This window comes from Homalodisca vitripennis, chromosome 4 (genome assembly GCF_021130785.1).
Source record: "Homalodisca vitripennis isolate AUS2020 chromosome 4, UT_GWSS_2.1, whole genome shotgun sequence".
Classification (NCBI taxonomy): Eukaryota; Metazoa; Arthropoda; class Insecta; order Hemiptera; family Cicadellidae; genus Homalodisca; species Homalodisca vitripennis.
The window spans coordinates 86310927-86372565 of NC_060210.1; the positions used below are offsets into that span (position 1 = coordinate 86310927).

General features: G+C 36.1%; 3 protein-coding genes across 3 annotated transcripts; 1 reads left to right on the forward strand and 2 right to left on the reverse strand.

The window, feature by feature from the left end:
- Positions 1 to 2453: 2453 nt before the first annotated feature.
- On the reverse strand, positions 2454 to 4987 carry LOC124361081 (Holliday junction resolvase MOC1, chloroplastic-like). The gene is made up of 2 exons (XM_046815116.1): positions 4976 to 4987; positions 2454 to 3620 (listed from the first exon to the last, which is right to left on the reverse strand). Exons 1-2 carry the CDS (start codon positions 4985 to 4987, stop codon positions 2454 to 2456), a joined length of 1179 nt encoding a protein of 392 aa, XP_046671072.1.
- Positions 4988 to 34949: 29962 nt separating this feature from the next.
- Positions 34950 to 37981, reverse strand: LOC124361082 (transcriptional regulatory protein AlgP-like). The gene is made up of 2 exons (XM_046815117.1): positions 37933 to 37981; positions 34950 to 35878 (listed from the first exon to the last, which is right to left on the reverse strand). The coding sequence occupies exons 1-2, from the start codon at positions 37979 to 37981 to the stop codon at positions 34950 to 34952; spliced, it is 978 nt and encodes a 325-aa protein (XP_046671073.1).
- Positions 37982 to 40281: 2300 nt separating this feature from the next.
- LOC124361083 (ice-structuring glycoprotein-like) lies at positions 40282 to 53896 on the forward strand. The gene is made up of 4 exons (XM_046815118.1): positions 40282 to 40293; positions 40786 to 41808; positions 52679 to 53371; positions 53531 to 53896. Exons 1-4 carry the CDS (start codon positions 40282 to 40284, stop codon positions 53894 to 53896), a joined length of 2094 nt encoding a protein of 697 aa, XP_046671074.1.
- Positions 53897 to 61639: the final 7743 nt, after the last annotated feature.

A 61639-nucleotide genomic window follows, 5' to 3' on the forward strand; every position in this document is an offset into this window, starting at 1 on the left:
GGCAGGCCGGCCCGTGCTCGGCTGCTCGCAGATCCCTTAGCCCTTGTGTTCGCCACGTGTCACGAACATGCTTTGTTGACGTTACACGAAAAAATCCCCTCTACCCCGCCTACTCGACAGTCGGCAGGCCGGCCCGTGCTCGGCTGCTCGCAGATCCCTTAGCCCTTGTGTTCGCCACGTGTCACGAACATGCTTTGTTGACGTTACACGAAAAAATCAAGTCTATTGCTAGATTTTTTACTGTAATGGTAAAATGTCATATTATTAAAGTCAGTTTGTTGATACGTTTATTTATTTATGCTATCATTTCTGGTATAACGGGGAAATCCTTATTAAGTTCATGTAAAATTTAGAAACAATCGTTTATAAAGTTTTGCATTGAAGAATTCCTGTAGTTTTATGCCTGTAATCTGACATTTAATGGATCTTTGAGGTACGGTATGTTAGTGTTCGTTTCCCTGTTTTCCTTAAGCCATTGTTAGAAGGCGATATTATAATGTGAGAGAAGCCCTAGGTAATGACTATGAAAGTTTTGAGTAACTTATGTGAAAAAATTCACGCTTTATTCATTAAGGTTGGTTTTATAACGGCTTTTGAACATTATTCCAAAAGTACTATTGGGTTTAAATTAGCTGCTGGCACAATATTATTATATACAATATACGTATTTACAGAGTAAAAGGTAAATATTAACTTTGTCTTAGCTATCTGCATCACTGCTAATCAAGCACGGTTATAAAACTTATGCTGCAAACAAAAGTTTCTGCCTCATTGACGAACTAAATTTTGATTATAAAAAGTATAACCATTTTTGTCGAACTCTAAAGTATTTCAGGTCTTTCTCTTCATATAAACTCACCTCGGATTTCATTGAAAGTTAAAAAAATAGAATTAGCCAAATTGGTCCCTCGGTTCTGGAGATAGCGCTTAGCTGACATTTTGTAATTCTTTTCTTAAGATTCTGCGATTATCTCGTTGCTACCATGGTCATTCATAAGATAAATGGAAAAATGTTTACTAACCCTCAGACAAATTTCATAGACTGACATACACCACTATCTAACTTTGAAGTTTTCCATATCAAAATTAAGCTTCACGCAAATGAAAAGTCTATTGGTCAACTAGTCCTCATAATATACCTTGGATAAACAAAGATATAAAGACAGTCAGAAATTTTGCCTGAGCGCTAAAGAAGCCTATCACTTGAGGGGTGGAAAATTTACTTTTTGATCCATCTGGCTATGTGTACGTCTGTACATAAGATATCTTGAAATTACCTATACACTTGATATTTTCATTTCTATAAAAAAAATTTGAGCTCGGTGATGGTATATTTCATTCCATGGTTCTTACCTTATTATTTATACTTCCATCGATTTATATGTTAATCATACCAAATAATAATTTCCATTAATCTAAAAGACTTCCACGGTCTTTCAAAATATAAAAATTGTGAGGTTCAGCTCTTTTATTCCCTACAGTTTAAATTGGTAAAATATATTCTTTTGAATGCATACAGAATGCTTACCAATTTGGGTTTAAGCCAGTACAATGTACAGGGTGGTCGTTTGGCGAAGAGTAATCCTTTCACACTTCCCAAATTGGCTTAAATTCCATAGAATTGTTATACTGTGTTACTATTCTATTCACAATATGTCCATTCCAATCTAGGTAAAACCGTTGTATATATAATACATCTATAATTACTGTAAGACAGTTGGTTAAGCCAAGGTTTTCACGTCTTTTGTTGTAAAATCTCACGTTAACTATTATCTAGTAGCATTTTACATTCAGCGTATGTAAACATTTAAGTGAAATAAATCAAACCAAACACGTCCTACATTATTTTTTATGAAAACGCGTTGGGTTTTGAGGTATCATTTCATTTTTCCAATTGTCCTTGGTACATCGAACTAGGTATTGCCATTTACGACCATATGACACTTTATTATATTCAAAGAGTTGTGATATGACAGAATTAGGGACCAAAGGTTTTCTCTACCTTATGTTTTAGTTGTATTTGAAACCATTCCTTTGGATCACTTTTCCATTAGCTGTAAACTCTTTAAAACCTGATAAAAAATATAAATTTAAAAATACATTAAAATAAGTAGCTATAATGAGTATTATATGATATGTGCGAGGAAAATTCAAGTTTATACTATGTCTCATTTCAAATAAAATAAAATATTGGAATAAAAAAATCGTTGTTGTTCATTAAGATATATTCGTAATATTCGCAACCGTAGATTTAAACCTTTTTCATTACTTTTGCATACAACACTAGACATAATATACGTCAGAAAAGTAAAATTTATGGAGGGGGAGCGGTAAGTGGAGTAACATTATTTAATTAAGTTACATATAAGTTTTTATTCATGATCAAAGACAAGACGTATACATTTGTGTAGTCCTTGAACTTATGTTGGCTTTGTAGGAATCATAGTGGACACCTAAACTAAGGTGGCGGCAGCAGCTCCGGCAGGATTAGCAGAAGAAGTGAAGAGGCGTGCTGCAGCTGGGGCGTAGTTGGTGGCATCGGCAGCAGGGCCAAAAGCGTGAATGGCGTCGGCAGAAGCAGCTCCAGCAGGGGGGAAGACACGGGTTGCAGCTGGGGCGAACTCGGTCACGGCGACGGCGGGGTTAAGGGCATGGTTAGCAGCAGCAGCGGCAGGGGCGAACACACGGGATGAAGCTGGAGCGAACCAGGCCACGGGGGCGGCGGCGTTAAGACCATTGGCAGCAGCAGCTCCGGCAGGGGCGAAGACACGGGATGAAGCTGGAGCGAACCAGGCCATGGGGGCGGCGGCGTTAAGACCATTGGCGGCAGCAGCAGCTCCGGCAGAGGCGAAGACACGGGATGAAGCTGGAGCGAACCAGGCCACGGGGGCGGCGGCGTTAAGAGCATTGGCAGCAGCAGCTCCGGCAGGGGCGAAGACACGAGATGAAGCTGGAGCGAACCAGGCCATTGGGGCGGCGGCGTTGAGAGCATTGGCAGCAGCAGCTCCGGCAGGGGCGAAGACACGGGTTGAAGCTGGAGCGAACCAGTTCATGGGGGCGGCTGCGTTGAGAGCATGGGCAGCAGCAGCTGCGGCAGGGGCGAAGACGCGGGTTGCGGCAGGAGCAAACTCGGTCACGGCAACAAGAGGGGCTGAAGGAGCAGCTGCCTCGACGCTCTTATAGTACGGGGCATAGCTAGAGTCAGCGCCAACAGCAGCCTGCTCGATAGCTAAGGTCTTGGCAGCAGCAGACAGGCTGTCTTCGGCTTCAATAGCAGCCGGAAAGCCGGGTGCGGAAGCGTCTAAGGCAGGAAGAGCAGCAGAGGTGTAGACACGGGTAGCGGCGGGTGCAAAAGCTTGGATAGCAGGTGCGTAGCCAGATGAGGCACCGATACTGGCCTGATCGAAGGCTAGGACTTTGGCGGCATTATTCAGGTTCAGGGTGTCCTCAGATGCGATAGCTAAGGGGTAACCGGGGGCAGCATCGGCGGCCGGGGTGGCGTAGGCACCAGCGTACCAGGAGGGTGAAGCAGCACGTCCAACGGCAGGGAGTTGAGCTACCCCCTTAGCTCTGTAGTAGATGGGATCGGCATAAGCCAAGGAAACCAGGGTCAGGGCAATCTGAAATAATATTATTATTATAACTTGAATAACCAATTATATAAAACTAGCGGACCCGGCGCGCTTCGCTGCGCATTTCAATAAGTTTCCCGCGGCTTCGCACGCAATTTCGCGTTTGAAAACAGTACACTATATTCACTTATTCATTTTCTATCACATTCTAAACATTGCTGAGATAATTGATAGTCGTTCCTTCGTGAGCTTCTTGGGCGCATTATGAAGGTATGTACCACATTCCTGATACTTCTGTCAAAAAAAAACAACTAAGGTTGATTTTATAACATTCTTTATATTTGTAGCCAACGTAAGATAGTAATTATGATATCTGCATTGCTCTTCTGATCAAGCATGAGCATGGTTTATATTAAATAAATATTGCAGTTAAAGGTGAATTTTTACGTCAAATTTGAATTGTATTATCTGGATAGTAAAGTCTATGTTTAACAGTGATTGCAGAAAACAGTTTAAACAAAATTTGTCGTTTCTCTTAAGCTTACTCTATGCTTTAAAACTATAAGTGTAGTAATTAAATTATATATAAATATATTTTTTGTCGCATTATATATGTTTACAAAGAACAGCTGATTAAAAATTTGAAAAGACTCTTTCACTTAATAACATATGTTTGCTGCAATGCATTTCTTACGGGTATTTCTGTAACCAGTGGGGCGGAATCCTGAATCGGGAAAGGGATAAAAAGTATCCTATAACCTTCTACAGATCAAGACGAACAAATTAAAAAAAAATTAGGCGAATCCGTCCAGCCGTTTGTGAGTGATGCTGTTACACACGAACAGTTTCATTTTTATATAATAGATATAAACGTTAAAATAACTAAAGTTTACACTTACATGATATTTCTACATATTGGAGAGCTGATAGAGCTCAATGTTATATTTCATTTTTCCTTGAGTATTCCTTATGTGTTTGTATGCCACACTTTTCTTTTGGAGTATGCTTCGTTGATTAAAGAAGTATTTCATGCGTATTTCCTATATTAAATAATACATTAACTGTAACTCTTTAGTCTGTCCTGAGTTATTTTTTTATCTGCCGCAGTCGATCCAATAATATTTATAGCCGTTTCTAAATTAAAATTAGTGTGTTTGGAATTTGTGTTTAGAGACTGCTTTATATTTCCAGTAAACTAGAAATCAAGGCATCACTTCTGAAGCTCAAAACTATTATTAAATTTATTTGTATTGGAATGCTAATAATATATGCTTTGAAATTTTTTCTAGTTAATTGATTGAGAGCAATAAATTATTAAAAGATCATTAATTTATTCTATGTTAATTTGAGAACTTCTTTACTTATAGGACCAAAGTTATATTTTAAATTTTTATATTACTCACCAGATACTTCATGGTGCTGTCTGCTGCTGTCAGTGACTAGCCAAACCTTCAGTCAGTATTTATACCGAACAAACACTCAGGTCATTCTCCTATCTAAGTATCTCCTACTTTATCACGTTGTGGAATTATACCCGTAATATGGTGGAAACGTCCACAGTTCATTCAGACTCTGAATACTGTTAACCGGTTTACTCCTCTTAAGTTTACAATATTTGAAGTTAGCATTTCAACACATTCGCAACCAGAGGTCCCTGTAGTAGTGACAGGGTTTATTACAGCGATGTGACTGCTTTAAAGGAATACTTAGTTGTTGCATTTAACATAAAAATTACTTACATTTTGACATTTTCTAAAAATAATGTGTGCATGCATTACATGTGGAACAAGATATGCTCAGTATATAATCAGTACACAACATTGTTAATATTGGATTTGTCCTAATTTCCTTAGTTTTATTAGCTAAATTTATATAAAAATCTGTTAGGTTCAACATTCATTTCTAGAACGTCTTAATATATACAATAAATATCACATTACTGTTGATTGTATTTACTAGTTAAGGCCATGTAAGCTAAAGGTACAATAATAAAACCACCTAATTCCATGTATAATTTCCTACAAATAAATTGTAATTGATTGTTTGGCAAAGTACGTGTAACGCATCCAAAGATATTTGATAACAGTTCTAAAAAATTAAAACAATGAACTTATCATTTTAGGAATTAGTTCAAATTCCTAATAAAATCAGATTATTATTCATGATTAGTTAAACAAAATTAAATACTAAGTTAGTTTTTTTAGATTATAGATGGTAAACACTTACAATTTTGTTTTTTTTTGTCGTATCGATGATTTTTTTTACAGTTTGTTAAGTAACGCATTTTGCAAAATTCGAATTATGTAACTTAATCAATTCATTATATATATATATATATATATATATATATATATATATATATACAGAAATAGATAAAAATACGATAAATTAGACAAAACAAGAAAATACTACAATAGTATATGACACGTAACACTTACTTTAAGGTGACAAGTAAATTACCACCCAGAGTTTATATCATTAATTTGGGTAATAAATATACTTAAATGTTCAAAAAAGTTCTTGACAACAATGTTCTTAAGTGGCTATCGTAGGTTTATGCATTCATAACATTTTAATAACTATTTATTTAGGTATGGCAAGAAAAATCAATAACTTTCATAACGACTCTTTATATAAGCAAGTAAACTCAAAACCAGTAATCATCATAGCTAAGAATCGCGAACTAAATAGTATCTGGAGAGTATATTTTTATTTTACTATTTCAATAAAATTACAAACATATGAACTGACCAAACATATTCTTATCTCAGGATAGCATTACGCCACAAGTGTCACGAAAAACGCTTTACTGCGGTTACATGTAACATGTCATGTTTCTAGCTACATATACACAACATGATCCTAGAACTATTACCGACGTCGGAACAGAAAACCTTACGTAATTTTAGGACCCAAATATAGAAAAAGTCAGCATAGGAAAAGTGGCGGGAAGGTTTGGAGGCGTCTAGGGAAAACATGTAGTACAACTGTAATGACAAACACTTACACTACTACAGTGGTAAGTTCTAAGCCTCACAATTCTGGCAATTGTCCATTTACCATGCGGAGTCTCGCCTCTCCGCATCTCCATTTACGACAACCGTGGCCGAGAATAAGATGTACTCCCCTTCTGCCACGCTATCGAATCAAATCAAATTTCCATTACAAAATTACCCTATATACTCATTCATTTCACTTCTAATGTTTCGACCGAACGTAATTTTTCAATCAATGCACGGGAATTAGAGCTAGAAAATTCTTATATCAAAAATGAAATTAATTATCAGAAAAAATAAACAGTTAAGAGAAGAAACAGATCACGCCATAGCCTCAGATATTAGTTCCCAATAAAAAAACAAAGATTTTAAGTTGCCTCAAGGTATTAATGATAAACCACTATTTCACACTTGTGAATTTGTTTATGTTATGCAGTCGTGCACGGATCCAGGCCAACTAATTCCTTTTTTGCGGTAACAATAATAAAATTGCATACAAATTGCATAAAATATTTAAATAATAAAAAGGTAGGCCTACACTTCATTCACTCACGCACACAGTCACATGTTTCTCTCATCTTCATTCTTACCAGACAATTCTGCCACTGCCACACTAGAACCAGAGGATTGCTCGTGTTAGTTTTGAATTTCGTCCCAGCGGCACTCCATAAACTCGTCAACTGAGTAAAACACACTCGACACCAAAAGGTGTCTTAGTCGAGTTTTACATTTTTTTGGTCATTTAATTGTTTGATCTCTTCAGGGAGCTTATTGATTAGCTTGACACCAACCTCAGACGGCAAACGTTCGAATGCTGCAGTTCTGTGTTGTTGAACGCGGAAGTTGTCCCTGCCTCTAGTCCCATACTGGTGAACGTCCCTGCCTTAAACCAAGTTACACTTAGAACGGCAGTACAGAACAACCTCCAGGATAAAGAGACAGGGCAAAGTCAGCAATCCATGCTCCCTGAAGGTGTTTTTGCATGAATCTCTGAAGTTGAATTTTGAAATGATTCGGACAGCTTTCTTTTGACTTCAAAATACACGTTCGAATTTGTATTTAGAACAGCTGCCCCACAGTCTCAAACCGTATGTCAGATTTGGATATACCAAGCCAAAGTAGGCCGTTTTTAGTATATCAAAAGAGCAGAATTTTGCAAGTTTCCGTAAGACATAAATGCCTGAGGAAACCTTTGAACAAATGCCGTCAATGTGATCGTCCCAAGTCAGCCCTCGATCTAGGTGCATTCCGAGGAACTTGGTGGCACATTCAAAGAAGGTTTACCTTTTCGGTATAAGTTTTCGTTTAGGTATTCCTATATAATAAACCATACCAACAGCTGCTGGAAATTTATATTTACTTGGCCATAACTGGTTTACCTCTGTTACTTCATGTTTGGTAGTTGAAAACTTTATCCATTCATCTGATTGTGCAATTATATTGTCAACTACTGCGAAGACCGTTCGAGACACCATAGCTTGGCTAACACCAAGTTCTTGGGCGATACCTTTTTAATATAGCCAAGATTTCTGATACAATTTAAGCACACCTTCATTTTATGAGCAAAGGACAACGCACCACCCCGAGTTTCTTCACTTGGAGCTAAAAATCTGTTCGCAAGCCATTTTACATGTTCTTCTTCACTGCGGTATAAGATTTTGAAATCTGGAACAAGTTAACTTAAACGGGGCTTGTAATATTACACATCCCGCACATTCACAACATCTGTTGTCGGTCTCAAAATCACGGAAACAACCGTTCAATATAGTGGTGAGTCTGCTACTGGCCAACCTCAGGTTTTCTGAAGCATATGCTTCTAGTTTAAATAAAAGGGAAGGTTAATGAAAACCCGTTAACTTTTTCAACAGAAAAATGATAAGCTTCTACTCTACGAGGTTTTGCTTGAAATTATTATGAATTCAAACAGAATGATATCCTTGAGATTATGCAAGTATATGCATATGCTTTTCTTTATGAATACGACCTAATACAAGTTTTAAGTACCAAATCGTGCAACCTTGTTCAGCCTTACAGGTCCTAGAAGTCTTTTTGAAACTAGAAAGGTAACAAATCAGGAGTTGGAAAAAATCTTGGTTTAACTTTACCTTGTAAAAAATTCATATAAAGAAGAGACAAATAACTTTATACCATCTAAGAACGTTTGAAGAAAAAATTAACGAACAGAAAATCCAGTTCCCACCCTGCCATCAAACTAGCGGTTTAGGTGATCTTCAGAGGGTATTACAACCATCGTCTGTTCCGTCTGATCTTTACTTAAACAAAATTTCAAAACTATTCAGAAAATATCTAAAACAAAAAACAAACTTACCACTAAAAACACAACACATTTCGAACATAAGTCATGAAAAGATAAGAAAACAAAATTACAAGTCAAAACTTGAGTATAGTAGGTGACAGTCACTCACGCCACCTCTAGTTTGTTATATGAAAGATCTCCATCCACGCTTGGATTTTAAAAACTCCAAAAATTCTTCAAAATAACAAAATAAAATTCTTTTGTAAATTATAAATTACTCTTTTCAATGCGCAACCCACCACCAACAAAATGGACAATCTACGTGACGAATTAAACACTTTTATCCTCGTCATTTTTGAGCACGGGTATTAAAAAGATACTGTTAATTCTTACAAGGTCCCGGATTACACATTGTCATGTTTCTATCAATGACAACTTTTACATGGGGAGATGTTGCTGTATTTGTACAATTCCCAATTTTTTTTTATTTTCAAAGTACTTGAAAGCTGTGATCTTTATTTTGAAGCAGAGGGCATAAACATCAGATCAACAGATGAAGGTGAAATTACAATTATAGGATTATAAAGATCACCCTGTGTAAACTAATTTTTTGAAAAATTTAAATCTATGTAAAATTCTTTAAGTATAATAATCATGAAATTCATTGTAATCGGCTACTTTAATATTAATATAAAGACAATACTAATTCCCTAACCCAGCGACTACACGACGTTCTGAATTCTATTTAATTCAAATTGGTTCATAAAGTCGCCAATGAAAGTAACTGGACACTCGAGCACAGCCATCGACAACGTTAATACAAATCTCACAATCATTTAGATCACTGTGTTGAGTGTTTTCATCTCTGAAAACTTTGCACAGGAATTTAGGAACAAGATATGAGACTGGAATAATGACAAAAGGGATCCTTTTGTCTCTAAGCAAACTAAATTTTTTTACTCAATTTTTAAAACCTTAAGTAAATTAAACTTTATACAAATTATAATAGAATATATAGTAGTCTTCCGAGGTGCTTATTATAACAAAATCAATAAAAAATTGAAAAACTCAGAAATTGAATAAAGCATTACTTGGAAAATTATTAATGATCTATCGAAATTTTCAAGTTTCATTATCTCAAAATCTGACAGCAAAAATCTAACTTAACGTTTTTAAGGATCTAATAGAAATGTCAAAAAACTTCATTTTTTTCCAAAGTAACTGTGAAATCCGGATTCGACAGTATCTTGCCCTTGTTTGATCAACCGGTGACGTCCTTGGATATATATAGCTCCTGTGACAAAGGAGGAGCTATATATTGGAGCCTGTGATGGTCCAGGGACTGACATCGTAAGTAATGTAAGTTCAACGTAATGTCAATATGTATGTTAAAGCACTGTTTCAAGCAGTTAATAAAACAACTGATACAGTTAGCCAACTGTTCATGCACGAAACTGGAATCTTCCCATTAAAACTGAAAACACCAGAAATCATTCTAATTTACAAAAAGGACGATCCCCTATTTACCAGCAACTACCGTCCGATCTCCATACTGCCAGTATTAAGCAAAGTGTTTGAGGAAAATCTTTATAAACAATTCCACAGTTTCAGGAAAATTTAAAAAAGTCTCAGTCCCACTCAACTTGGGCTGAGGAAAAAAGTGAACTCCAGAATCTGTAACAAACCCCACGGAGCAAGTTGTCGATGTGCTGGAGAGGCATGAATATGTGCTAAACAGTTGAAAATGTATTGTGCTTATGCCTTTAAGATAGCTCGAGTTTTATCTTTGTGACCAAGAGCAGTGTGTACAGATTTTGGATACCATTTCCTCAAAAGAAAAGCTCACTCACGGAGTCCCTGAGGGATTTCTTTTTGGATACCTTTGGACCAATTCTCTTGTTGATATACTTAAATGTTCTATCCAGAAGGGAAAGGTTCAGTATGCAAAATATACTGTTCTATGCGTCAGGACAGTTCAGAACCTGGAAACGATTACATTTTTAGAACTGAATTCCTGCTTTAATTTTTTCTGATATCAACCTTAAAAAAAAAACAAAAAATTTTTTTAATAAAATTTGCATTGATGAATTTTGTAACAAAACTATCGGTGTTTGCGGATGACATTTCCCTCTAGCAAACAGAATACACACAATTTTTTGGAATTTACTAAGTTCGGGGTCTGACTTAAGACAATCACGTCGACCAAGCCTGTGCAAAAATTGCACCTGGTACTTTTTCTCTTTGCAACTTGGCATACTATTGTCCATCGGAGTATTGAAAGTGGCCTACTAATCTATCGTCATGTAGGATATGAAAATAATCTCAGGAGTAGCTGTGCAATACACAATTTAGAAAGGTCTTTAGACACCAAAAACGAGATTTGAGAGTGATTTTGGGTTTGGGTGCCTAGAGATTCGTGCAGAGACGATTTTAGGGAGCTGTGATTACTAACTTTTCCCTGTCCCTAGATTCTCGAGGTAATCTTTTACCCCAGATCAAAGTGCGCTTTGGTTAGAGGCGGGCATGTCCACCATCATGTAGTGAGAGGCAAGGGACAACATTCGAGTCCAATAACACAGAGCAAATACTTTCAAAACTTTGTTTGCCTTCTGAAGTTGGTGTCAGACTAATTAACAGTCTATAAAAGTATAAAAAATAACATTTTTGATGTCTTTAGGACGATCGTTTCTTGTTTTCACCGAGACAAATATTTATAGTACCTACTTCTTATTTCAAGTAAATAACACATTAGAATGGAGTAAAAATTTGATCATGGTTCTTTTAAATATATTATTCATCGTATTATTTAATCAGTTTTTGTATATCTCACTTTATATAGTATAAGTAAATACGTAAACGTTTTGGCAGAAGGAGCAGTCAGGGTGTAAACATTATTTAATTCAGTTATGTATAAGTTTTTATTGATGATCAAAGAACATAATTATATATGAAGTCGCAGAACTAGTATCAAGTTATTAGTGTGACAGGACTTCCGCAATGTGAGGAAGATACTTGACTTTGTAGGCACCAGAATCGGAAAGATAGACTGTTGGGGTGGAAGCTCCAGCACGGGTCGCAGCTGGTGCGAACCCCGCCACGACAACGGCAGGGTTAAGAGAGTTAGCAGCAACTCCTGCTGGGGTGAAGCCACGGGTTGCAGCTGGGCCGTAGTTGGTCGCAGCAGCGGCTGGGCTAAGAGCGTGAATGCCATGGGCAACAGACATTCCCGCAGGGGCGATGACTCGGGTTGCAGATGGGGCGAACTTAGTCATAGCGACGGCGGGGGCTAAAGGAAAGGTTACAGGAGCGTCTGCCATGACGCTCTTTAAATACGGGACATGGCTAGAGGCTGCGCCAACATTGGCCTGGTTAATAGCTATGATCTTAGCAGCACCAGTCAGGCCGTCTACGGCTTCAATAGCAGCCGGTACACCGAGTGCGGCCGCGTCTAATGAAGAGAGACCAGCAGTGGTGTAGACACGGGTAGCGGTGGGTGTAAGAGCTTGGATAGCAGGGGCGTAGCCAGAAGGAGCGCCAATACTGGCCTGATCGACGGCTAGGCCTTTGGCAGCAGCATTCAGGTTCAGAATGTCCTTGGATGCGATATCAACGGGGAGACCGGGAGTAGCAGCAGCGGCTGGGGTGGCGTAGAGCGTGATAGGTGCAACTCGTGCAGCGGCAGGGAGTTGAGCTACTCCCTCGGTGCTGTAATAAATGGGATCGGCGTATGCCAAGGAAACCAAGGCCAGAGTAATCTGAAAAAATTAATTAAGTTTTTTAAAATAATAGTTAAAATCACCTAAATTTCACACGAGATGTTGTTATATTTCCTTGAGTATTCCCTACAGAAGGTTTAAAGCACAAGTTCTTTTATAGTAGTCTTAGTTGAGTAAATAATTATTTCTTGCGTATTTTATTTGATATGACATATAACATCTTCTGCAGCTTTTTACTCTTTATTAGTGATATTTCTTTGATCTGCAATCTATAATATAAAATATCTGCTGATGTGAAATCGAAATCATGATATCATCAATGAAACTATTAAAAAAAATAAAATAAATACAGATGTGTACTTTATATACTATTTTAGGTTGTGTTGGTTAATGAATTTAGAGCAAGTATTTTATATAGTAAATTTGTTGTATTTTATTTTTAATCTTTCCATACGTATAGCTACTAAGTTATATTTTAAAATTTTATATTACTCACCAGGTACTTCATGGTGCTGGCTGTTGCTGTCAGTGACTATCCAAACCTTCAGTCAGTATTTATACCGAACCAACATTCAGGTTATTCTTCTATCTAAGTATCTCCTACTTTATCACATTGTGGAATTATACCCTTACTATGTTGGAAACGTCCACAGTTCACTCAGACTTTGATAACTGTTAACCGGTTTACTCCTCTTTTGCTTACAGTATTTGATTCCAACACATTAGCTAACAGAGTTCTCTGTAGTATTGAGTGAGGAGAACCCTAATTGCTTGTATTGCTTTGCGTAGCTTAGTATCTAACGTTTTAACATTTTTAACTACAGATAGAATAGTAAACCTTAATACTAAATAACTGTACTGAGCGATATATATCATAATATATGAACACAAGCATTTAAATGCTGTCAGTGTAATTTTGTTAGAATTTTAGTAACCCATAACGTGTTTTCTAAACCTCCTTTTTTATTAATGTTAACACATGCAGCTAACAGTCTTAAAATATATGAGACCTATATGTGAGCATTATTTAAACTTACTACAACGCTGTTATATAACGATATGACAAGTTTATGACTTACTAAATACTCTACGCTTATTCCTGTACGCTTATGATCCAAAAACAATGAAAACGTAGTAATAATAAACCATTTTTTTCAGCATTTAGTTCGGCCCAAAACAATCAGGTTATTACGTCATGATTGGTTAAACAAAATTAAAAACTAAATTTGTGTGGAGGATTAATTTTATACAAATGTACAACTTTGTTGTTGTTTTTGTGGCGAAATAACCTTGATAATGAGATGTTCTCCTAAAAATAACCGATATTTTACTATTCTCTTAATCTATTGTTAAAACCTATTATATTTGAATTATTACAGTTTGAAAAGTTTATACTGCCACCGTTTTGAAAACTGAGATTGTATGTTTCGAGCAGGATTTTGTGAAACTAAAATTTCGTAAAGTGGAATTATGCAACTTTATCAATATAGAGGTATATTACAAAAATTAGATATAATGCGATAAATTAGGCAAGATAGGATTATACTTTTACGACATGTCTAACTCATTATAAGGAGACAAGTAAGTCACTACCCAGACTTAGTATATATATATATATATATATATATATATATATATATATATATTTTGTATTAAATAATAGTTGAATTTTACACACTTCCTTACAACAGTATTCTGAGGTAATTATTATAGCTTTATGCATTTATAATTTTAAACCAGAACGAAAATTGATAAAAAATATGTTGACCACACCTACGTTGTAAAAAAAAAATATGCTGTCCCAGGGGAGGATTACGGCACAAGTGTCACGTAAAGGCTTTACTGAGGTTAATAACGTTATATACCTACATATACCAAAAATACCTAGAAATATTAATCACTTCTAACGGGAAACTTCATGTTATTTTTAAAGGACACAAATATAGAGAAAGTCGTAATAGGAAAAGTGGAGAGAAGGTTTAGAAATGTCCATAGAATACAGAAGTAAAATTGGAACTACAAACGTTGACAACATTGCAGTTGTAAGTTGTGAACCTCAGCACTTTGGACATCATTTAGTTACAATGTTGAGTCTAGCCTCTCCTAAGACTGGCCATACGACATCTCCCTCTGCGACAGTAAGATATACCGCCCCTCTGCCTCAACATCCTTCCTACCTTCCACCTCTTCCAGTCAACTTCACTATTACAAACTCAAGACAGTTCTCGATTGCCTCATCCATTCCATTCCTATTTTATTTCAACCGACAGAAAATGTCTTGATCAATGAATAACAATTTAAAATTATAAAATTAATTGAGTATCATAAAAACAGTTAAATGACGGAGTTGAAAGTTTAACTCTTTAATAAAGGAATTCTTCATTTAATTTCATTTTACTTTTTTAAATAATTTATCAGACCGCGCCATAGCCTTCGGCACACGGCATGCGTCTCTTTCAGTTCGCAAACGAAGTTTTCAAATTGCAACATGACATTAGCCGATATATCACCATTTTCCTTTCAGGCCGCAGAATATACCGCTGGAGATTATACTTCAATCAACGATGAGCAGTTCGGTGACTGGTCCGCAAGTTGGGCCCGTATAGCGTTTCGACCCTGCAGCCGCACTGAATCAATCAGTCAATCAATCATTCAATGAATGACAGAAGTTCCAAAGACTTAAATTTGTGGCAAAGTCTGTGTTAATGTAAGTTGTTAAAAAAACTTGTATTTTGTGTCAAATTCAAAAGTTTATCTGGAATAGCGGCTACAAAATACGTGATTAAGTAAAACAAAACCCTATTAAAAATTACAAAACCAAACTTTTTCTTTTGAATTTAAATTTGTATGCGCAATCCGCCACTAAAAAATGGACGAGTTAATACTTCTATGTGACGAGTTAAAGACTGATATCCTCGTCACTTCTGACTACGGGGTTTTCGAGGATACTATCAATTCGTTCGAGATTGCGGATTACACATTCCTATCGCATGTTCCTATCGATGATAACTTTAAATGGGAAGATGTTGCTGTATTTGTAAAATCCTTAATACAGTTCTTGACTATCAAAATAAATTTGAAGACACTGATCTTGACGTTGAAGTGAAAAGTATACAAATCAATTCAAAACCAGAAGAGAAAATTGCAATGATAGGAATATACAGATCACCAAGATATGTCTCTCTTGTAGTTATTTACGTTCCGTCTTCCTTCGTCTACAAGGTCAGACCGCGCGCCTGTTCGATTTGGGCCACTTAGGTCGTAACTATCTACAGTTCAGATCTGTCCTGAGAATTCTTCGACTGGGCAGTAATGTGTGGTGAAGTTCACTTCTTCTGCGATCGACTGGGAGCTCTGAAACGAGCAGTATTGGCTATGAGGTTGGAGACATTTTTTTAGAAACAGTTAACTGAGCTTGTTGTCTCCTGTTACGGTATTCGTATGTAGCTAATATTATCTTTTCATTATTGTTTATCTTAGATCTATTTATTATTATTGTTACTATTGATATATAAATATATATATATATATATATATATATATATATAAATTTATTATTGTTACGGTTATGTTATTTCCAAATATGTCCGATGTTATCTTGTATTTTTATAGTTATATCTTTGTTATGTCAATTCTAATTATTCTGTTAATAGGTAAAAACATTTTGGTCTCTGTATTCAGTGTAGCCATCTGTGGCCGTTTCGCGCAGGAAGTTGTGGTCTCGCACTGTTCACTTGAGCACGATAAATTACTTTCTTAGGGGCATTTGTCCTGAAAATGTTAATAGTTCCATTAAATTTCTCCAGAATGAATCGTGGATTTTTTAAAAATAGTTTTGACTACCAAAGTTTACAGAGTTTGGAAACTGCTTCTATTTTGTTTCAATTTGGTTTTTCCGTTTAAGAAAATAAAAATAAGTCAGAAAAGGAACAAATAATTACAAAAGAGATCCTTGTGCATGGAAACAAACTAAAATTTCTGCACTTGATTTTTTTAACGTCACAAAATGAAAATGTCAATACCTTACAATTTATGCACCATTTTAACAGAAGAATTCTCATGTATCAAAATAAAAAATAATTTTTCTTAAATTTTCATATTTTTACCCTATTGGTCCACTTAAGGATCCATTAAAGCAGCAAACAAAATCAATATTTTCCCTCTAAAGTGGCTGTGAATCATCTGGATACGACGGTACCCCGCCCTCGTATTATCAATATCTGTGAACCTTGGTTATAGACTTTATGACTGAGGAGAAGGTGTCTGAAAACCAAAAAGTTGATGTGAAATCAACGGAATGACAATGCGGATGTTAAATCAATATTTCAATCAGTTATTAACACCAGTACAACAATTAGGCAACTGTTAATTTCAAACTGGAATAGTTCCTTCGAAGTTGAATCAGCAAAAATCATTCAAATTTTCAAAAATTACCATATCTGATATCAATTCAGCCAGATTTGAGCAAATTGTTTGAAAATTGCTTTATTTAGAACTGAAGAACACAACGGTTTTGTAGAATCTTTTAAAATTCTCAGTTCCACTCAATTTAGTTTAAGAAAAAGAATACTGCAGATTCTGTAATAAATGTTATTCAGCAAGTTTTTGATGGACTGGAAGGGGTAAACATGTGCTAACGTTGAGCACAAGTTGGAAAGGTATGGTATACGGGATCTGCCTTTAAAATGAGTCTAGTGTTATCTTTATGACTGAGAGAAATATGTGCACAATACAATTCTCTTTTTAACTTACGAAAATGATTTGAACCAATCACTCCAGAATGGAAAGGCTGTTCGATACGCGGATGATACGACTCTGTGCATAAAGGCTAGGACAGCTAAGGACATGAAAGCAATAGCATTTTTTTTCTCTTCAATTATTTCTGAAAATTTTCAATTTTTTTTTATTATCTTGAATACAAAATCAAAATGAAATATTATAAAATTTGCATACAAAAATCAAGATTCGGAAACAATACCACAAAAGTTCTTGAAATGTTCACAGATTTTGACTTGGTCGCAAACATGTCAACCATGAGTTTGCAAAATAACAAAGTATTTCTGACCTTTTCAACTTAGCACAGTATTGCTCCATAGGAGCCTTGAAGATGGCATCTTTTGGCCTAACCCATCGAGAGACAGATTTTGAGTTTGAGTGATTTGGAATGATACAATGTAGCTGCTGTATAAAACACAAATTGGAAGTGCCTTCGTACTCCAAAAAAGAGCAGTGAGAGATATTTTGTGTTTCAGTGTTCAGAGATGCGTAGAGAGATACCTTTATGTGTCTGAAATTACTAACTTTGCCCTTTTTCTACATTCTCGGGGCGATCCTTTAATACAGATCAAAGTGGGCTTTGGTTCGGGGCGGGGATATTCACCATGATGGAACGAGAGGCAGGTACGACTTTCGAGTTCAAAAACACAGATCAGATGCTTTCAGAAATTTTTTTCTGAAGTTGGTGTTAGAATCGTGAGATGAAAACCGGTTTGGTGTCGGAGGCATTTTATTCTGTTGGCGAGTTCATGATGTGTCGCTGGGTCAGATAACAGCATAAATATCGCTTTGTCAGATCTGTAAATTGTAACAGAGAAGTTTGAATTATGTCGTGATACGATTATGATAACGCCATTTAAAAATAAACAAAATTATTATTATTTTATTTTATTTTGTCACGTGACAAAATGCCACATGACTTTTGATTGAGCAGTGGAGAAGCACATTATAGCAGTAGCTGGAAAATATGGTAGTTTGGTATTATTCGAAGGCCACTTATTATATATTAATTCAAGGTTTTGTTTTTACTATGAACCTAAAAATACTGTATTATTAGTAATAAGAGACTTTAATTGACTTAGAGTGAAAACTACATGTTATTGAGATGATCAAGAACGGAGGATTTTCCTGCCTCCCAAAAGGAAGCGATGTCGGCGGGAAAGACGCCACTCTGTCCCTATCTACCACTTGTTTTCGATATAAGTAGATAAATATTAGGTTCATAAACACGATATCAGTAGTACTAGAGTTTTAGGTAACCTTTACGAACGTTTTCATGATCTGACCCTGAATTTGGGTACTATCTCGAGGGTGTTCTCTCTTCGTCCTAAGTGGAAGGTGGCAGCGTCTAAGGCATCAACGTTGCCCTCACTGACGGTCAGGGGCATTTTGATCTGTGCATTCCCAATCTCATAATTATCACGTCCCAGTTCGTCCAAACTTCCAACGACAGATTACGATATACCGTCTGGCACGTTATCTGAGTTCTGACATGTATCGATCGTAAATGCCCCTGGCAATCATTGCGGGAATTGATTACCACCTTCGGCGCCACTACACTTTTCTGGAGAAAAGGAGTATTGTATTTAGAGATGATAAAACCAATTAAAACTCAATTCACTTAATCCCTAGTTACCTTTTTATGTTTATAATAGGTATGTATGTATATTTATGCTTATACAGCCTAATAACAAATATTATATAGGGGCAGAGTAGCTTCCTCACCGACATCGCTTCTTTTTTTGGTAGGCAGAGTTGGTTCTTTCTAATAATTTAGTTTTCTTCTAGGCTTACAACATTGAAAATTCTTTAAAAACTAGTGGTATCATGATAATATCAGAGTACCTAAAATATCCTTTCTAATTACCTGTCTATCTGTAATTCTTTAAGCAAGAAACCTCAAAAACACAATTGACTTATTGATTATTAATTTTGATGAAGCTTCATTTATTTATAACCATCATCGATTACAGTGGCGGTACATTGATACAATTTGATTATAAAACAATCGTTTTAATATATTAGTTCCATCAACTTTTACGACATTCAACGCCTCTCTAAAATTATACACTGTGAGTCTCCATTTTTGATTCCCTGAAGTTTACATTGCTAAAATGTATTTCCTTGAATATATACTGTATACATACCAATTACTTTTTAACCCATCGGTATTACGTACAATAACTACAGTGTGGTCGTACGGCAAAGAATACTCTTTTCATACTCCCCCCTTGTATTTAATAAAAAACGCCTAATTATCTTAGTCTTCCATATTTATTGCGATAAAGTAGATTCGGCTAATAGGTTGCATGTATTTTATTGCAAATGACGAAAATTAGAGATAATCTATGCCGTGAGCTTAGAAAGGCAAACTTTACATTTGTACACAATACATTTGTTTTAGTTGTGTTTAAATTATTATCCATAATAAAAAATCTTCACTACCTAATGAAAACAAATAGAATTAAATTTACAATACAATTTACAATTTACATAAACATCAGCAATAAAATAAGTACTGTACCATTGTTTTAAAAAAAAAAAAAATATATATATATGATTCATCTTATTTCAAAGTTAATAATGTATTATTAGAATTCTTTACTGTTGATTTACATATATGGGTAATTTAGTTAGTCATGGACTTAATCTTTTACCAATACTATTTGTATATGTCGTTTGATATACTATACGTCCGAGAAGTACGAGTTTAGGAAAGGGTGCAGTCAGGATGATTTAATTCAGTTACGAACAAGTTTTTATTGGTGATTATAGAATACAGTTGTATATGTACTCCCTGAACTGATGTCAACTTATTAGTATAACAGGACCTCAGCAATCTGAGAGTGATGCTTGGCTTTGTAGGCATCAGAATCGGATAGATAAACTGCGGGAGCAGCAGCATCTACAGCGGGGGCGGAAACACGGGTTGCAGCAGGGCCGTAGTTGGTAGCAGCAGCGGCAGGGCCAAGAGCGTGAATTGCGTGGGTGGCAGCAGCTCCAACAGGGGTGAAGGCACGGGTTGCAGCGGGGGCGAACCAGGCCATGGGGGCGGCGGCGTTAAGAGCATGCTTAGCAGCAGCTCCAGCAGGGGAGAAGGCACGGGTTGCAGCTGGGGCGAACCAGGCCATGGGGGCGTCGGCGTTAAGAGCATGTTTAGCAGCAGCTCCAGCAGAGGTGAAGGCACGGGTTGCAGTGCAGTGGGGGCGGACCAGGCCATGGGGGCGGCAGCGTTAAGAGCATGCTTAGCAGCAGCTCCAGCAGAGGTGAGGACACGGGGTCCAGCTGGGGCGAACCAAGCCATGGGGGCGGCGGCGTTAAGAGCATGCTTAGCAGCAGCTCCGGCAGGAGCCAAGGCACCGGTTGCAGCTGGGGAGAACTTAGTCATAGTGACGGCGTGGTCTGAAGGGAAGGTTACAGGAGCATCTGCCATGACGCTATTTAAATACGAGGAATGGCTAGAGGCAGCGCCAACATTGGCCTGACTAATAGCTATGGTCTTGGCAGCACCAGTCAAGGCGTCTACGGCCTCAATAGCAACTGGGAAACCGGATGCGGCCGCATCTAAGGCAGAAAGATCAGCAGCGGTGTAGACACGGGTAGCGGCGGGTGCAAAGGCTTGGATGGCAGGAACGTAGCTAGCAGGGGAGGAACTAGAAGGGGCGCTGATACCAGCATGATCGAGGGCCAGGCCTTTGGCGGCAGCATTTAGGATCAGGGTGTCCTCGGATGCGACATCAACGGAGAGACCGGGAGCAGCAGCAGCGGTTGGGGTGGCGTAGGCGCCAGCATACCAGGAGGGTGAAGCAACTCGTGCAGCGGCAGGGAGTTGTCCTACCCCCTTAGCGCTGTAGTAAATGGGATCGGCATATGCCAGGGAAACCAAGGCCATAGTAATCTGAAACATATAAATATAACATGAAGTTTTGAAAAGTAATAGTTAAAATGAACTAAATTATGATGTTATATTTCCTTGAATATTCCCTACATAAGATTTTACGTTACACGTTTTTTTTTTAATATGCATAGTTGAGTAAATAATTTTTTCTTGCGTATTTTCTATCATGTGACATAAAACATCCTATGTAGCTTTTTACCATATTAAGTGATCTCTTTGATCTAAAATCTATAATCTAAAATATCTGCTGATCTGAAATTAAAACCAGGATATCATTAATCTATAAAGCTAATTTTTAAATTTCTAATTATAGATGTGTATATTATATATTATTTTAGGTTGTGTTAGTTAATGGATTTAGAGCAATAGTATTTTATATATTAAATTTTTTAATTTTATTTCTAATCCTTTTATACGTATAGAACCTAAATTATATTTTAAATTTTTATATTACTTACCAGGTACTTCATGATGCTGGCTGATGCTGTCAGTGACTATCCAGACCTCCAGTCAGTATTTATACCGATCCAACTTTCAGGTCATTCTCCTACACAAGTATCTCCTACTTTATCACATTGTGGAATTATACTCCTACTATGGCGGAAACATCCACAGTTCACTCAGACTTTGATCTCTGTTAACTGGTTCCCTCCTCTTTTGTTTACTATATGGTTTAGCCATTTAACACATTCGCTGTCTGAGAGGGCCCTGTAGAAGCGAGTGACGACACCCACAACATATTGTTTAACGTCATACATATCAAAAAGAAAAGGTATATAACACAGAACTGTACCGAGCGATGAATGTGTATAATGTGTTAACACATAAATAAGCATATAAATGTTGTCAATGTATTTTTGTTAGAACCCATAACGTGTTTTCAACATCTTTTTTTCTTAAAAATGTTAACAGAAACAAGCCAAAATTCTTAAAAAATACAATTCGTAAATTTGTGCATCATTCCAACTTATTATAAAGCTTTATATAACGATGTGACCTTATATAACTTTATTCCCGTAGGCTAATAATCTAATCTCTGCGAAGGTTTACAAAACATATAATTCCTTTTAATAATTAACAAAAACATGAAGCGGACACTAATTTCTAAAAATTAACTTACAAAGATAATTAAATTACCTACAAATACACTATTTTGTTGTGCTTCTATTGCATAAAAATTTCGATACATTTTATCCACGTTCAAATGTATATATTAATGAAAGGATCATTTTACTAAATTTTTGCTGTCCTCATAGTATGAAACTGGGTTAAAATAATGTGATTAATACATTTCATAATAGGAGCTTTAAATAATACAAGGATAAGAGTACAAAACATCACATATTTATATATTTTCGGCAAAAAGTGTGTCAATCTAGTGACTTCAACGACGGAGCGTCACCTCACCCTTTAAATATAATAATCGATTTATTAACGCGATGTGTCTGTTTTAAAGAAATAGTTATCTGTTGCATTTAACACCATTGACATTTTCAATGAATAATGCATTACAAGTGGTTAAGTTTTTAATGTTTATGTATAAGAACAAATATACTTATTAAATAATGTAAATGTAAAGCAAATGTGTATTATTATAACAGACGAAGTTAGTGAGCGTAAAATTAAAATTTTACACATTGTATTAGAATTCAATACCTAATTTCCTTGTTTTATATGCTAAATTTATATAAAGGTCAATTAGTTTCAACATTCATTAATGGAATTTTTCAGCGCATTTGTAAATAAAATAAGCGTTACATTACTTTGATTTTATTTACTAGCCAAATTCGTTTAATGTATACCATTATAAAATCATTTACCTAATTCCACGCATTATTTTCTTACAATATTTTAGCAAATAAATTACAATTTAATGATCGGTTGTTACGCAACGTAACGTGCTTTGCATCAAAACATTTTAACAAGTGTAAAAACAGATCATTATTTATAATTAGTAAAGTAAAATTTGAAAAAATTAATAAATTTGTGTGTTTTAGTTGGGGTTTTACATTTATTAAACATTTACAACTTTCTTCTTGTTTGTCGTTTAGAAATAAACTCTATAAGAAAACGTACACCGAATTAAACTGATATTCTTTGTTTGAAGGTTATTTTTGACGATGGAAGGATTGTGAAGGAAACAGGATTTTTCCGGACATTTGCCATCGTTCAGTGAAACAATAAATCAGTGATGTTTTATTGGTTTGGTTTTATTGTTTTATTGTTTGGTTTCGTTCAATGAAACAAAAACAAAAACTGATTCATCGTTTCACTGAACGATGGCAAATGTCCGGAAAAATCCTGTTTCCTTCATAAACTGATATATTATTTATTCTTTTAAACGATTCTTAAAATCTATTTTATTGGAGTTATTACAGTTTGAAAAGTTTGCACTGCTACCATCATAAAAACTGAGATTATATTTTGGTAGATTTTTTGTTAATCCACAAATTTTCCAAACTTTGGATTGTGTTACTTTACCAACATAGACATAAAAAAACAAGAAATTAGGAAATATTAGAAATTGATAACATTGGAATATACTTATGTGACATTTCATTTTTTTTCAAGGTGACATGTAAATTATGACCTAGATTGTATATATTTACTATTGGAAGTAAAAATATTTTTATGTTAAAAAACTTCCTTACAACAGTATTTGTAATTGATTATCGTAGGTTAACGCACTTATAGGTTTTTAATAACTTTTTATTTTTAACTGGCAAGAAAAATCAATAGTTTATATTTTTTCTAACGACTTTATTTGTATGCACTATCTTCACGGAGTAACCTCAAATATAGTAATCATTGAACTAAATCGAGAAACTAGGAATCGTGAACAAAATAGTATCTAAAGGGTGTAATAGATGGTTTTTGGTTGACTATTTTTAATCAGAATGTAAATTACTATAAAAAGTACTGACCACACTTTATCTCAGGGTTGCAGTACGCCACAACAAGCGTCACGGAAAAGGCTTTACTGAGGTTACATGCAGCATTTCATGACACATTATCATAATACATATACAAAAAATTACCAAAAATTATTGCACATTTTCAACCTTAAGTAATTTTAGGACACAAACATAGGGAAAGTCACCCTACGAAAAGTGGAGAGAATGTTTGAATATATGTATGGAAAATCAGAACAGTAACTATAGCAATATCCTCCAGAAACAGAATATCCTCCGATACACGAAATTTTCAAATTGCCAAATTTTGTTGGCTGATAAACTACCATCTCCATTTTCGGCCTCAGAATCTACTACTGGATACTCCTTCAATCAGCGATGAGCAACGATGAGCAACGGTGAGGGGTCATTGACCGTTGGAGCCGACACCGATTTTCGAAATTCCCAGCGCAGTTATTGAGCTTCCTTTCAGCAACGGTATACGTTTTGAACACCAAGTAGTGCAAACTGATTCAGCTTTAGAGGTCAGTGAAACTGGTAAGGTAAATTCTTATGGGTTGGAACAAAAAATGTTTAACCCCACCTTGTAAACCATTAGATATAAAAGAAGAGATAAATAATTCTATACTCACTAAGAAAGTTTGAAGAAGAAACTAACGAAACAAATCCACTCCCCAATTTGACCTTAAACTATCGGTTTGAGCCCTCCAAAGGGTGTTACAACCATCGGCTGATTCGGCTGATCTTAAAATGTATTGCTTTTACCAATACGAGAAATAGATGATAAGAAAACTTGAAAATCGGTCAAAACTTTATCCATACAAAAAAGAAACATATAACGAAAAATATTGCACATAGAGAACAAGTCTTGAAATAAAAAAAATTACTACTCAAAAAGCTGACTATAGTAGGTGACAGCATCGCACACCACCTAGATTCTCTTATGCGAAATATTTCCGCGAGTAGTACGAGAATCTGCGGCACCTGGAAGCCTGGTGTGGTTCCATTGAACATCGCCCCAGCCTCTTCGTTTCCTCCAGACCACTGTTACGTACTGCCTGGACCAACGACGTGGCTGCCGTGTAGCACGACACAATGTTCTGCAAACTGGGAGGAATAATAAAAAAACTGAACGCGATCCTCTAGATTCCTGGTGGAAACCTTCCACACGAGATACGACCTCACCGACAGTCCCGCCCACTGGGCCACGACACTCGCTAACAACTATACAGTATGGCCAATACGAGGGTGCGGTCATCAGCGACATCGACTAACGCCATTTAACCCCCCCGGCCTGCATCTGCGGCTGGATTTCCAAAACCCAACAAATTCTTAAAAATTACAAAGTTAAACTCAATTTAATTATTTTAAATTCATAATTATGTATTTGAATGCGCTATCCACCACCAACAAAATGAATAGTCTATCACTGCCATGTGAAGAATTACAGAGCGATATCCTCGTCATTCATAGCACGGATTTTCAAAGAATAATATCAACTCCTTCAATGTCGTGTATTACAAAATTGACATGTTATATTAATGAAAACGTTTTAAATGGGGAGTTCTTATTGTATTTGTAAAATCCCCAATACAGTTATTGATTTTTAAAACAACTGAAAGCAATAATCTTGATTTTAAGGCGGAAGGCATGAATAATAAGTTTAATACTGGAAGTGGAAATTGCAATTATAGGATTATACAGATTACCCCGTGGCTGAGTAAAATCCTTTTATGTAAAATTTGAATCTCTTCAAAATTTTGTAATTACAAAAAGCATGAAACGCATCGTAATCAGTAACTTTAATATCAATGTATGACGTACTAATTTATAAACCAAGCGAATACGCGACGTTCTGAATTATATTTAATTAAAATTGGTTCATAAAGTCGCAAACGAGAGTGACTGCACACTCGAGCACAGCCATCGACAACGTTGTTACAATTCTCACAATTATTCGGTCTCTGTATCGAGTGTAGTCATCTCTGACCATTTTGCACAAGAAATTGAGGTCTCAGACTAATCACTTGAACACGTCAAAACCTAAAAAAACGCTTGCAGAGTTTGATGAGAGTTGCAATTTTGTTTTAATTTGTTGTGTCTGTTCAAGAAAATAAAAATGTAAAAAATAACAAGAAAAGCAATGAAAATAACTGTATTACGGAAGGTATCCTTATGTCTCGAAGAAAACTAAAATTTCTGCACTCAATCTTTATAACCTCACAAAATGAAAATGACAACAAATTTTGCACAAAATATAAAATAATATTTTAGAAGAGTCATCAGAGTAGCTAAATCTTATGAAATCAATAACAAATTAAAAAAAACTCGGACGAGATTCTTAGCGGTTCAAAATCTCCTAACAAAAGTCTACTAAAATGTTTAGGATCCACTAGAAATAACAAACGACTTTATTTTTTTCTCACAAGTAACTGTATTCAACAGTATCTTGCTCTTGTTTTATCAATAACTGGGAACCGGTGACATTCTTGGCTACATCCCCTGTGACCGAGGAGGAGGTTGCGCTTGTAGACAAGGGACTGCAATCCAAATAATAATGTGACATTAAAGAAATATCAGTGTGAATGTTTAATCACTATTTCAATAAGTTAGTAACACCACTAACACAGTTGGACAACTGTTCATTATAAAGTGGAATCTTACTATTAACAATGAAACAGCAAACATCATTCTAATTTTCAAAAAAGGAATTGAAAATTAGAATTGCTCACCAGCAACTACCGTCTGATGTCCATACTTCCAGTTCTCAGCAAATCATTTGAGAAAATATTTCTAGCAAATTTCAACCGTTTCATGAAAATTTGTAAATTGTTAGTCCCAAAAGAATTGACAGCAGATTCTGAAACAAATCCCACGGAGTATGTTGCCAAGATACTGGAAAGGCATGAACATGTACTAAGCGTGTTTTTCTACCTAATTTTAGGTGTTTAGTACTATAGTATAAGGTAACCTTTAAGAGCGCTTTCGACATCTGAGCTTCAATTTGAGTACTATTTCGAAGGTGATCTTCTTTCTTCGTCGGAAGTGCAGAGTGGCGCTGAAGGCACCACCGTTACCATCATTGGTAGTCTGGGGCATTTGGATCGGTACATTCCCAATCGTCAGATCACGATAAGTTGTCTGGCACATTATCGGAGGTTGATTATGTAACGTTTAGTAATGCAACTCGCAATCGAGCAGGCGTCTGTAGCACAATAGGCTTTCATGCATAAAGTATCGCTTGATGTAGTATACGTCATAGAAGTACTATTACAGATAGAGGGATCAGGCATGGTAGTAAAATGATTTAATTCAGTTACGTACAAGTTTTTATTGATGATTATAGAAGAGAATTATGTATGTACTCCCTGAACTGGAACCAACGTATTAGTATGAAAGGAGCTTAGCAATCTGAGACAGATGCTTGGCTTTGTAGGCATCAGAATCATACAAATAGACTGTGGGACCGGCATCAGCTACAGCGGGGGCGATCTCGGCCTCGGCGGCGGCGGCGTTAAGAGCATTGGCAGCAGCAGCTCCGGCAGGGGCGAAGACACGGGATGAAGCTGGAGCGAACCAGGCCATGGGGGCGGCGGCGTCGAGAGCATGGCTGGCAGCAGCTCCGGCAGGGGCGAAAGCACGGGTTGCAGCTGGAGCGAACCAGGCCATGGGGGCGGCGGCGTCGAGAGCATGGCTGGCAGCAGCTCCGGCAGGGGCGAAAGCACGGGTTGCAGCTGGAGCGAACCAGGCCATGGGGGCGGCGGCGTCGAGAGCATGGCTGGCAGCAGCTCCGGCAGAGGCGAAAGCACGGGTTGCAGCTGGAGCGAACCAGGCCATGGGGGCGGCGGCGTCGAGAGCATGGCTGGCAGCAGCTCCGGCAGGGGCGAAAGCACGGGTTGCAGCTGGAGCGAACCAGGCCATGGGGGCGGCGGCGTCGAGAGCATGGCTGGCAGCAGCTCCGGCAGGGGCGAAAGCACGGGTTGCAGCTGGAGCGAACCAGGCCATGGGGGCGGCGGCGTTCAGAGCATGGTTAGCAGCAGCTCCGGCAGGGGCGAAGGCACGGGTTGCAGCTGGAGCGAACCAGGCCATGGGGGCGGCGGCCTTCAGAGCATGGTTAGCAGCAGCTCCGGCAGGGACGAAGGAACGGGATGCAGCGGGGGAGAACTTAGCTAAATATGCCTGGTCGATAGCTAAGGTCTTGACAGCAGCATTCATGTTGTCGTCTGCTTCAATAGTAACTGGGAAACCGGATGCGGCCGCGTCCAAAGGTAGAGAGACCAGCAGCGGTGTAGACACGGGTAGCGGCGGGTACAACACCTTCGATGGCTGAAACGTAGCTAGCAGGGGCGGAGCCAGAAGCGGCGCTGATACTGGCCTGATCGAGAGCCAGGCCTTTAGCAACGGCATTCAGGTTCAGGGTGTCCTCGGATGCGATATCAACGGAGTAACCAGGAGCAGCAGCAGCGGCTGGGGTGGCGTAGGCGTCAGCTAGCCAGTAGGGGGTAGCAACTCTTGCAACGGCAGGGAGTTGAGCTACTCCCTTAGCGCTGTAGTAAATGGGATCGGCATATGCCAAGGAAACCAAGGCCAAAGTAATCTGAAAAAATATTATTATAACATGAATATCAAATATTATGAGAAATAATAGTCAACATTAACTAAATTTCGCACGAGAAAATATAATTCATTTTCCTTGAGTACTCCGTACAGAAGATTGTGTGCCACAGGTTCTTTTGTAATATGCAGAGTTGAGTAAATAATTATTTCTTGTCTATTTTTTTTATTATATATTATAATATAATATTTATAATAATCACTGCGGCTCTCTACTCTAAAGTCCAGGCATTAATTTCAGACGTCTTTAAATTAAGATTTGTGTGTTTCACATATTTTTAGGGAATCTTTTATATTTTGAGAAAAATTTAAATCGAGATGTTATCTATAAAGCTCAATGTAATTATATTTATAAATGGTTTTAGGTTGTCTTTGTTAAAGGATTTATTTTATATAACAAATTCCTTGTGTGTTAATTTTAATCCTTCTTTACGTATAAAGCCTAAATTTTTAAATGTTTATATTACTCACCAGGTATTTCATGGTGCTGGCTGATGCTGTCAGTGACTATCCAAACCTTCAGTCAGTATTTATACCGAGCCAACTTTCAGGTCATTCTCCTACCTAAGTATCTCCTACTTTATCACATTGTGGAATTATACCCTTACTACGTTGGAAACGTCCACAGATCATTCAGACGTTGATCTCTGTTAAATGTTCTACTCATCTTTTGTTTACTATAAGATTTAGCCATTTAACACATTCGCTGCCTGAGGACCCTGCAGTAGCGGGTGACGTAAACCCCAACATGTGGTTCTGCGTTGCTTGGTAACTAGTGTATTAACATTGTATACTATATACATATCGAAAAGTAAAGGTATATAAAACATAAATATACTGAGGGCTAAATATGCATTATGTGTGAAAATTGTATTAAGCATTGCCGCAAATGTGATTTTAATAAAATGTTTATAACCCATAATCGTGTTTTCTAAATCTTGTGTTTATTTTATATCTTAACAAAAACAACAGAAATTCCTAAAATGTACGATACGTAAATGTGACTATCATTCAAACTTATTATAACTCTAATCATTGCGGCGAATTAAATATTTGTTTTGTGTTAAATTACGGCCTATATTGCATTAAAATGCGTTAAAATAAAATCTCGTATACACCTCATGATAGCAGCTTAAAATAATACCTCACCCTTTACATATTCTGACCGATTTAATAACTTGACCTAACCGCTTTATAGAAATAGATGACTGCTGCGACTAACAGCTAAAATTACTTCAAATTGTTGTCAATTTGAACATTTTATAAAGCGAATTGTGTGGATGCAACAAATGGACAAAATTAAAATAATAAACCATTAATTTTATCGCCGCATGTAAATCGGCCTAAACAATTTGGTCATTATTTTTGATTAGTTCAACAAAATTAAAAACTAAATTAGCATGTTTTATATGGAGAATTAGTGCTGTATACTTTTACATTTATGTTGTTGTTTTTCATAGCCTTGCTATATCAAAATAGCCTTGATAATAAGACGTTCATCTAAACGTAACCGATAGTTTACTATTCTTATAAAGGATTGTTAAAAGCCATTGTATTTATTTTAGGGTGAAAAGTTTTTACTGCATACTGAGACGATATTTTTTTAAAGATTTTTTTTAACTAAATATTTTGCAAAGTGGAATTATGCAACCTTCTCAATATTTAGGACATTTAATAAAATAGATAGAAAGCAATAAATTAGGCAAGATAGGACTATACTTATACATCGTGTCTTGTTTATTATAAGGTGATAACTAAATTAATAACCAGATTTAATACATGTAATTTGTGCTACGTAATGTTACAAAACTTCCTTACAACAGTATTCTGAGGTGATTATAGTAGGTTTATGCATTTATAACATTTTAATAACCTTTTACTTTGAAATGGCCGGGAAAAATCAATAATTACGTTTTTTAACGACACTATACGTATTCATTATCTATTCGGAGTAAACTCAAAAGTATTAATCATTATAGCTCAATCTTGAACGAAATAGTATCGAGAGTGTATAATTCTAATTATTATTATAAATTCGAAAGCGCCTTTGTTAGTTGTTTTTTAAGCGTAAACTACCTAATCCATTGTACTGAAATTGTACATGTACATTCTTACGCTACCTGAGATGAATGTAGGCCTATTCTTATTTATAAAATCCCAAATACACTGGGACTTTATACTGGTCTTTAAAGTAGCGAAGAATGCCATTTTGGTCTCTAAAGTTATGACTAACTAATGTATCGATTATAGCACTAAATTTTCTAAATTATTAACAATATTTGTCAGTATATAAAAAACAAAAGCGTAGTGTCATTGTTAATGTACTGTACATGTTTATCAAATATTAATTACTAGATATAAAAGTCAATGTTACTATATTACATTTACTATGTATTTAAAGACTGGTATAAAATCCATCTTTGGTCACTTTGGACAGAAGTAGGCTTCTCTGATTCGTAATATATATTTTCTTGATCGGGAAACAAGGCAAAACAATGTACGGAACAAAAAATACTAAATACAAAGTAAATTACGATGGCCATAAATATAAACTTTGTGACGTAATATCTTGATTGTGGCAACAAGGCAAACTCAACATTGGCGTCGGAAATTTAATTCACTCGAACCGGCAGTGGTCAAGCACATGCAACTAAATTGCGTACAAAGCAGGTAACTGCTAGCAGTTCAGATATAAGTGACAATGTAAATGTAAGTAAACTTTTACTTTACATTTAAAAACTGTTATGAACCCTAAATCAGTTGTCTTTTTACAAACATAGTCTCCTCAGACCTGTATATGTATACATAGTTTCTTGATAGGGAAAGAGCCAAAATCAGATATGGAACAAAAATACTAAAATCTAAGTAAATTTCAATGACCATAAATACCCACTTTAAATTTTCTTTGTCGTAGTAATAAGGCTAATTCAACATTGACGTTGGAAATATAATTCACTGAAACCAGAAATATAATTCGCTCATACATGTACAAAACATACTAAATAACATGCGTAGCCGCGGGTAACTGCTAATAGTAAATATTTAGTTTAATATTTTGAATCAGAATGCAAATTATTAAACAAACGTGTTGACCACACCTATTGTTATCTCAGGGTAGGAGTACGCCACAAGAAGTGTAACGAAAAGGCTTTACTTAGGTTATACGTAACATTTCTTATCTACAGCTGTAGCTGTAGATCAAATTGATTTGATCTACCTACGAGATATTAACATAGCTGCATACACATAACATACTTAGAAATATTAGCCAATTTTAACGGTAGACCTCAGTTTATTTTTAAAGGACACGAAAATAGAGAGAGAAATATTTTGAAAAGTGAAGAAAAGAACAATCTTATATCCTCATATATTCTATTCCTAATTTTTCAACAGCATGAATATATCAATCAATGAAAGAGAATTACAGCTAGAAAGTTCTTATAAAAAAACATTAATGATAAAATACAGTCCAATGATGTAACAGACCACGCCATAGCCTACGGCTAAAAATTAACGGCTTGAAACAGATAAAAAAAGAAACGCGGAACTGCTGAACCTCAGCGACATCGAGCATTGCCACTGTCTTCTCCTACCTTGGCCACCACCTGTATTCCAGTGGAAAACTGTTACTGGCCGACCTCACCATCGCAGGCTGATCCGTATGGCACCGCAGCTGCACCACCAAAACTGCTTTACCGAAGACTCTGACAGCATCTCCAGTACCGGATCCGTTCACCTCGAGTCTTTCGAAGCCACCAACTACTGACTCTGCATCAGCCCTAGACGTCAGGAACGATTTCCCAGGAACTCAATTTATGGCAAAGTATATGATACATGTATTTTGCGTCGGATGCAAAAGTAGATGCATCAAGTAAAAAATCGATTTAAAAATCCAAAACACCCTCAAAATTACCAAACCAAACTTTTTCTTTTAAACTTAAAATTATTCATTTGGATGTGCAATCCGGTACTCATTTCTGAGAACGGGATTTCAGGGTATGCTATCAATTTATTCAAGATCGTGGTTTACGCATTGGCATGTTCTTTTCAATGAAAACTTTAAATGGGTAAGTGTTACTGACTTTGTAAAATCCCCAATACTGTTTTTTACTTTCAAAACATATGAAAGCAGTGGTCTTGATTTTGAAGTGGAAGGCATAAAAAATCTGTTTAAAAATCAGTTTGAAAATTATAACCTATTTAAAATTCTGGAATTACAAAAAGCATGAAATTCATTGTGATTGGCGACTTCAACGTTAATTCAATGGTCAACACTAAACACTAAACCCAGTAATTACGCTTCGTTCTAAATTTTTAAAATATAAATTGGTCTCTAAACTCGCCAAAGAGAGTAACTGCTCACACGAACATAGCCGTAGACAATGTTGTTACAAATCTCAAAATCATTTCTGTTTCTGTATTGTGCGTAGCCGTCTCTAGCAATTGACTGTTTAGGTGAACAAGAAATAAAATATATTTTCTCATAAAATTATAAGAGAATATACAGAAGTAATATACTCATCCAAGCTGCTTATTAAAACAATAAAAAATTGAAAAACTAAAAAAAAATTAAAAACAGCTAAGAATATATGTCCAAATCTTCAAAATCAAATGGATCAAAAATGTTACAAAAGATCGCTCCAAATTATGTTAAAGATCCATTAGAAATAAAAAACGAAATCAATTTTTTTCTTTAAAGTGGCTGTAACTCATCTAGATTAGACAGTATCTCACCCTCGTGTTATCAGTATATATGTGAACCTTTGCCATAGCCCCTAAGACCGAGGATGAGGTGTAGTAGTGGGACTAAAACCTAAACATTCAAGTGACATCAACGGAATGTCAATGTGGATGTTAAATAACTGTTTCAAGCAGTTACTATCAGCACTGCCACAATTGGTCACCTGTTCATTTGTAACAAAAAACTTTCCATAGAAATTGAAAGAGAAAAAATAATTCCAATTTAAAAAAAATGACGATCCCTCACCCCACGTACGAGACCGTTAAAAGTTTCCGATGCCAGATCACGATGGACGGACACCACGTACTTCTGTGGAAAAAAGAATAAAATCCCTAGAGATAGTTCCTAAATTAAAGCGCAGGCCACGTGATTGGTCGTAATTTTTATTGTTAATACGTAAGTTTGAATTTTCATGCTTATACAGCGTAATAATAAATAGATAGGGACAACATGGCCTCCACGCTTTCACAGCTTTTTTAGAAGACAGAAAACAAGAATCGGTCGCAATAATGGCATGAAACTTCCACTGTAAGTCAAATAATGTCGATTATTTCTAATACTGTAGTTTTTTTTAGGTTTACAGTATGAAAACTCATCCAAAAATAGAGGTCCTCGAATAATATCAAAGTATCGGATATTCTATATCTGATTACCTTTCTATCTGTATGTGTATTAGTAAGAAACCTCAAAAACAAATTGCCCTGTTGACTCTGCATTTTGCATGATGCTTCATTTATTTATGAACAACATAGAGTTCGGTGACAATACATTGATACAATTGTTAAAAAGACAATCATACCAATGCAATAGTTCACCGATATATAAGACATCCACTGTCCCCTATAGTTATTAAACTCTTCACTCTTTAACCCCCTGCAGTTTTCATCGCTAAAATGTGTTCCTTTGAATATATACTGTTTGCATACCAATTTAGGTTTAAGATTTTTGGTGAAAATGAAAAGTATAATATTTAAAATTAAATTAAAATCACACATTAGCAAAAACAACTATTGTATAGGTAAAAAAATTATTAGCTTAGAATAAAATTTTTGTTACTGTATATCACAATTCATATAGTGTACGTCAGAGAGGCACATTTTGTACAGAGGGAAGAGTCAGGGTGTAAAAATCATTTAAATCAGTTACGTATTAGTTTTAATTGATAACTAAACAAGAGACCTATGTCCTATAATATAATATATATTATATAGTCCAGCACTGGTGTCAATTTATACGTATGACAGCACCTTAGCAATCTGGGTTAGATGCTTGACTTTGTAGCCATCAGAATCGGAAAGATAGACTGTAGGGGTGGCAGCTCCGACAGGGCCGAAGGCACGGGTTGCAGCTGGGCCGTAGTTGGTCGCAGCATCGGCGGGGTTAAGGGAAACATGGTCTGCAGCAGCTCCGACAGGGCCGAAGGCACGGGTTGCAGCTGGGCCGTAGTTTGTCGCAGCAGCGGCGGGATTAAGGGAAAACATAGTCTGCAGCAGCTCCGACAGGGCCGAAGACACGGGTTGCAGCTGGGCCGTAGTTTGTCGCAGCAGCGGCGGGGTTAAGGGAAACATAGTCTGCAGCAGCTCCGACAGGGCCGAAGGCACGGGTTGCAGCTGGGCCGTAGTTTGTCGCAGCAGCGGCGGGGTTAAGGGAAACATAGTCTGCAGCAGCTCCGACAGGGCCGAAGGCACGGGTTGCAGCTGGGCCGTAGTTGGTCGCAGCATCAACGGGGTTAAGGGAAACATAGTCTGCAGCAGCTCCGACAGGGCCGAAGGCACGGGTTGCAGCTGGGGCGAACTTGGCCATGGCAGCGGCGGAGTTAAGAGAAACATAGTCTGCAGCAGCTTTGGCAGAGGCGAGGACACGGGTTGCAGTTGGGGATAACTTAGTTATAGCGACGACGGAAGTTGAAGGAAAGGTGGCAGGAGAAGATGTCATGACACTCTTGTAGTACGGGGCATAGCTAGAGGCAGCTCCAACATTCGCCTGCGAATTAGCTAAGGTCTTGACAGCAGCAGACAGGCTGTCTTCGGCTTCAATAGTAACCGGGTAACCGGATGCGGCCGCGTCTACGGTAGGGAGACCAGCGGCGGTGTAGACACGGGTAGCGGCGGGTGCGTAACCTTGTATAAGAGGAGCGTAACTAGCAGGGGCGTAGCCAGAAGGAGCACCGGTACTGGCCTGATCGAGGGCCAGGACTTTGGTGGCGGCATTCAGGTTCAAGCTGTTCTCGGATGAGATATCTACAGGGTAACCGGAAGCAGCAGCAGCGGCTGGGCTGGCGTAGGCACCAGCTAACCAGTAAGGTGCAACTCGTGCAACGGCAGGGAGTTGAGCTACTCCCTTAGAGCTGGAGTAAATGGGATCGGCATAAGCCAAAAAACCAAGGCCAGAGCAATCTGAAAAAATACATCTATAACATGAATTTTGAATTCAATAAAAAATAAATGTCAAATTCAAGTAAATTTTGCACTAATATGATGTTTCAACATTTGCAATAGTTGAGTATGACATGTTTAAATTAATCATATTATGATTGTCTGATAAATTAATGATATATGTAATCTCTCCTTGAATACTTCCTGCAGAAGAGTGTTTATGCCCCACTTTCTTTTTTAACATGTATAGTTGAGTAAATAAGTATCTAATGAATAGTGCTTATATTAAATAACACATTTACTGCAGCTCTATACATATCTTGAGTACTACCTCTCAAATGTGCCGCGATCAATGCGTTTATAAATTAAAATTTATATGATTTTGTCAAATTATATATATATATATATGATTTAGGAACCCTTTTAACATTCTACAAAAGTCAAATTTAGGATATAATCTATGAAGCTTAAATGTTTCTCCTCAATTCCTTAATATAATTGTGTTTCTGATATAAATCAGTTAATAAGTTTTTTTGGTTCAAGGATTTAAGGCAATTATTTTACAAATAATCTTATTCCTTGTTGTTGTTTTTTTTACTTTAAGTTGCAAAAACTATATTTAAAAGCGTTATATACTCACCAGGTACTTCATAGTGTTGCTGCTGTCAGTGACTATCCAAACCTTCAGTCAGTATTTATACCGAACCAACTTTCAGGTTATTCTTCTATCTAAGTATCTCCTACTTTATCATATTGTGGAATTATACTCCTACTATGGCGGAAACCTTCACAGTTCATTCAGAATTAGATCACTGTTAGCCAGTTCACTCCTCTTTTGTTTACTATATGATTTAGCCATTTAACACATTCACCACTAGAGGTCCCTGTAGTAGCGAGTGAAACACCCCGATTGTAATGGTTTCTAACGTGTTAATATCGTAAAATAAATACATATGGAAGAGTAAAAGTCTATGACACATACCTATAATGAATGAATATAGATAATGTTGAACATACTAATTAGACTTTAAATACCTAATATATATATATATATATATATATATATATATATATATATATATATATTCTTGTCATATTTAACTAACAGATTATACGAGGTCTCTAAATTTAGTTTATCTTATAAATGTTGAAATGACAGCCAAGATTCTTAAACAATGACAATGCGTAAATATGAGAATCATTTAAACGTATTACTACGCTTAATACAGAGTGAGGCAGACCATCCGCATGTGACGCGCCATACATACAAAATGGCTCTTTGGTTGAGCCCTACCTCATTTTAAAGGTCTCTATTCACTGAGCATAAAAAGGTTTAAATATTATCACTTCTTGTATGTTCGGTGGTCCAAAATGTCAAATGTATACGCTTTCACAGTTTTTTTTACTCTTGCCTAGTTACAAATTTTAGCAAATCCTAATTTTTATCAAATAAATACTCTTTCTAAAAATATGTTACAGTTTTCACTTTTCATTATATTTAAATTTTGAATATTTCAAATTCATTAAACTTAAAAATTTAAATAGCAAGGCACAAATTTCATTACATATACCAATAGCACTCTTAAAAACAAAAATATTTTGTATTAACAGATTTGATTTATCTTGTGTGGTAGAGAAATGGCGCCAAAAATACAAATTTTCATGACGTTTTGTTGAATTACTGAGTTTTGAAGTATTTTTAGTAAGTTCTTAATAAATACATTTCATACCTTTTTATAACTTTCTCAGTTGTACGCTGTAATTTAAGTAATTGTTATTCTTACAATTATCTAGGTTCTAACTATTTCGATCCAACACTCATTTTTATTCAACTAATCTTATTTACAGATGTCCGAACTGTAATTCGTTATTTTCCAAACAGAGGTCTACTTTTGAACTGAAGTTTTGACAGCCGGCCTCTTCTCTGTTTGTTGACTGAGCAGCAGCCCTGATTCAGTGCCTAATTTCCCCTCGAGTCCTTGGCGCATAAAACAAGTAGTATTTTAATCTTCCCCTCAAGTAGTAGTCCATGTACGTTAAATTCTAGAATCTAGGTGGGTAGTTTACTGGTTTACCTCTCCTAATCCATTTTTGAGGATATTCCTCATCCAGAGTTTGTCGCATCACTTAACAGAAGTGGGCTGGTGCATCAACGTGCATAAACCACATTTCTTGGATAGTTCTTGGCAAATAATAAATGAGGAAGTTGTGCATATTTCCGTCTTAGAATCCTTTGGAAAAAAACGGGCCAACAATTTGGTTACCAATAATACCAAACCAAAAATTGTGGGTCCAATACCCTTGGTTGTCTCGCATCCAGTAGGGATGTTTAAAAGCCCAGAACCTAATTTTGTAACGGTTTACTTCACTATTGCTCCAGATGGTTGCCTTGTCGCACCTTGCGAAAAAAATATACATCTTCCTTCATTTTATCACTGGCCCACAAAAAAGTTAATTCTTAGAAGATAGCCATCTCTATTCATTTATTGATGAAAATAAATTCGGTAAGGATGCATTTTATTGTCCTTGATCAATCCTGGGTACTAATCACTGACTAATTCCTGCATCAGTAGCCATTCCTTTAGTCGAGTCACGTGGATTGAGGTGAACCGCAGCAAAACGTCTGCTGCCTTATCATCCCTTAAATAACGTGTTTGCGATTGTTGTGATACGGTCATACATTTCCGGTTTCAAAGACACGATTAGAACGTCTTTGCAAAACTTTGCGGGAATGGTCAAGCATGCCGTGTAAAAAATTCACCTAACACCATTAACATCGAGAAAATTTCCTTATTGGTAAATGGCATAGGCTATTTAACAGACACCAATACACGTCGTCACGTACACGGAACAACACAAACCGACTAAGTAAAAGAAATCAAATCTGGTAAGATGTGATTATTATCTGTAATTTTTTTACCAAACTTTTTCAAAAAGGTTCAGTAGTTGTTGCAGATAACCTTGTCCATAACGGTAGAAAGTAGCTGAACGTTTAACCAGGTGTTTAGATCAATTAAACTGGTTAAACTCAGCTGGCATTGCTATTTAGTTTGTTATAAAACAGATCCATCACAGTTCACTAACAGATAAATCGTAATTAACGTTTAATACTGATATGAATTCACACTTTTAGTATTCGGTATCGTATACGTATTCGAATAAATAAATAAACAAATACATACGACTATAAATACTTTTGAATAACCTAAGGCAAAGTTAGGAGAACACAACGGCAAACTAAATACAACAAAACGTAGTGTAAATTAGTATTTTTGGCGCTATTTCTCAACCATCCAAGATACATGCACACTTTATAAGTGAGATGATAGTCAAGACTTGTTTATTTTTTCAGGTAAAAAATATTCACAGCTTTGTTCATTTACACCTGCACTGCGACACTGCTCATATATCGATTTTAGGACAACCGGAGTAGTAGTGCATTGCTGTCACCGCAGTCTGTGTTAAGGTTAGTTTTACAGCAGTATTTAAATAGTATTTACAGTGCATTTAATGCTTGAAATCCAACACTAGAACAATGGGATAAAACTGAGGTAATAACTTAGTAGTATTTGATATCTGCGTACATTACTAGCAATGTATACATAATATTTTATAAAATTTTAATGTAAACCGATGTTTAGCATATCTGTAGAACTTTACCTGAAAGTATCAACAACTATTTAGTGTCAGACAAATTTAGATGATGAAACACAAATATTATACATTTCTTCAAAGTTATTAAATATTCTAGGTAACTTTACAGATCTTTGCCTTCATAAAAACCTTCCTTGGATCTCAATGTATGTTTTACAAAGAGAACTACTTGAATTGGTCCAGTCGTTCTCGAGATTAGTTCTTAACAATACATGAAGAGATTTATTTTTATATAATAGATAGAGCGTACCAGTATGGAACAAGCTTAATGTACTTATGGATATAGAAAGTTTATCATACCGTTATAATATAGTTTAAATACGCATAAGAATTACACATTTTTTATTTTAAGGAGTTACGACTATTTATGTTAACATTAAATTGAGTAAACAGATTTGTAAAACATGTTATTGGTCTGTCAACAAGCTAATTACGGCATTTAAATGATTAATTAAAATTTCTTAAGTTCACCGCTATGTTCATCGCTCGCATAGAACTAATAACAGAGCCCAAGTCCTTATAAACAGGGTTATTTGCCAAATATTATCATCAGATTTAATGGCTGAATTCGTATAATCAACAAAACAGGAGTAAACCGGTTAGCAGTGGTCAAAGTGTGAATGAACAGTGGACGTTTCCACCATAGTAAGAGTATAATTCCACGACGTGATAAAGCAGGAGTTAATGAGTTAGGAGAACGACCTGAAAGTTGCCTCGGTATAAATACTGACTGAAGGTTTGGATAGTCACTGACAGCAACAGCCAGCACCATGAAGTATCTGGTGAGTAAAGAAAATAACATTTTTGGCCCTGTAATTGATTTATGGTAAAGAAATTAACAAACAATAAGTCTATTGTAAGAGAGAAGTGCTTTAAGTTCTTATTTAAAACTTAAAGAAAACCCAAAACCCAAACGTTTTATATAAGTATTAGTATGCCAATATTTTGGAGTTGTAAATAAAAATTTCCAGTTTTATTGATTGTTTATTTAGATTTTGTCGTGACATACGATGACACGTCTACTGATATTTTTAAATTAAATGAAACCGCAATAAATGTATTAATTAACAGTAAAAATAAGCGATATACATTCAAATCTTATTTACTTTAGTATGAATACTACAAAAAATGAACATAAATGCTCTTCTATTTAATAATTATTACTTTATAATATATTCAAATATCATTTACTGCACAATTTAGTTGTTTTTACATTTATTTTTACTATGTTGGATGTGCATTCTATAATAGTGTATTTTTTCAGATTGTTCTAGCCCGTGGTTGCCTTGGCTTATGCCGATCCAATCTACTACAAGACCAGTGGGGTAGCTCCCGTACCTGCTTTTGTACGAGCTGCTTCACCCTACTACAAGTACGCTGCCGCCTTCCCCACCGCGGCAGCCCCTGCTGCTCCCGGGTACCCTGTTGCTATCGCAGCAGACAACACCCTGAACCTGAATGCTGGCGCCAAAGTCCTAGCTTTCGATCAGGCCAGTATCAGCGCTCCTGCAGGCTATGCCCCTGCTAGCTTCGCTCCTGCTAGCTTCGCTCCGTACTACAAGAGCTTCGCAGCATCAGCCGCCCCTGCCGCCCACGCTTATGCCCCTGCCGCCCACGCTTTTGCTCCTGCCGCCCACGCTTTTGCTCCCGCCGCTACCCGTGTCTTCACCGCTGCTGCTTTCCCAGCCTTAGACGCGGCTGCTTCCGTCTTCCCGGCTGCTGTTGAAGCCGAAGACAGCCTGACTGCTGCTGTCAAGTCCCAACTAGCTCTTGAGCAGGCCAATTTTGGTGTTGCCTCTAGCTATGCCCCGTACTACAAGAGCATCATGGGAGCCGCCCCTGCCAACCTCGCTGCTGCCCCCGTCGTCGCCGTCACCGAGTTCGCCCCAGCTGCAACCCGAGTCTTCGCCCCTGCCGGAGCTGCTGCCACCAATGTTATCCAAGCTTTTAGCCCTGCCGCCGCTATGGCTGAGTTCGCCCCAGCTGCAACCAGAGTCTTCGCCCCGGCCGGAGCTGCTGCCACCCATGCTATTCATGCTTTTAGCCCTGCCGCCGCTATGACCGAGTTCGCTCCCGCTGCAACCAGAGTCTTTGCCCCTGCAGGATTTTCTGCCGGAGCCGCTTCCAACTACGCTGTTCACGCTTTTGGCCCAGCCGCCGCCGCAGCCAGCTACGCCCCAGCTGCAACTCGCTTTTTCGCTCCTTCTGCATATCCTGCCGCAGCCGCTGCCAGCCCCGCAGTTTATTTGGCCGACTCCGATGCTTACAAAATCAACCATCCCTCTCCGATTGTTAAGGTTCTGTCATACGCATAGGTTGACACCATTTCTGAGACTGCAAGCATAAATATATGTTGTCTTTGATTATCAATAAAAACTGATACGCAATTGAATTCAATAATAAATATATCCCACTAACCGCCTGTTCTGTCTAAAATTGTAACGTTTTGGCGTATACTATATGCAGTGTGATGTGTGTAATTGCAGTACAAACTGAAATGATCTATGACCGTCTATATTACGAGTAGGTATAATTAAATCAGTAAACGAATTTTCATTCGATTCAAATGTGTTATTCACTATTAATTGAAGTGTAGTCTCAATAACTTTAATTCACAAAAATTATGCCATAGATATTATTGGCGCTGATTTTCGAACAAATATACATGTTCATGTAACTTGTAACTCGTGATTTGAAATTTTGTGTTCTTCATCGGTGTTAAAAGACCTACAATCTAAAGGAATAAATTGATATACAACTACAACAGAAGGTGTGAACAGTATGTTAGCTTTATTAGGTTTAAGCCATCTTTTGTCCCTAATTTCGTCAAATTAGGGCTGTATTCGCAATACATAAAGACATACGGATATAAAGTGCCATACAATGTTCGGTATTGAGAACAATAGGCCCGGGTGTAATGAAAACTCAGTACTGAGACCGTTTTTACAGAACTGCTACAGAACTGCTGTGCACTTTGGTTGGATATATTTAATCATTATTGATACACATTTCTTATGAAAATATGTTAGCCAAGAGTAGTTAGGTAAACTTTGCAACAAACGTGGAGCTCTTTAGCTGCACATCTGTGAGATCGAAGATGCTTAACTGAATTTGGCATTGAAATTTTGAAATTGACGAAATGAAAAGTTTACAAACTTAATATTAAATGGTATTTAATCCAACGAGACTAAGTTTGAAAGCCTTATTATTCTGGTATAAAACCAACGTGTAGGTCTTTTTGATGGTTTGAACAAAAATTGGTATGCATGTATGTTCAAGGAATAGATTTTAGTAGTGGTAATTTGCAGGAGCCAAATAGTGCAGCCTTGCAATTTATCCCTTTCGAAAGGCCATGAGTATTTTATATATCGATGGAACTAATAAATCGGTACAATATTTTTACATAACAAATTTGTACTAAAAATATGCAGGGTTCATTTAATACTAATTCGTTTTCATACGAACACCCTGTATGTCCTTTATACAATGGATTTGGAAATAGTGCGAACTAAGTGCATCAAATGCTACCAAATAACTACAAAGAAGGAAGCAAGGAGTTTTACTAAATACCTTCAATATTAAACATAGCCATGCAAAATATTATTTTTCCATTTAGCAACCACCCAAAGCATAATAAATAACCATAACTTCAGCAACCAAGTCCAATATTTGTAAACTCTTAATGTTTGGTTTATTCAACAGTAATAACATTGTTTATCATCCAGAGGTAACCTAAACTTATGTTCCAAGTTTTGTTTAGAATGTAAATGTAAATTTTGTTTTGTTTTTACTCAAGCTTTACATTTTTAGATATTTTCTAAATATAGTTTAAAAAGTCACTAAAATTCAAGAATTCGACAAAGGTTCTAAGTACTTATCTTGATACTCAGTGCACAGCAAGAGGCCATGGGTACCAGTTTGGTACTCGTGTATTTAATATTATAAAATTTGTAAAATAATTAGTAACATTTAATTATTGGATAATCTTAAAGCAAGAGACAATAAAATATTGTAACAATAAAAAAACTTTGCCCCAGTGGTCAGATACTTTTCCTCACAATCGGAACCAGCCACATTCCATCGTTTGTCATGCACATAATACATCTACAATTTTGATCATTAAGTTAGGATTCATAGCAGTGTTTAGATAATGAAAGTTCCGGTTACCATGGGAGACTACTACAATGAACAATTCCGGAAATAACATCTTATAGACTTCTAACCCTGAATTTCCACTCTATTATTTTTATATTGTTGCCGAAAGAATAAAACTGTCATTGTTAAAATCTCGTATGATGGTACTCAGTTTTTCAGTTTAAAAATGTATTTATTTTCCTGTTACTATTTTGTTTGACCATTAGACCAATGTAAAAGCATTCGACAATGCTCAACAAAATCCCATTGAGTGACATGCACCATCATGAAACTCAGTGTTGCCTATATAAAAACAAATTTTTATGCAGAAATGTCCATAGGCCAGTCTTTTATACGTAATTTGGACAGATATACAATAATAACCCAGGGTAGCTAATAACAAGCTTCGGATCTCAAGGAGGTGGAGTCCCCAGATCAAAATAGTGTCCATACAAAAACTACAGACAGCTTGCAGTTGGGTGTAATAAAAATTGTCACTAATGGTCTATAGGATCCATAATAACCAAGCGTAGTTCATAATAGGAATTTCTTAACAAGAAAGCTGAGTTCCCTGATCGCTACTGTCTTACACATAACCAATATAGACACAATTGCTTAAGATAGACTTAAAATGAAATTTGTGAGAACGTGGTATGTTTAAATTAGAACATACCAGCAGCGTCACCCGTAATTTCTATACAAAATCCCTTGAAATTTGAAAACAGTGTTTTTGTTGTGTTAATATCTCCCACTATTTCATTAACACTTGAACTATTTTAGACCAATGTGGAGGTACTTCAAAGTTCTCTTAGTAAATAGTATTATGTAATACGAAAGGATTCTATAATATTTTTTAATGGAATTAGTCATGTATTATGCATTAATTATCCATGTTTTCGTGCTCATGGTTAAGAGGATCAAATTTAAACCGAAATGACGAGTAATTCTTATTTCAGGTTTTGCTCCTTTAAGTTAATTTCTGGTTGTACTTAATCCAACGGCTAATTGTAGTTTACTATTGTCACGACAAATAATATTCATAGACATATGTACTGTATAATTACTTATTAAGGTTGGATTAAAATCAGTAAAGTTTTTCTAAATTTTATGGATATAGTTATTGTTATTGATACTTAAAAACTAAAATACTTCATATTTTTCTCATTATGTGTATTGCTTTTATATTCTAAGATAACTTTCGAACGAGTTACCTTAGAGGGTAGAAATTTGATTATAACTCCAAATTTAATACCTCTTAATTGACATTCAGAATAGCAAACATTTGTCTATTGGGAGTTATATCCACTCTGTTATATGTGGTGAACGTGAAGCCTCCCACTCTGACCCGACAGCTGGTGTGCGATTAACCATACGTTATAGGTAAAGTTATATATAATAGCAAACATTTGTCTATTGGGAGTTATATCCACTCTGTTATATGTGGTGAACGTGAAGCCTCCCACTCTGACCCGACAGCTGGTGTGCGATTAACCATACATTATAGGTAAAGTTATATATAATAGCAAACATTTGTCTATTGGGAGTTATATCCACTCTGTTATATGTGGTGAACGTGAAGCCTCCCACTCTGACCCGACAGCTGGTGTGCGATTAACCATACATTATAGGTAAAGTTATATATAATAGCAAACATTTGTCTATTGGGAGTTATATCCACTCTGTTATATGTGGTGAACGTGAAGCCTCCCACTCTGACCCGACAGCTGGTGTGCGATTAACCATACATTATAGGTAAAGTTATATATAATAGCAAACATTTGTCTATTGGGAGTTATATCCACTCTGTTATATGTGGTGAACGTGAAGCCTCCCACTCTGACCCGACAGCTGGTGTGCGATTAACCATACATTATAGGTAAAGTTATATATAATAGCAAACATTTGTCTATTGGGAGTTATATCCACTCTGTTATATGTGGTGAACGTGAAGCCTCCCACTCTGACCCGACAGCTGGTGTGCGATTAACCATACATTATAGGTAAAGTTATATATAATAGCAAACATTTGTCTATTGGGAGTTATATCCACTCTGTTATATGTGGTGAACGTGAAGCCTCCCACTCTGACCCGACAGCTGGTGTGCGATTAACCATACATTATAGGTAAAGTTATATATAATAACCAGGACTGGATTTACATATGGGCTGAATGGGCTATAGCCCAGGGCGATAGAATTCAGGGGTGGCAAATTTAGGTAAAAAAGTAAAAAAAATAACTGAAACTGCAGGAATCGTAACTTCAATGTTGAAAATTCAACCTATTTTATTTGAGTTTTATTACAAGCTTAGCGTGGCCGCATCGCTGCCGCCGACGTCGCGTCGACCCACCGCGGTACCGGTAAGCCAACATGGTAGGAGAAGGGGGAGGGCGGCAAATCTACAAATCCGTCTATGTATATAACCACGTCAGACATTAGGTCAGAATGGGAGACTTCGCTCGCGTTCACCCAAAAATTAGTGACACAAGGAGCCGATGTTTACTATTTTCAATTTCGATACAGAGGTAGTAGAGTTGGAGTTTCACACCAAGTTAAGTCATTTAAAATTTATCGTACATGCACACGGATATATACAATAACAGGAATCTGATTTTGTCATAGACTGGTGAAAGAGACTCCGCTGAACACTCATAATTAAAATTCGTAGTGAAGAGTTTTATAAATATATATTTATATTTTAGTACACATACCTAGATTTTAAAATCAATATATGTATTGTAAAGTATCTTTATAAACGTTTTCTGTGCACAAAATAATACAGATCGAGTTCACTTCCATCTGCAAAACGAGACAAATTAACAAATATTGATTATTCAGTAACAAACATTTACTGATTTTCAAGCAGTGAAAGGTATTCGCTCTGATACAACGGGTAATCTTAAGCCTAAGCAAACATAAGTATGAATATATAAGTGCCTATTACGTACAGTAGTATATTTTACTTTATAGTACTCTTTTCCATTTATGAGCTGTTTCTTTTTTAGAACACTAGTTCTTCAAAACTCGATAAAAATAAACTTACTCAACAGACAAACAGGAAATTAGTAATTATTAATACTACATAATATGTAGTAAGCTAGAAGAGATAGTTTCAATATGTTTTTTGACTGATAATCAAAATACATATTGAAACTATCACTTCTAGCTAAGACCTAAGGAAAGTAGACTTCACATGTGGCTGCCATCTTGAAGATGCGCCACACATGAAGATGCATTATACACATAACGTATCAATCGTTGAAAGACGTTAATTCGGTGTGAATGTTGAGTTTAGCACCAGAGGTAAGTCTGTAACAGCGTGGGATGTGGGATGCTGCACTAAGAGGAAGGTGAACTAGAGCTAAACTCAACATGCATTGTTAATTTAGACGTTGAGTTTTCCAAACACCGATACCACAATAATTTTTAAGGTTGGTATTTTAATACACTCGTAATATTAAAATATTGAAAAACTTCATAATTTTGATACCTTAAAAGACAAAAAACCGTTTAATCATATAAACTGGTTATGAGTACGTAGTTTTGATTCAGTTACTATCAATCAAAGCTTATTTTTGTAAAAATACCATTTTATAACGTTTTTATCATATATATATAAAATGACGATAACACATGGGGGCGGTGACTTCTGAGGTCGTAGTAATAAATACTCGAATTGCAAAGTTTACTTATAAGTTCATGTTAATTAATGAAACTTACAAGCACCACTTTTTGGTTGGTAAAGTTGGTAAATTAAATGTATGTCTTGCCACGTTGCTGCCAATTAGAGTACAAGAACTAAAAATGTATATCTGATAGGTGGGCCTAAAATATCCAATGTTCTATGGAATTATGCCTACGATATTTTACTTTATAAAACTTTAAGATTTTACTTCCCTTCGCAATATGTAGACTCACAACCCGGGTGTCGGCGTCTTGGCACGAGACATTGAAGCTGTAGTCTAAGAAGGGTTATTTCTAGTCGGTAATTACTAGAAGAGGAGTAAAAGTTATAAAAGTGGCAGCCATCCACTCAAATAATACGTGAGCTCGCCTAAAACAAATTCGTGAAGGTATTAGCCATTTAATGGGACAAAAAACTTATCACGACAACGTGCTCGTCAGAAGGACGACGCCACAACTTGTATCCATTTCAATCAAGGAAATAAAAGATCTCAAGGGTAAGTTACTTTACTATTTACAACTTTACTTTACGTTACATTCATTTCTATATGTTTGGAATCAAAGGGCTAATTTAATAATACGAAAATATAAATTTTACTTACGGACATAGCGCGCGAGGTGAAATCGGTCACGTAGTTGGGCTGCTACGAAGGGTTACAATAAAATATTCATACGCGTGCCAATTAGGTAGTTAGTCCGTCGATAATTTGGTTCCGGAACATTGGATAAAAAATAATATGAAATGTTGCATTATATAAAATGGAACTAACTAACGGTACTATATATATATATATATATATATATATATATATATATATATATATATATATATATATAAAATGAGTAAAAATTAATGGTGCTTGAAATAAATTGAAAAGTTTATAAAAGGTGTACTATATTACTTACCTTGTGCAATACACGAGATAAAACTTTTGCATACTCGTAAACGTCTGTCATCTTTAAACAAGTCAATGTTTCAAGTAACGAACCTATTAACCAACATATAATACAGCTAGAGATATTATTATATATGTAACACAGTGACTACAGCTGACACACATCACTACTACTCCTACTGTCCTAGAGTCGGTACATGACTCGTGCCGTAATCAATGTTAATGAATTTACAAGTAGGCTACTAAAAGTTTAATTAGAATCAGCTATAAATTACATCAGGTACGATATTCACATTTTTTTACATTTTTAATGTATATTACTTTTGACTTTATTAATTGCACAGCAGATATATAATTCATACAGTCGAGATGTGCTGAGGTCTGGGGGATTATTTCAGTTAGTTTTGAGGTCCGTCGATAGAGGTACGTTAAGGATTGTTTCGGTCAAATGTTTCTGAGCTACCCGAGGCTCTCACTCCACAGAGGAAAGTTCGAGTACTCACTTAATTATAGCAGTGGATGAGTTGTCTCTTGTGCAACTAATACAATTAAAGATATGACTCAAAGCATTGTACGGCCACTATCTGATAAAATTAAGAGATATCAAAATCCATACAAGCACACACGTTATTGTAAAGTATTTGTGAATAAAACATTTCTTATTATGCTCCACAATGCATAATAACTAAGATAATATTTTTCTTTTCAAACTTTTAAACGGTCACCATCTTGAATCATTAAGAGAATATAAATTAAAACAATGAAAGTAACTTAAATTTACTGCATGTTTTGAGAACATTTGTAACTTTTGGTGTATATATAGGAAAAGTCGAGTTACAAGTTATGCACATTTGCAAACTTCCGTCCTAGAGAGTTTTTTTGGTTAATATTAGTTTAAGAACTCACTGTACATCTAAGTACTGTCTCTGTACCAAGTCTAGTCTAAATATATAACAATTAACAAGTTATTGTGAAATTGTAAATAATATTCACAATTATTTATGCAAGGATGTTAAGATACAAAAATATCCCTACCGGCTTATTCGGAAGAATGTGGCTGTTAGCTCGAAATGTCAAACTTAAGATGCATTATAAGTTACATATTTAGTTCCCACAACCCTGATGGTAAGAGGACTCTAAAGATTAGCACGTCAACAAACTTGGAACACTGTCAAATATTTATAAACCGTATACGTTTGTTTTGTAAAATTTTGCTTAGATTTATTGGGTTTGCACACAATTTAGTTTAGAATGACAGATACATAAAACCTACTCCTCCTTAAAGGAGTAGGTTTTATTTATTGTCTTGTGTTTATCATTTTTTAATAGAGTAATAAATACTCCAGAAAAGATGATGGTCACAGGAGGATATTCCAATCGGCTAATCTATTTATTTAAGAATAATTTTACTTTAAGTAAAGATTAATGTTTTCAGAAAAAGAGTGAAACAGTCTTTATGAGTACCAACGAAATACAAATAATTCACAGCACAATGTCATAATATTTCAATGAGAAACTCGAACAGTTTCAGTTACACTTATATATTTTACGTCAATGTGGAGGATTATCCCGTAGTCCATAGCAATCTCAGTGGAACCCTTATGATTTAATATGATGATATTGTTGAATCGGAAGTAGTTTAAAGGTACATATTATTTTAGTGTTCATTGTTAAGAGATTAAACCACACTACTATTGGCTGTGTTTAGCGTATGAATAAAATTTTTTGGTTTACTTCAAACATATTTCACACATCATGATTAAGTGTGACTAGAGATTAAGACAATATATATTTGCAGAGGTTAAAAATGTTTTCCATGTCAAAAAGTGTTTACTTCAGTCAATTCCAGTTTAGTTTTAATATAAGGTATTTAAGGTAACGTAGTTTGTGCCCCAATGAAGAAAAAAAGATTTATATATACATGTAGGTCTGAAATATCCTCCAATAATTTTAATCTACTTCTGGTGTAAGGTGTGGTGCCGACAGTATTTTGAGAGCACAATATAAATGTTAAAATTTACCACTCACCTTTCATCACCTATGGGTGGATGATTTTTAAGGAAATGCTTATATTTCTATTTTGAAACTCAAGGAATGTACTACATAACTCTAGGCCTCTGGGAATAATTAAATAAAAATATAGTTCTTCTAAGGATTGCAACCGAATTTAAACTACTATGGGTGGCTGATCTTATTAAAATTATATTGATTTTTTCATTGACAAGGTGTGTTTTATATTTAATATTTCTGATGAAGCTGGAAGTTAAAAACAAATAGGTTACAGTTATTCTAGGTTATTAACCCCATTTCAACCCCTATGAGTAGAACCACGCCAGAAAATATTTTCTTTTTCTGTTAAGAGATCATGCGTCATATGTGTAATATTCCGTCTATATAGGACATGGACAAGCTGGAGAAACAAAATATACATTGCTTCTAGAAATTTAAATTTAATTTCATCTCATTTTGGCAGTTGGTCTTTATAATAATTCTTTATATTGTCTGTTAAAACACGAGACACGTATGTGTATACACCGTGAAGTTGAAAAACACATAATAGTTGTATATATATATATATATATATATATATATATATATATATATATATATATATATATATATAAATTATTTAATGATTACTCAAAATAATTTAAAAATTAAGAATCTTCCTTAATTCCACAACTTGTAAAAGTATAACAAATTTGGCTCTCGTGCGGTATTCATAAGATAACAAATCATAATCTTTACAACAAGTTACTCCTATTTTTTATAGCATTTTTCATTGTTAAACTTAAATAATAATTATAATACATTAATTGTTATAATTATAAAAATAGTACACTTAGAAAGACATCTAAAGGATACGACTATGTTGACCATCACGCGGCTTTACAAACTGATGTAATGTAACGTATAAATAAACATAAATATTAAACTATTTATATTTATATATATATTATATATATATATATATATATATATATATATATATATATAGTTATTAAGATTATATTTGTATACTTTGACATATTGAAAAAAAAGAACTTAGATTTTTTAATTATATTAAAAATACAAAAAGTCTTTGAGAATAGAGAGTTTTGCAGCTTACTCAAATTCAAATAAACTTTAACACATGTGGATGTTAGCTCAAAATGTTAAACTTAAGATACATTATAGGTTAAACATTAATTTCCACAACACTGATGATAAGATGACTCTAAAGGACTGATGAATGACTGATTATGCTTCTAAGCCAAAGGAGATTGAACTGGTTCACAGACCTGAAATCCGTGGAAGTTTGAAGGACCTGTGGACGTTTCCATCGTAATATGAGTACAATTCCATAATGTGATAAGCAGATAGATCTAAGTCGATAATTGAGCACCCTTAAAGTAGTCTAGGGTATAAATCATCCTTTCTCGGGATTTGGATCATTACTAAAAGCAGCTTCCTTCACCATGAAGTGTCTGGTAAATATTAGAAACTATATAACATTTCTTACCTTACTATTTATTTATGTTAAAGTAGTATTAGAAATCAATGAAAAATTAAATTCTAATAATTTAAAGCAGCACTAATAAGCAATACCAAATACAAATTTAATAATGCGGAGGCATAAAAGCGAGATTAATAAGTTTAATTATTCATAAATATTTTAAGTTTGAAATTTTTGCAGAGTTATATAAGCAAAATGAATTTTACTCAATATTAACAATAATTGTTTACATCATGTAACAAGGTGGTTAATCATATAGTTATTTGGATGTTTATAACGCCTTAAAAAAACTAATTTTACACCATTTTTACAAAGAACAAAATAAAATCCCAAACAGATTCTGTCGTAAGCTATAAGAATAGTTATTTTTGTTGCGCGCCCAGATAACGTTTATTGTTTTCAAACAATAAGAAAAATAAGATTTTTGGTGTTGTATGGAATAGGTAGAACAGAAGGTTTGATTCATTAGAATCTCTATCTGTTATACCTATATTTCTACCTTTTTAATTTGAATACTGGTTCGTATTATTGTAAAAATTTTTCATACATGCGAAACAAACTAAAATTTCATTAATTAGTTCTGAAACCATGCAAAAAAATGCACGTAAAAACAATATTTTAGACTATATATTTTTACTTACAAAAATTGTATTTGTAAAATGAATTTTTCTTTATCATTAAATATTAATATTAATCTGTTTATGAAATTTAAGTGAACTCAATAAATAGTTATCTATACAACGTTGCTGTACGCAAGAGGCAATGCCTCATCAATACTTTTAACACGCATTATACTGGCAACGGTGGAGCTATTGTTGTGATAAAATAATTACGAGTAAAACCGTGCTAAAACTAGTTAGCTATATTTTTCACGATCTATATTGTTACTCTAATCAACACTGACTTTTCCTCTCTTAAAAAATAATGTATGATAATGTAAACAGAAATTAATTTTCAGATTGTTCTTGCTCTGGCTTCCTTGGCGTATGCCAACCACATACACTACGGCCCCGCCGCCTGGTCTGAGTACGCTCCCGCTGCAGGCCGCGTCTTGGCCCCTGCTGGACACCTAGCCCCAGCTGCTGCTGGCAACCCCGCAATTGAAGCTTTTGGCCCCGCCGCCTGGTCTGAGTACGCTCCCGCTGCAGGCCGCGTCTTGGCCCCTGCTGGACACCTAGCCCCAGCTGCTGTTGGCAACCCCGCAATTAATGCTTTTGGCCCCGCCGCCTGGTCTGAGTACGCTCCCGCTGCAGGCCGCGTCTTGGCCCCTGCTGGACACCTAGCCCCAGCTGCTGTTGGCAACCCCGCAATTAATGCTTTTGGCCCCGCCGCCTGGTCTGAGTATGCTCCCGCTACAGGCCGCGTCTTGGCCCCTGCTGGACACCTAGCCCCAGCTGCTGTTGGCAACCCCGCAATTGAAGCTTTTGGCCCCGCCGCCTGGTCTGAGTATGCACCCGCTGCAAGCCGCGTCTTGGCCCCTGCTGGACACCTAGCCCCAGCTGCTGTTGGCAACCCCGCAATTGAAGCTTTTGGCCCCGCCGCCTGGTCTGAGTATGCTCCCGCTGCAGGCCGCGTCTTGGCCCCTGCTGGACACCTAGCCCCAGCTGCTGCTGGCAACCCCGCAATTGAATGCTTTTGGCCCCGCCGCCTGGTCTGAGTACGCTCCCGCTGCAAGGCCGCGTCTTGGCCCCTGCTGGACACCTAGCCCCAGCTGCTGCTGGCAACCCCGCAATTAATGCTTTTGGCCCCGCCGCCTGGTCTGAGTACGCTCCCGCTGCAGGCCGCGTCTTGGCCCCTGCTGGACACCTAGCCCCAGCTGCTGCTGGCAACCCCGCAATTGAATGCTTTTGGCCCCGCCGCCTGGTCTGAGTACGCTCCCGCTGCAAGCCGCGTCTTGGCCCCTGCTGGACACCTAGCCCCAGCTGCTGCTGGCAACCCCGCAATTGAAGCTTTTGGCCCCGCCGCCTGGTCTGAGTATGCACCCGCTGCAAGCCGTGTCCTCGCCCCTGCTGGAGAACTTGCCGTAGTTGCTGGCAATCCCGCAATCAACGCTTATAGCTCCATCGCTCCCGTGGCTAAGTTCGCTTCCGCTTCTCCAGCAGTTTATCTCTCCGATTCGGATGCCCTCAAAGTCAAACATCTCTCCGAAATTGCTAAGGTTCTGTCTCACTCATAAATTCAGGAAAAAGAAGAATCTGTATCCTTGATTTAATAATAAAATACATATATGAATCAAATAACTTTTACATAATATTGCCATATTATGGTATTTATGCAATACCATTATATGGCTGCAAATAAATATTGAATAGTTTACCCAACATATTCAATTTTCAAATACGTATTGTGGGGTAAAATATATTTATATACGAAATATCAATTATTTAACAACTTCGACATCAAACTTTCATTCACATATGCATTTTAACACCTAATCTTCTCCCTTCATCACTATTCAGGAGTATGACTTCTTCTGATTGTGCGGTCTCAGTTATAAACTATGAAATTATTCACAGTGTAGAACACGTTTTAAACTAAACATCGTTTAAAAAGAGCTTCACACGATAGAAAACTGGTGATGAAATCTATCTGTCTCCCACTTTGAGAGCTTTCTCTGCCTCTTGTCTCGTACGAATAAATATCTCGTCCGTTATTCATGTTACTTTTAAAAATACAATATTGCATTGTTTATAAACTATAGAGGTTTGGTAGAGTCAACATTTGCAGTCTTTTGAAAGATGCTCTGTATAAATCTCCTTCTGTACATGCCTCTGTCAGCACTAGTCCGTAAATCAAATCGGTATAAGTAAAGCCAAATTAACCGTCATCATAAACTACATAGGGCAGTTTTGGCTAGAGACCTTAACACATAGATGTCTGAGGCTAATTTAGAGCAATAGCAATTTGAAACTTCCTCATTAGACATTGATAAAAATGAATTCCAAGGAATATAGAAGAGCAGACCTCTTATATTACGGCATCATCCACTACAATGGCAGAGCGATATTTCAAGCGTTATTTCGTGTGGTATTGATGCTCATTGACATAGAGCAGTAAGATGACAGGACTGAGGATGGATCCTTGAGGGACTCCATAACTCGTTTTTATTATATTATAAACATGGCTTAAACATTGGACAACTTAAGATCTCTGACTATAAAATTAACTAAGCCACAAGAAAGGCACGCTTCAAAATAATGCTGTCGGTCCAGTTTGTAAAGCCGCGTGAAGGTCAACATAGTCGTATCCTTTAGATGTCTTCCTAAGTACAGTATTTTTATAATTATAACAATTAACGTATTATAATTATTATTTAAGTTTAACAATCAAAAATGATATAAAAAATAGGAGCAACTTGTAAAGATTTTGATTTAATATCTTATGAATACCGCACGAGAGCCAACTTTGGTATACTTTTACAAGTTGTTGAATTATTTTGAAAATATACGAATTAAACATCCACTTTGCATTGCTCAAACTTATTAAAAAGAGTTGGAGAAAAAGGATGATATATTCCACGTAAAAGTGTTATTGTGTGGTATTTATTTCATCTTCCTTAGCCTGTTTCGAAACTAAAATGAATAAGACAATCTGATGGTTCTATTTAAATTCTACTAAGGACACTGGATGGTTTGATATAGGTGGTTATTACGAGCTGTTCTAATTATCAATGCCAATCTCATGCTCACGCTAGCTAAAATTTTCTTTAAAATATTAAATACTAAATAACTGTCAAAATGTTCATCCTTTATGTTAAATCCTGACAAAAATACAATTTGCAGGAAGTTCGAAAATACATTTCAATTTTTCAGGGTTCATAATGGGATTAAGATTACATTGGCTATCCTTTAAATCTACATATACTTTATAAACGTATAAATATGTCACCTCTGCTGATAGTTCCGATGTATACCCAACCAATATATAATGTCATACAATAGGTTTTGTTTTCAAAATAACAATGTAGTAGCATACAGGGTTCACTGCGGTTGCATGGAAAAATTACACGTATATAGCTCATTACATTAGGCTACACATCTTATTATATTACATATACAAATGTGTCAGATTTTTTATTTACTCTTCTATTTCCAAGTTGCCATGATGGTTACCCGTAAGGAAAATATAAAAGTTCCCGCTAACTATCAGCCAAATCCCATGGATGCATTATTATAGAACCCGGTGTTGCTTATTTGCAAATAAGGCTTCATGCAAAATTCTCCTGGTTAGTTCATGTTGGAGATATCCTGTGAACTGATAAGTGTCGCTTCTGATTTATTTTACTAGTTAATTTGAAAGGTAATTCGGAGTCATTGAGACTTCAAACAATAAAATAGGAATTACATTTTATAATTTAACATTAGAGTTGGCATGTCAACAAATGTTTACAAGAAGAATGCTCCTGTGTTAAAAAATGTCTACCTCTATCAAAGGCAAAAACATTGATGAACGCGTCCCTGAGGTACATATATGTCCTGAGGTTACGAATATGACAAGGTTCTACAATGAAATGACAAAATAGATCATGCCCTCCAACTGTTAAAATATACTCAGTGGTAATGTTGTATTAAAAAAAAACATTTAAGAACAATGGATAAATAATGTGAATTATTAAATATCAATCATTATATTTATTAGATAAAAAAAAAACTATTACAAAAACAAAAAGTGTAGTTGATGCCCAGAATGTATTGACTTTGTACTGATATCATAATACGCTAGTAGTTTATCTATTTCCTAAACTAAAATGTTTATGAGTGTGATAGGACCTTCGCGACTTCGGATAGATGGTTGACTTTTAGAGCATCAGCGTCTGAGAGCAGAACAGTGGGGGCAACGGCGGCTACTGGAGCAGCAGGGGCGAAGGCGGGCACGGCGGGGATAGCAGCAGGAGCGAATGCACGCACGACTGGGGCGGGGAAAGCAGCTGGGGTGAAGGCGGGAGCTAGCGCGTGAACAGCAGGAGCGGCTGCCACAAAGCTCTTGTAGTACGGGGTGTAGCTGGAGGGTGCACCGATCTTGGCCTGTTCGAGAGCAAGGGTCTTTGCAGCAGCAGTCTCGGTTGTGTCAGCTTCAATGACGGGAGCAGCAGCGACCACAGGGGTAGAGTAAGCAGCAGCGTAGGCGTAGGGGGAAGCTAGTCGGGCGAAGGCAGGGACACTAGCGACGGCAGGGGCGGTGTACAAGACGGGGTCGGCGTAGGCCAAGGAAGCCAAGGCAAGGATAATCTATAGTTGGTCAAGAAAATCAATACAGCAATTGTTAACAAATTAGTAGACGTTACCAAATACTTTGTATTAACATTACACTGTTACAAAAACTAAGTTCAGTGAATGATCACCTTGAAAGATATTGTACAATTTAAATTTCCTTAAAAGTAAACCAGTCAGTATTTGCAAATATTTACTAATTTACAGCTATAAATTAGTATAACTATGTACTATCATCCAGTTTACTAAGTGAAGCCATATATTAAACCATTATCAGAGATTTCTACACAAATTGATTATTAATACGTAGAATAAAGTTTGTAAATTATAACATTTAAAACTTCCGTTTGTTTCAGTGTATAATTTGAAATATTATACAGGTTTTGCTTAATATAACAAATTACATTGAATTGCCTCCTTAAAAAAGAATTTATAATTATACAATAATGTCCATAGAAACGGATTTGATTTATCATTTATTAAATTGAAGTTTTTTAAGATTTAAAAATAATGTGTCTAAAAGCCAATGACCGCTTACCAGAAACTTCATATTGATCAGAGATGGTACTGTGGATCAGTGATGACCATAGCACTTGTGGGATCGTATTTATACTCTAGATAATTTCAAGGTCCCGCACTGTCACTTAGGAAATTAGTGCTTTCTCGTATTACATAACTAAGTACTATGCGGGAAATCTCTAGATGTTCCTGAGGGGATAGATTTCTGTTACTTTATTCTTTGGGAGCTATCCAACAACATGAGTAACATAATAGCTTTTATATATCTCCTTTAAGAAACACAACTGAAATTTTCTGGTGTATATGAGTAAAATTTATGTTGTATATAAAGGGAGTAAAAAAGGTAGGGCTGGCTGTGTATTTAAAATTTTTTCCTGTAATTGTAAGCTAAAAATGAAGAATAACTTTTTTCCAATTTCCACTTCGTTTAGCCGCTAGCCGCCATTTAGTATTTTTGTATGAACAAATTATTATCTCCAAAACTAGTAAAGTTAAAGAAACGAAATTTGGCACATCTAGCGGCAAAATGAAGTTGAAATTTTAAAAAATTATTCGTCATTTTTAGCTTAGAATCACACATAAAATTCTGAAAATGCATATTCCGCCCAAACTTTTCGTTACACCGTACGAGCTGAAGTAGCTACCATTTTTTTGCAATGTCCAGAGGAAGGCCCGCAAGGAATCAGAAGGAAATGTTAAATGGGAGAATGGGTAGAATAGTAGGCTACATCAAATTAGAGGTCTTTATACGTAAAGTACAATGCCACATATCCAACCAACCTCAAAAGCTTCACTCATAAAAATTACGCTAGTTTAAATTTGAAACATTTACAATGTAGGGTCTATTATGGATAGTATGTTGAATATTTTTGTATAGGCTCAAGTTGTGAGAGTTAAACTTAGTAAATGAATACTGGACTTAAGAAACAGTTTTTAAGGTAGTTAGTAACTCTTTACATCCAATTGAGGATGGTCTACAAGGAATTCGGCAAAACAATTTTACGTATGCATAACATAAGGTGTACATAATTTGAAAGTGATTGTTTTGCAGAGATGAATAATAAAGGGAAAAACATGATATCAGTTATTACAACAGGAAGTTCTTGTTTTTATGTTGGTCTTTGGCCTTTACACTTAGCTAGTACACTCATTTGTACATGTAAGCCTAACCGTAGTAGATATACACACATAACTACTATACAATAATATTTGCAAGAATAATCTACAAGTTCTCGTAAATTACGTGATCAATTTCACTGTTGAGTTTAGCACAAGTTCAATTTCCTTTCAATGCAGTGTCTGGAATCTGCCGCTGTCTCAGACTTGACTCCAATTGACTCAATTCTGCACCTGGTAAGACAATAAATCTACATCTTCACCTTGATTACACTATACCTTTATGTTATGTAGTCTTGGTGACTCTGATGTCAAAACGATTAGAGAGATCAATTTGAGCTTCTACGTCACCGACTTTGTTTTGGTCTCTTCGAACAAACATAACTTCAGATTCCTAAAGTCTGAGATAGCGTCAGATTCCACACGCTGCACTAAAATGAAGGTGAACTGGAGCTAAGCTCATCATTCACATTGAATCAGCCCTTGTTACCATAACTACGTTTGTCGCACATGATAAAATTGGTTTTTGGTGCCAAATGGACCAAAGGGGGTGGGGACCTAGTGCATAATCCAATGCTCACACATAGTAGGCAGCTGTTGGATATATTCTATGAATAAATCCGATATGAATAAAAGAAGCGCTAAATGTGTTACTCAGCGCTAATGTCGAGAACGGTTAGAGAAATTTCATAGAAGGTATATACGAAGAGAGAACATTTTCCAATAATAATATGTAATTTGGATATAATTAAATAATCAAAGAAGCTAAGACTTTTCATAAATTTAAATTTGAAAATATTCGGTATTGCTTGCTTGATCAATAATGTAATACGTATAGCAAAGTCAAAGTTACCATCCAACTTTTTCTCCAAATCTCGAATTAAAAACATCTAATCATTGTAAATCCTATTTAACCACTGTTATACAACCCACCTTAATGAAAAAAAAAAAAAAAAAAAAACTATAATGTTTGCTTATAGGGTACTTGACACTGGTTGACTTTTTTGCAACTGTGATGTAGCATTTTTAGAAGGTTTAATGAAAATTCCTACGCATTTACTATATTTCTTCATCGGGATAAGGCACTATCAGCTATAGTACTGAAAGTATCTTATACGAAAAGTAGATTACAAGAGGCGGTAGTACCAGACATTTTTGACCAGTATAGGTTTCCAAGACATGCACAAGTATATATTTTCTTAATCGAGGAAACAATGGAAACTCAAATCTGACCCCGTAAAACATTAGGCAGAAGATGAATTTAAAAGCCTCTCGTTGACCAAAATAGACTTGCATGCTTATGTTTATTTTTCCATATCGGGATAGCAAAGCAAACTCTACTATGGCACTGGAAATATCTAAAACGCATTTTGATCTGTTAGGTTCCTAGAAATATATTTACTTTAGATAAAAGAGCTGATTTTAAACACTTTTGATCTAATTAGGTTTTCAGGCGCTATGTTTATATTTTAGTGATCGAAGCAAGGCAAACAACGCTAGCGTTGTACATATAGTTCATGTAAACCAGAAATACTAATATACGCGAAAAACCTGATATAAAGTCAATCATAATTTCTTTATCCTCTTATCCTCTTACGATGAACCTTGAAATAGTATGTACCTGTTGTAATGATCTCTACTAACGTTTGAGAAAAGTCATTTGCTTCCATAATGTTACATAATAAATTACTTTGATGAATAAGGTAAGCATTTCGATTTGAAAACTTGGAATCTCCAAGCATCACCTACTTTAAAATAAAATTGATATGAACATTCTGCAGGATAGACTACTTAGTGTTCTTTGAGGGGAGGAAGCGGAGCCATTGTGATGAAACAATTGTGTATACAATTACTAAAAATGTTTTGGGGGTTGGGTGAATATTAAGAAATGAAGAGTTTATAAATTTACTATAAACTATATATTTTGTAAGCAACATAGGCGCCAACCTAGTGGAGCCTCAGGTTGAAATCAGTTTTCAAAACAACTCCTATAGACTCCAAGGTGTTGAATGGGCTTAAGCCAACATTTGATGGGCCAGTATTAATACTAACCAAGGTAGATTTTATTCAGTACCCTTTGAGACAAGAGGATGGAGCTATAGGATCAAAATCATTTTATAAATAGTTAGACCATATGGATATGGATATCGGGATCTGCCAAAGGGTGAGAGTTGTCAGAGGTAATGCTTACTCGAGATAGGTAACCTCCAGAGGCTGGTATCAACCGGAGGTTATAAACTCCATTTGTAGAGCTATCTAGAGCCAGGCGCTCCCAGATGCCATGAACTGTCAGAGGCAGGGACCTGCTGTAGGTAGGGAGCCTGTCATCTACCACTTGTTTCTGCAACTCATTAATCTAAATCACAGCATTCAAATTGCAGTGGACTTTAAATCAATGTGCTAAAATCGTCAGTTTTTGAAGATTTTGTCGATTTATTGAAAGGAAAGTCAATAATGTCCGGGATTACTCGAGTAAACAGACGAGGAAGTTGCTGTCGAGGATGTTTTCACAAACATTCCTGGATTAAAGTCTGGTGTCTATAATATTTGCCCGTTAGATCATGAAAGTCAAGTTCTGGAGTTTCACTATTGTGAAGAGAGGACAAATTTATTACAAATAAATTTGTCCTCTCTTCAAAAAATATTTAGTCCTCTCCTTCTCCTCATTTTTATAAAAGATTTACCTGTTTTTTTATGAAATCTAACCTAGAGTTTGTAGACTTTCCCGTTACCCTTTACGCTAATAATACGAGTATAATACTCACGTAAGTCCGACAATTCTCAATACAAATAATTTGTTTTTCTATGATAAACTCTAGTCATGGTATTAGATGAATAAGTTATGTTTAACCCATCCAAAACAGAGTTCATCTCATTCATGATAAAATCAAGGCCATGTACTCAAATCTTTTTACTTTAAATTAATCAAACTGTCCATTTAAAAATGTTAGGTGTACTCCTAGATCAGGATTTTGGGTGGAAAGGTCACATCAATTCATTATGCCAAATATTGAATTCTCCACTATTTGCTTTCAAATTTCTGTCTAATTTTATCTCTTAAAAGCGTTCTCAAC

What these genes read in the sequence shown, in the direction of transcription:
- LOC124361082 (XM_046815117.1), bottom strand. Translation starts at nt 37,981, where the DNA reads ATGCGACAAACTCTGGATGAGGAATATCCTCAAAAATGGATTAGGAGA. An exon ending in TCAAAAATGGATTAGGAGAG is followed by an intron (nt 35,879 to 37,932) that starts GTAAACCAGTAA and finishes GTATTTTTTCAG; the next exon opens with ATTGCTCTGGCCTTGGTTTT.
- LOC124361083 (XM_046815118.1), top strand. An exon ending in ATCCCTCTCCGATTGTTAAG is followed by an intron (nt 41,809 to 52,678) that starts GTTCTGTCATAC and finishes ATTAATTTTCAG; the next exon opens with ATTGTTCTTGCTCTGGCTTC. An exon ending in GCTTTTGGCCCCGCCGCCTG is followed by an intron (nt 53,372 to 53,530) that starts GTCTGAGTACGC and finishes CTGGACACCTAG; the next exon opens with CCCCAGCTGCTGCTGGCAAC.